We start from the raw sequence: 72,089 nt of genomic DNA, 5'->3' as shown, positions 1-72,089 counted from the left end.
TTCAGTTTGTACGGTCACAAGTCAACACAAATACATATAAATACTTCATGTGGCGGAAAACCTAATAATTTCAGAAATAGTGATGTTCACTTGAGCGACGTGTTGAGTTTGTATCGAGCAAACCTGTTTCCTGCAATAGCTTGAGCCATGTGTCGAGTGACTCTTCAAGCGAATTCTCTGACTTCCCTGCACTTGAGTGGTATGTCGAGGGCTGTCGAGCGAACTGTCTGACTTGCCTTTGCTTGAGCGGTCTATTGAGTTGTCTCGAGCGAATTCTCTAACTTGTCTTCGCTCGAGCGGCTAGAGACTCCGCTCGAGCGGTGTGGACCAGACTCCACAATACTCAACAATTCTCCCACTCGGAGACTGGTGCACCCATAGTATCGCCCTTTGCTCAAATATGATATCTTCTACCTCTGCAACTCACTGCCCCTGTCTTCATGCTTGAAGTTGTGCACAACTTTAGTTTTTCAAGTGTAACACCCTTTGTTAACATATCAGCAGGGTTCTTACTTCCACAAATTTTCTCAAGTAACAAATGTCCGTCATCTAACAATGATCGTATAAAGTGATAGCTGATCTGAATGTGCTTAGTTTTGGAATGAAACGCTAGGTTCTTGACAAGGAATATGGCACTTTGACAGTCGCTGTAGAGAGTGCCATTCTGATTCTTTCTACCTAATTCCTCCAAGAAGCCCTGTAGCCAAATCCTCTCCTTTGTAGCTTCTGAAACTGCAATGTACTCAGCTTCTATAGTTGACAAAGAAACTGTCTTCCGTAGATTGGAACATCATGAAATTGCAGTACCACCCAGAGTGTAAACAAACCTTGTGGTACTCTTTTTGCTATCAGTATCTCCAGTTAAATCAACATCAACATAGCTTTGCACCTCTAAGCCTTTTCCTGAGAAACACAAGCACGTTTTTTAGGAGCCTTTTAGGTACCTCAAAATCCACTTCACTGCTTCCTTTATCTACTCACAACTCCCAATGCATGGGCAATATCTAGTCTAGTGCAAACCATATCATACATAAGTGAACCAATAGTTGAGGCATAAGGAACCTTACTCATATAGTTTTGTTCCTCTTCTAACTTTGGTGACTGATCCTTACTGAGTCTAAAGTGATTGCCCATGGGTGTGCCAACTGGCTTGGCCTTGTCCATATTGAACCTACTGAGTACCTTTCTCACATACTTAGCCTGCGAGAGTCTCAATGTGTCTCTGACTCTGTCTCTGACAATTCTCATGCCAAAGATTTGCTTTGCAACTCCCAAATCATTCATTGTAAAGTGCTTTGACGTCTGCTTCTTCAGATTATTGATCTCATTAATACTAGCCCCTCCAATAAGCATGCCATCTACATATAACAACAAAATAATATAAGAATTGTCAAACTACCTTACATAGCAACAGTGATCTGCCTGACATCTGATGTACCTTGCACTGTACATAAAACTGTCAAGTTTCTTGTACCACTGTCTAGGAGCTTGCTTCAGGCCATACAAGCTCTTCTTCAGTCTGCAAACTGAACCTTCCTTTTCCTATACTACAAACCCCCCAGGTTAATGCATGTAGATGTCTTTTTGAAGGTCTAAAAAAAAAAAAAAAGTTGTCTTCACATCTAATTGCTCAATAAATAAATCTTCAGTAGCAACCATAGTTAATACTAACCTGATGGTTGTGATCTTTACCATAGGAGAAAAGATCTCAAAGTAATCAATGCTCTGTTTCTGCTAAAAGCCTTTTACAACAAGTCTGGCCTTGTACCTTTGACTGCCATAATGCTCAGTCTTCACTCGATACACCCACTTGTTGTGTAATGCCTTCTTCCCCAATGGAAGTTCTGTCAACTCCCATGTCTGATTTCCTAACAAGAAATCCATCTCATTCTTCATGGCCAGCTCTCACTTGCTAGAATTTTCATCTTGCAAGGTTTCTTGGTAACTTTGCGATTCTCCACTATCTATCAACAGAATATAATTCAAAGTAGGTGAGAAATGTTATGGAGGACGAATAGTCCTATCTGCACTGTGGCCTTTGGTAGGTTGTCCAATCTCACAAACTCAGATTCCTGAGGAGCTGCTTTAGCAACTGTACTGGACTTGTCCTTGTACACAATCTTTTCATTGAAAATCACATTCCTGCTTCTTATAATCTTTCGACCCTGATCATCTCAAAAACGATAGCCAAATGCCTCGTCTCCATAGCCTATGAAATAACATTTCCTTGACTTAGCTTCAAGTTTACTACGAGCATCAAAATCAATAAGAATATAAGAAAGACAACCAAAAGTTTTAAGGTGAGAAAACTTGACCTCTTTCCTGCTCCAAGCCTCCTCAGGCAATCCACAATCGAACGGAACTGATGGCCCTTTATTTATCAAGTAGACTGCAGTGCTGACTGCATCTGCCCAGAAAGTAGGTGGTAACCCATCGTGTAGCCTCATGCTTCTAGCATGCTCATTTTTGGTTCTGCTTATGCGTTCAACAACTCCATTTTGTTGTGGTGTCCTAGGAATGGTCTTCTCCATTATGATACCCTGAGCTGCACAGTACTCCTTGAACCCACCATCAATATACTCACCACCATTATCAGACCTCAAATATTTCAGTTTAAAGTCTGTCTCTGTCTCAACTTGGCATTCCAAGTTTTGAACACATTAAATACATCAGATTTATGCTTCAAAAAATAGACTCATACATTCCTGTTGTGTTCATCAATTGTGGAGCCCCCAATCCCCCTTATATAAATACACAGGGATCGAGACGCCAGGATGGTGACAACACGGTCACACATCCCAACGAAGTGCCAGTGTGTGTACATGCAACAGTGTACAAATAAAATAATGCAGCGGATAGTCAACTAAGTACCAGAATTTATTTACAATCAAACATCAGTAAAGATTTAAATAACAGTTATACAGTCATCCATAAAATAATTTACAATAGTTCCAGATAAACAAACGAGTGATCCCAGATCACTCCTCAGGCGGAGCCGTCGCCTCAGGCTCGCCCTCCTCCTCCTCATCTGCATCAAAATCTGCGTTACCACAAAATGGTATCGCAGGTAAGTATAACCCAAAACAACAACGTAATATAAAATGCATTAAATGCAACTAACATGCATGCACACGAAAAATATGCATTTTCCACAAAACATCATTTTCCCCGAAAATGATAATTTTCCAACACACGCCAAAATCCCATTTGGCCCAAAATATCCGTAAAATATTTTCCCAGAAAATGATTTACCCAAAAACCAACTCGCACTATTTTCCCAGAAAATAATGCATTAATTCCAAATGCACCATGCATTATTTCCATATGCACCATGGCCTCCCCTATGGACCATCCGCACGTCCTGGCTTCGTAGCGGTGCTCAGTTCCGCACCCAGCGCGTACATGGCCAAGCACCCACACTACGCAACGAGCGATGCCCAGTTTCGCGCTCAGCGCGTACGTGGCCAGACATCCTCTAGTCCCCGCCAGCAGAAGGACCACGGAGTCGGCACGAGACCATCTCGTCCGATCACATTGTCGCCCGGCGACAATCCAGGGGACCTTACTCAGTATATTCCGCTCCCGAGTAACCAGAGGAGCTCCACCGAGTTAATGCCCCATCTCGGCTTGGGTCGTGATACACACGCACCAAAAATCCATTCTCACATGAAAACCCAGTTTTCTTTTACAAACATGATCATGCATGAAATAATGAAATGCACATGTACCAACACAATATCCAAACCAACAATTACCAATCCAATCAAATCCAACCAAACAACTCCAATCACAAATCCATCCGACCCCCGAACTCCTCGGACTCAGTCCGGCATGCCAAAAATACAGTGAAATGGGTTAGTGCAAAAATACATTTAAATTACGAAAGTTCTTTGGAGAAATACTTACAGTGCAATATAATAATTTCCGGAGGATCACGAAGCTGCAAGTGGTGATGTCTGAGCAACACCACAGTGTAAAATACACTGTGGCCGTGGGTCACAGATACCCACTTTTCAACGAGGACAAACGAAGACCCAAAAATGGTAGGGTAGGGCCTAGAGAGGTCGGTGAAGCTAGTGGTGGTGGTGGTTTGCCGTGGGTGGCGGCGAAATGGGCGGTAGAAGACCAAAATGCCCAAATCGAAAATGTAGATGGTGGAGCTTCACCGGTGGCGGATCGGAGCTGGGGTTGGGTCCAATGGGTTGCTAAGAGGTCGAGGATGATGTGGTAGGAAGATGGTGGCCAATGGTGGTGCGATGGCGGCGCAGCGGCGGAAAGAGTGCCGCGGCTTCCAGCCGTGCGTAGAGGCTCACGACGGCTCGAGGGAAGCTGGAATTGATGAGGGTTGGTCGCCGGCGGCAGGGGGAGCGAAGGAGCCTGGCGGTGTCGACCACCGCCAGCGCACGGCGGCGGGCTGGGGGAGAGGAAGATCGGACGGAGAGAGAGAGAGGAAACTACGCGCGCACGGGAAGGAAATCAGAGAGGAGAAAAAGAAAAGAAAAAAAAAAGAAAAGAAGAAAAGAAAAAGAAAAGGAAAAGAAAAATAGAGGGAAAAGAAATAAGGTCCAATCCTCATAACTTGAGTCACAAAAATGATCCAACGAAAACGATTTCAAAACCACAAGTTAAATAAAATAATTTAAACGTAATGGTAAAGTCAAATTGAAATAATTAAATCCCACAGTAATTAAATAAATAATAAAAGCAATTTAAATGCATAACAATAAATAAATATTAAGAAAGCACATAAAAATTAATTTTCACCAAATTAAAATCATAAAAATAAACTCATTAAAAATCCAACCAATTTTAAAATAAGAGAATAAATTTAAATAAATAAAAATATTCCTTTAGTAAAAATACACTAAAATGCGGGGTGTTACATCAATGAACGTGACATAGTAACGAGAACCTCCAAGGGATGCTACTAGGAAAGGTCCCCACACATCTGTGTGCACAAGATCCAGTTTTACCGTCTTCAGTGTTTTGCCACTCATCAAGAAACTAACCTTTTTCTATTTTCCCATAATGCAACTCCCACACATACTGAGATCAACTGAATTCAGCTCTGGTAGCTTGCCTTTAGATAGAAGTTCTTTCATACCCTTCTGACTCATATGGCCAAGCCTGCAATGCCACAAATCTGTTGTGCTCTCTGCAACGTTAGTAGTAATAGTATTATTCAAACCAGTAGTCATATAAAGTGTATCAGTTTTATTACCACGAGCTAGTACCAATGCCCTTTTGGTGACATTCTAGGTGCTATCTGAGAACACTACTGAATGGCCACAATCATTGAGCTGGCCAACAGAAATGAGATTCTTCTTCAACTCAGGAATGTGTCTAACCTTCCCAAAGGTCCATTTGTTCGTATTAGAGAGTGCAATATCAATGTCTCACATCCCTACTACGTTCAAAGCCTCTCTACAAGTCAGGTACACCTTCCCAAAATCACCTGCAACATAGTTCTACATTATCTCCCGATGGGAAGATGTATGGAAGAAAGCCCCTGAATAAAGTATCCACTCATCAACTGGATTATGAACTGCAAGTAATAGTGCATCTTATACTTCTTCAGTTACTACATTAGCACTATCATTCTCGGTCTTCTTGAGATTCTATAGTTCCTTTTTATGTGGCCAGCTTTGCCACAAGTCCAGCAAGTTGCCTGCTGACCAGGCCTTGACTTGATCTTGCTCCTGTTCTTTGATTTTGATCTATCTCTGTTTGAGTTCCTTTGTTGTGCTCTCCCCCGAGAGTCAACATTCAGTGTTGAACTCGAACCCGAGGTCTCGCCTGAATCTCTCCTGCGCACCTCCTTTGCCAAAATCACACCACGAATATCATCATATTTTAACTTTGACTTATCAGTAGAAATACTGACAGTCATTCTCATGACTTCCCAACTATTTGGCAGTGATGCTAATAGGATTAGTGCGCATATCTTATCATCAAATTCAATTTCAACAGATGATAATTGATTTGTGATAGTATTAAAATCATTCAGATGTTGTGCAATAGACGTACCATTTGCCATCTTCAAATTGAATAACTTTTTCATCAAATGTACTTGTTATTCGCTGACAGTTTTTCATACATACCTGACAAAGCCACTATGAGATCCGTAGTTATCTTATCCTTGATGACGTTATGTGCAACGGATCTCGATAGGGTTAGCCGAATAACCCCTAAAACCTATCGATCTAATAGGTTCCAATCAGTAACTGACATGCTGTCCGGCTTCTTCCCCAACAATGGAAGATGAAGTCTCTTCCTATAGAGGTAGTCCTCTATCTGTATCCTCCAGTATCCATAATCCTGACATCGAACTTCTCAATCCCCAATACTTCCACTTCCTCTCCAGCCATTGTTTCTCCTTAGACCCGAACCTTGGCTCTTGATATCAATTGTTGTGAAAAATGATGACAATAAAGTAAAAGTAAATACAAAAGAACAAGTAATCACACACGACACAATAATTTACGTGATTTAGAAAATTGCTTACGTCCACGGGAGCTACAGAGAATTTTTATTTATTGAGGAATCACAATACAATAGTGTGGGGTGGCTACTATTCACTCTGTACGGTCACAAGTCAAAACAAATACATATATATACTTCATGCGGCAGAAACCTTAATAATTTCAAAAATAGTGATGTTCGCTGTAGCGGAGTGTCGAGCCTACATCGAGCGAACCTGTTTCCTACAATAGCTTGAGCCATTTGTCGAGCGGCTTTTCAAGCAAACTTTCTGACTTCCCTCCGCTCGAGCGGTCTATCAAGAGAACTCTCTGACATGCCTTTGCTTGAGCGGTGTAATAACTCGTTAGAAATTCACTGGTGGAATTTCTATTGACTTTAAGAATCTCGTGAAAACTCCTAAGTTTTTATGAATGGATCAATCGCACATGTTTTAGTCTGTCAACATAGTTAATGTTATCACTAACTATGATACTAGAAATATGAGTTTAATTATTTCAGATAGTTAGAAGTGCCAGAATGTGTTATGATCTACGCCATTAGACTCAGTTGATTATTTAGGATTTTATGGCGCAATAGCCAATTTTCATAATTACGGACGAAACGCATGTTCAAAATTGTGAAATTATTTTTAGGGGCACTTTGGGGTTGAATTTCGGTAAACGATTTTCACTATAGGTTAATATGAATATTTACGATTTTTTAGTACTAAGTTTATTACGTATTTTTTTGGAGTGAATAGTAATCTCGATAAGCGCACCCAATGTAGTATTTTTAAAATCACAGTGTGGAATGTACAAATTACGTTAGAGAAGTTTTATTTGGACACTTGGCAAGATCTTAGCCACACAGTGAATAGGATTAGACACTTGGCACAAAGAGGAACCATTAGATAGATTTGTGAGGAAATCAAGGTGTGAGATCATGCCACCTAAGCAAAATTTTGTTTCATCTGATCAACCAAATTGTGCCAGACCAAAGAGGGTTTCAATCCTAGCAAAACTCTAAATGGTTGGAATGCAATTGAAACCCCAAAAGTCTGGTTGAAACCGAAGAAACGGTTTCCCAAACCCCAAAGTTGGTCTCTAAACCTTTTTTAATTTGATTTCTAGCATTGTGTTTAATCACTTGATTAAATCACTTTCACATGCTATTAATTAATCAACCCTTGTTAAGACATCATTACCCAACCTTTTAAACCTTGAAAATTTGATTGGGTCAAGAAAAATTAGTTTTGGGTTTGAAAGCATCTCAAACTCTAACCAAACACCCTTTAAACCCCAATTGAAGTCCACTTGGTTGGGACCCACCAAGGCCCACGAATTTGGCCACCTTGGCAAAGCTTCTTGAAGAAATTTCCTCCCCCACATGGCAGATCATCCACTGCCAATCGCTGCACCCAATAATGCCTTGATGTGAAGAAGCAATCCACCCCATCAACCTTCATATCTCACAGTTGCTACAGGCAATCCTTTCCTCTCACTATTCTCCATTTTATGTCACATAGCCACCTCCAATCATTCAAGCCCATAACTTCCCCCTCCAAAAGTATAAAGTCGTGCAAGACACATTTCACTCCATTTTATCACTTTTTCACTCCGTTCTTAGAGAGAAACTCAAAAGAGCTCTTTCGGGCAGATTTCTGGGTCTTTTTGCATGAAAATTTTTGACCCTTTGTATGTATTTTCGCACGATAGCTCTTTCATAATAGTTATTCTTCTTTGAGTGTAGTTTCTGTGGATATCTTATTAGTCTCATTCCATACTCATTTGATTTGTCAAAAGTATTTTTAATGATGGAAAGGTCATTCTGGGCGTGAAACTGGAGAGTATGTTATGTTTTAGAATTTTTGACTAAGCTAATGAACATATCTTGGTCTGAAAATTTTATGAAGTGTTGTTAGCATGTGTTTATGAATGTTTATTGAGGTTTTGTTGCATGGATAAAGTTTTTGATAATAGATTTTCTTAGATCTATAAAGTTGAAAACTGGAAGTGGAAAAACAACTTTTGTTTTGTGAAAGTTTGATTATTTCATGGTTTGATCTTATTCCAAAGGCTTTGATACTTTTATATGATGATCCTAAGTCTCTTATATACATGTTAGGATGTTATTTTGAAGATATTTAGTATTAGTTTTAAAGATATGATTTTTCTATGCAAGAGGATTTTGGTTAGGCCTAAGATTTGATGTTTTTGGGTTAGATCTATGTTGTATTGAGTTTTAGCCATGTGATTTTAAGTTTGATGGTTGGATCTTCTTTAGGACACATTTTTAAACCATTAGATGTTTTAGTTTGAAGATCACACATCTTTTTGCCATGGATCAAGAGATTGATCAAAGTTAGTTGAGAGAAAAGTTTCTGTTTTTGGACTAAGTGAAAAACCAAAAACTCCAAGTGTTGTTTTGGTATTTTGGTGACTTTTGTTTGATGATTTAAAGCATGGTTGATCTTAGGATGATGTTATGAATATGTTAGAAGTAAGATTTGATTTTTTTTTTTGGAATTCTTGGAAATGATTTTATTAAGGTCAAAACTTGTGATTTAAAGGTTTACTTTTTGTTAAAAAGTTTGGGTCTTTTTACAAAAAGTTTGGTGTTGATGATTAGCTTTGATTTATGGATATTTTAAGTGTTTTTTTTAAACTTAAGATAGGAAGATCCTTGTTACAAAAATTTGGTTTAATCATGGGTTTTGAAGATGAAATAAATTGCAACCGAAATCAAGAGAAATAACCTATGAATGTTTCGGCCGTAGTGAGTTTTCCATAGTTGTGAATGATTTTAAATTTTTTCTTAGTTCATATTTGAGTTTAGGACAAAATTTACATTTTGGTAATTTTTGGAGTAAGGATGTGAAATCCTTAAGTTAGGGGTAAAATGATCATTTTTCCACATGTAGAGGGTAAAATGGTAATTTTATTCTAAGTTGTCTCTTTTCACATTTCTAATTGTTAGTAATTAAATTTCTAACTTTTAGAATACCCTCTTCCAGTTCTTCGTGTTTCGCGTTTTATTATCGTAGAACGCGACGATCGAGGTAAGTTAGCTCTTAACTCACTATCAGTTCATTGTGTATGTGTGATGGGTAAGGAAACTACAGTTTATGTTCGTATGTTGTTATATATATGCCATGTCATGTCATCACATGTTTTATCTATTACACGAATTATTCTGTCATGAAAAACTTATCTGATACAGAATATATTCTATGTCACGTTACTATATGTTGTAAGTATGTCACATTACGTATGCTATTTGTTGCATGTATGTCATGTCACGTAATATTTACTGTCACATGTTATGCCATGTTATAAAATGTTGTCTGTTACATATTATGTCATGTTACGAAATATTATCTCTTACATGTATGCCATGTTATGAAATGTTATCTATTTCATTTATGTCTCAAAGTATGTCATGCCTGTTATCTTACATTCATATCACGTCACGTTATGAAATGTCATGTATGCCAGTTAAGTTATTTATGTCAATCACGACCCTAAGCGCTATGATATGGTAATATCCTAGTAGAACTACTTTGTTCACGCTAGAGTGTCTAAATAGGTGTGAAATTTCCTAGATTGACGAAGTATAGTCAATAGGTTGCGAATGTGGCCTAACTAGCTGGTCACCGAAGCGTTTCAGGCATTAACGCCGATGAAGCCACACTTTATGTTATGTGTATCCATAGCAAGTGTGGCACAAATAATTCATGGGACCACAATAACTATGGAGCATGAAGTATGGAGCCGTTATAACCGTGGAGCATACATTACGTGAGATACAACAATTGTGACATGTAGAATACGTGGGCCACAACAACTGTGGAATACGTATTAACGCACTCACAGCTGGTATAGATACCTGTGTCGTGATGCGGTAATCGACAGTGACACTCAGCTCAAGGGGACTCGTGTAGCACCCGTATGATTACTTTTATTAATTAAGTCTATTGAATAAGATTCCAAGTTTATGTATTTTACGTTCAAGTCATGTTTCACGTTATTTTATGTTCAAGTTTACGTTCATGTCAAGTTTCAAATTCATGTCAATCATGATAATCCCATGAGATAAGAATACACAATCATGGTAATCTCATGAGATAAGATTACTCAATCATGGTGACCCCATGAGACAAGAATATGTTTCAAGTTCATGTTTATGTCATGTTATGTTCAAGTTCATGTTCATATTATGTCATGTTCACGTTCATGTTCACGTTATGTTTCAAGTTCACGTTTATGTTATGTTGTGCTCAGGTTCATGTTATGTTCAACTTCATGTTCAAATTATGTATGTTCACGTTCATTCTATGTTTCAAGTCCATGTTATGTTTCAAGTTTACGTTCATGCTATGTTGTTAGACCATGTTATGTTTTAAGTTCACGTACATGCCATGTCAAGTTAAGCTAAGTTTTAATTTTAGCTCAAGTTATGTCATTTATGCCATGCTATATGTCAAGTTATGCTATGCTTACTTATGACTTTGATTATGCATTTATGCTTTTACTGCTATGCATGTATCATTAACTTGTGTGGAAGTTTCCTGTTAACTTGCTGAGATTTGTAATCAAATCTCACCGTGGTAGTCCCAACTATCATTTCTCCTGAATGGTAGACGATGTGTTAGGATCAGAGTAAGGAGCAGACACTGGCAGATTGGAGGAAGTTGACTAGACGTCGTAGACGCAACACGGAGCTTGCAACCTCCATTGTTAGGTCTTTGGATAGTATTCTGGTATCGTTAGTTGAGTTACGCAAGTTACTCAACGAACTAGCCCAATAGTGTATTTTGGCAATGTAATTATGGAGTCAGGTCTCTGTTTTTTTGAGATTACAGTCTTCTGAGACCTGTGTTGTAATCGTTGATGTTTTAAGTATGCATGGTTTATGTTTTAACTATTTGGGATAATATAAGTTTGGTGTATAGTATTGCTAAAAAAAAAAAAAAATTATCTGCTACGAATATTGCATAATGCTAGATGCATGTTAGGAATATTGCATCTTATATGTCATGAACGGGGTAGGTAACGTTGTGTTGTATGTCCCGACGCTTCGGATGTCTGTCTGATCCCAAATAGAATCTGGAGGCGTCACAAGCGGTCTGTCGAGCTGTCTCGAGCGAACTCTCTGACTTGTCTTCACTCGAGCGGCTAGAGACTCCGCTCGAGCGGTGTGGACCAGATTCCAAAATACTCAACAGAAAGCCTAGCAGAAACATCTCAGCAGAGGGTTTAACAAAGGACTTTCACCCTGAGCAAGTACCCAGGTGAAGAACGAGGAGCTGAAGAGGCTCGTACTTTTGGAAAAGGCACCATTCTTAAGAAGGTCAGGAAGGCTGGTACTGAAAGGGGAAAAAAAAGCCTAAGGTGAGCAACGGTGAAGGTTAAGACCCATACAGATGTACGAGCTTTCTAGATAACACAAAATGCTCAAATGGCAACATTGCCATACACAAAAGCCCACACTCCATCTAGAAGGTCACATTTGGAGTGGGTCTGTAGGCAAAAAGGCTATGGCTTTGTAACCCATATTTTTTGAACCTAGAAGAATTGTGCAATGCCATGTGGAAGGCCCGTACTTGAGAAAGAGTGCCGATTGGATGCAAGGCAAGTTGCAGGAATGTGCGTGCCTTGTTTTGCTAGTTTGTCTCTGTCATCCAGTAGATGGAAGACTGAGGCTAAAGGACTCTTATTCGGGCATATCAATAGTCAGAAGGACACTTGAATCCCCACCTATAAATAGCTTTAGGTAAAAGTCAATATCTCACTTTTGAGATACTAAGTGTGGATCTTCTTTAAAAGTAGAACCTTCAAAGAAAGCAAATGACTTCAAGGGTACGGTGGGAGGAGAAGAGGAAGTGCAGCGCCGCACCGCCATAACATTTCTATTACTGTGAGATAAGTTAGCTTTTAAACAGTACTGAGAAATGTGAGGTAAATGTTGTAGGTATGTCATGGGATTTGCAATGCATATTCAGTAACCTTTCCCCTTTCTGATCATGAATGAATAAATATTTACTTCATTATGTTTACAAATATTTTTTACATTGTGTCTGAATATATTTACTTTGCGATTTTAAGGTCTTGACGTTTTAATGGCTCAGATTTATGATGTGGTGATTTCGGTGTGAGGGTGTTTAAGTCTTAGCATGTGTCAATTATCATGAATGGTTAGATGTTCACCGGGCCATTCCTACGACACGTTATCACTAATGTCATACAGGAAGGAGAATGCCTCGTGATGATTTGGATGGAACGTTTTCATATTGTCATCACTTGATAGATGGAAAGGAGAATACCTCGAGCATATCATGTGTGGTCTCTTCGGGTTGGTTGATCTGGCTGATATGTTCCCCAGTGCAACATGTATATCTCTGTGTGAGATTGGATGATTTGAAACGTCTCTGTGTGGATTGGATGATTTCAAAAATCTCGGTGTGAGATTATATGATTTGAAATATCTCAATGTGAGATTGGATAATTTGAAATATCTTTGTGTAAGATTTTATGTGATAAGATTCTATATGATTCAATACGATGAGTTTTACATACATATAAAGAGGGTGATTCCTTGCCTCGACGATATATATATATATATATATATATATATATGTACATTTGAGTTTTGCATAGAGGTTAATTCCTCGAAGGGAGATTCCTTGCCATGCAATACATGTGTTCACAACTCGTTTTATATAAAACTGTGCATTACATAATAACGTACATTGTCTCTCATTAGTAGTCTTGTCGTAACTGTTTAATCTACCTATGGTTTCATTTGTTGGAACCGTTGACTTTGATGCAGAGGCAGACTCATGAGAGGTATCCAAGGAAGAAGGACTAACTCTGTCCGAGCAATATATACGGAGGCCATTATTAGTAACTGCATTGTTCCTTTGGAGATGTATTATTTAGTCCCGCGACCAATCATGTTTAGTTCGCCGTATTTGGATTTAGGGGACAAACAAATGGTTCTATATATTATTTTAGGAAATAAAGTGACATATGGATATTTGTGTGTTTATTGAATGAACCTATTTACGATTTAAACTCTGGTACAAATAACACTTAACCTTTACTTATTCCGTTGTTGTTTAAACGACCATTCACTTATACGTGCACTTCCTTGTGAACATTGCACGTTTGATCCAGATCTAAATTCTGAGTGTTGCCAACTGGTTGGCACCTTTGGCACCACAGATCCTCGCCAGGTCCTTTACCAAGGAACAGGGTGCCACAACTTAGCATTAGAGCGCGTTTATACGGCTTTGGGTAAATCCATATTGTCACATAGGAAGAATACTAGACACATAGGATTTGATCTTTAGCATCATAAGCTAGAATCTTAAAGTATTGTAGACTTGATTAGTATATAGTAGGCAATGGTTAAGCTAGGAAGTGATAGGATGGGAAGTGTGAAAAGGTCTGAATATGGTGCAATCGAGAGTTTCGCGAGGCGACAACCAATAGGTAGTCGTGAGGGGGAGCCATTGGGTGAAGGGAGAGACATTAAGCTAGCAAGGGCACTAAATTGCATTTCGTACATGATGTAGCAGCAACACAAGCTCTATACATGTCACATGGAAATTCAGCAAGTCAATTCTCCCAAGGATGAGCAGCTAGGGTGCACGAATGATTTTTGGCCTACAGTTACCCAAGATTCTTTGGTAACGAATGACCCATGAAGGCGAAGACGTGGATTACGGATATTGAGAGAACTTTTGAAGTGTGTAGCTGCGTTGAAAGTCAGAAGGTGTTATATTCTAGCTACCTCTTCCAAGAAGAAGCGACACTATGGTAGGGTGCCAATAGATAACTCTGTATCATGGAATTGGGGCCATGGAAAGGATATCATGGGAAAGAGTCAAGAAAGAGTTCGAGGATGGAAAATTTCCCATCACCATAAGACAACAGAAGTCAAAGGAGTTTGCTAACTTGGTCCATGGCAGCATGATGGTTGAGTAGTATGAGGATGGAGCAGCTCTTGGAAGGATTGCGAACGCATATCAGGGCACACGTAGTGTGTCTATAGATTAAGGATTTTCAGAAGTTGGTGCATGTGGTCTCTATAGCCGAACGCGAGCAACATAACTCGTTGGTTGCTTCGATTGGCCTAAAGAGGAGGACATTCACAGGAAAGGGACATAGTTTTGGTTTCCCTCATAAGTTTGTATCGAGGATGGGAGTATGCCCACCAACTACTCCCAAAGTATGCATGGGAGGAAGGATGCCAATGTGTGGTCTTTTTCATGGGGCTTATGAGGGAGATTGTTGACAAATCCCACTCTCATGTTGTAGGTGTAGGCAGTTGGGACATTGTGCCAAGGATTTCCTGCAGGAAATGCCAGTGCAACAAACCGGTCCCCGTGTAGGACAGGAGACCAAAGGCAGACAGTACAAGCAGGGGTATACACCCTTACTTCAGGAGAAGTCAACGAGGACGCCCCATAAACCAAGGAAGCAAGCGTCATCACAGGTATGAAACCCTAACTTTAGTTAGTTAGTTAATAATGTTAGAAAAGCAGTGTAAATAGTGAGTTTCTCAGTCATTCTAGGATGAGTTAGGATATCACAATACTACACAAGTTCCCTATTTGACTTGGGTGTGTCCCAGTCATTTGTATCCATTGTAGTTCACTAGGATAAGCAATCTTCAGGTGGAATCGATGTGGCAAACAGATTTGGTAGCGTTACCAAATGGAGAGACGTGTCCTTTAGAGATAGACGGTGTCATCTTGGAGGCAGATCTGTTAGTTTTTTAGTTGCTGGGAGTCGATGTTATCTTAGGCATTTTCCAAGTATAGATTGCCAACAAAGGACAACGACATTCAGAGTGCCTGGGTGTGCGCGCGCCAAGGGAATGGAAGGAAGTGGGGAGATAAGCTCTTTTGAGCTACAATTTATGCATATTCCTATATTGTAGATCCATTGTTGGAAGCTCCTGTTTTCGTTGTCTACTCTCTATCTATATGGCCCCCTATACTAGTTTTCAAGGCTTAGTAAGTTTGCAAAGCGTATCCTAGTTTAAGGAGAGGAAGCAGTTTGCTCCAATTCCCTTTCACAATTGGACTCGTTTATTTACCCTTGTGATGGAAGATAGAGTATTCTAGAATGGTGATATTTCAAATCCCCCTTCATGGTGTCAACACACAGCGCGTCCCCTCCTTTGACAATGGTTGTTGCGTCGCACCAAACCCATCGCACATCGTTTTGTGTCAGTGTAGGGGCGGGATTTGCTTCAGCACGTCCTTCATGGGTGACACATGGTGTGTCCCCCATCACTCTCTAATACCATCCCCCCTCTCTATTGTTTCTTCTCCCGGCAACTGTCAATCTCTTCCTTCACCTTTATATTCTTCCTCTCGGGTGCTTGTTCTCATCTCACTATAGTCTTCCCTCTTGCTCCTCTTGCCCTTTCCCTAAATCTTCCTCCTCATACTTTGAAGGCTCATGTTTTTTGCTATGATGGTTCCTAAGACTTCTCATAAGTCCTTTCAAGCGAGTGGTTCCTCTTTCAACGCTCTTGTGGGGGCGTTATGCAGCCAAAGGTCTTCAAAGGCAATCGATGCTCCTCCATTACTACTCGGGCAGAGCTGGACTCAGCGAGGGACCTTTATGGGACCCTTAACTTAGTGGAATTAATTCTACTAGGTCCAATTGACCGGATCTTTAACCTGTAAGGGGCTGTCGAATAGTTTGGGCTATACATATTCTCTTCATTGGGCTCTGTCTCCCACTCTCTCGGCTGGTTCGTAATATCCTAGACTTTCTCGGGGTGTTTTCAGCTTAGCTGCTTCCTAATGCTTGGAGGACCATGCTATCCTGGTGTATCGTCATGCTACAAGTCTTGAACGCTGCAGGGCAGGAGGATCCGAATCTTACTCCCCATGAATTCTTTAATACCCATGGTGCTACAACTAGAGGTTGTTTCCTTTGCCTTGGAGTTTAATCTTTGCCTTTGACTAGCTTGTTGAGGGGGGAACTTCCCTTGGGCTTACTTGTGATAACCCGAAACTTGATTAGATTACATCTGTGTTTATTTTCGTTGCCCTAGTAGTATTTTAGGGCCAGGAGAATGTGTCTAGTTGGACTTGGGCCTTGGATTTGTAGAATAGCAACCCAAGTCCAAGAGAAGGCCAACTAAGCCCATGTTTATTCTGCCACCATAAGAAGCCCAAGCCCTAAAACCCTAGATACGTTTGTCCTATAACCCTAGATACGTTTGTCCTATAACCAAAAGCCCTTGCTACAAGTGCCATGTGTCGTGCATGCACAACACTAAGTACCTAGGCGTGATAGTGGGCTAGGAGAGAGAGAGAGAGAGAGAGAGAGAGAGAGAGAAGCTTTTGGGATGCCAAGGGAAGGCATGCACACCAACCCTAGCTTGGAAGCCACGTGTCATGCATGCAAGAGATCGTTTAGAATAAAGGAAGAGGAAAGGTCCTAGAGAAGGCCAAGGGACTTTTGGCCAACTCACCCACACACCTACACCATGCCACTTGACATGATTTTGAAGTTCCAAGATAGATTGCATAGGGAAGTGGCACCTAGGGAAGACCAAGGGGATTTCTAAGAAAAATTTGCATGGGGAAGGCCAAGGGACAAAAAGGGTGTTCAGTTTCCACACCACACGCCCATCCAAGGGATTCTCTTTAAAAATTGCCACTTGTCAACCACGCAAGGACCTTCTAGAAGGAATGTGAAGAAACAACCACACAAAATGACCAACTTACCCTTACTTTTTTGGCCACTACACCCAAAGGCACACTCACACACGCCACTTGTCACCTTAGGGTTACAAAGAGGTTCTTGGGAAGTGAAGAGTCACCTAGGGAAGAGGCATTGGAAGATGAAGGATCACATGAGAATTGTAAAAAGGTGATGGACGGCTAGGGCAAGGCACACACCTATGCCATGTGTCACACATGCAAAACCTCATTTTTGGGAGATGAAGAGACACAAAGAGTAATTTACTTTTCTACCCTAAGATGCGTTGTATCTAGACAAAACAAGAGGGGCATAGAAGGCAAAACTTTAGGCTAGGGCCAAGGGCCACACACCCAAGAAGATCTTTCCACCTTCCCAAGGCAATCTAAGAGTGTGGAAGGGGAACAGACATTCGGCTAGATGGGGAGACGAGATGACACTTATCCTTCATGCATTGGACCACAAGCAACCAATGAGGGCTTGAAAGAAATTCTATAATAGGGGAAGAGAGACACAAGCCCAAGGGTTCTTCTTCCCTTGCCCTTTTTGAAATTTCTTATGCTTTCCATCCTCCATACCACCTCACACCCAAAACTTGAAGATTTCTCACCTTTCACTCACTTTCTTTCCAACCAAACAAGAGAGGCTACTCTTGTCTATGATTAAGAGAGGGTCACGACACTAGCAAGAAGGAGGCTACGGTGAGGATCTCTTACTTTCTAATTTCTTCGCATCACTCATGCCTAACTCAAGGAGATGATGAATCTCCAAAGAGTTCTAGATTTTCGGTACACAGACACACACAAGTACAAGGTTGTTTCATTTTGAAATAACCTAGGGTTTTTGAGAAAAGAGAAGGAGTCTAGATATTGAGGACTTAGAACCTCTTCACTTTCGGCTACCCACATGAACCACACACACACATTCAAGATCTAACCAAGGGTCAAGGATTTTGAAGGGCTTTCATGTTTAGAAACCCTAGAACTGAATGGTCTTGGACTTTCCATGAACAAGAGACAACCTGAAACCACCCACACACTCATGCACACGGATTAGGGTTTTTGAAACCCTTGTTCTAACGACTTGCACATCCCATTTATAGCTTGCTATTTGTTTTCTCAAATGATTTTGTAAGTATACACTCAACCTAGATTGGCTAACATACGTATATGCTTGTGTAAATCTTGCATTTTTATTCTCATCTTTGAATGTTAATCTATGCTTTTGCTTGGTTGAATCTATTGCTTTGACTTGTATAAGATCATGAGAAAATGTTATATATTCAGATCCATGATGAGAATGCCATGAATCACATGCTTCTGTTTCGGTTTTGCTTGATGTTGTGTTGATGTTTCACTCATCATGAAGTTTTGGCTATTGTGATGTTGTATGTTTCGGATTCCTATGATGTTGCCTTGATTTCATGTTCGATTCATCCATGCCATGACTATTATTTATTACGCTTCAAGTATGAAACATGTTAAGTGAAGATTTTCTATGTTACATGCCTTTGAGGTTTTGGCCATGACATATTTTTTCATGTTCATGAAATTGTTTTGGATGTTTCACATGTCCCATGTTATCATGCCATGATTTGAATATGTTATGTTCAATGAGTTCATGCATGGCATTTCACGTATCACATGTCTAGTATAAGAAGGGTCACGTCTTAAGTCTTATATTACATGCATTTGGGTACAAGATTTTCAAAGAAAATGAAAAGTGTCAAAAATGTTTTATCACGACTCTAAATGTTAGGACAGGGGGGATTGTCCTAGTGAAACTCTTTTGTCCACTTTAGAGTGCTTAAGAATAAAGCGGTAACCTCTGGGTCGACAAAGAACCGTCAACGTGCCTCGAATGGATCTTTTCGGAAAGTATATTGGAGCGAGGTAGCACCTAATACTAGTAGGTGCCATGACTAAGGAAATAACTCGACAAAGTACTGTTGTGTTATCATGATATGAATAAGATGTATTCACCATGGTATACGGACCGTTGGTGGTGCGGTAACTAGCAGGAGCACGCGGTGCATAAGGGAGCCATGGTGTATCCACATGTGTTATAAAAATAAGGCAATGTGCCTACATGATACGGATCACGTTATTAACAAGATATGAAAAGATGACAAAAGAATTTTTTTCAAAAAAAGTAAAAAAATCTGTTACCTGTCTTTTGAAAAAGATCAAGTGCATAAGTCAAGTTTTTTGGTAACATCATGTGTCAAGTACATGTTTATGCATGCATTCCATGGTTTGCCATTGTAATAGTTTTCACTACCATTCCCCACCTGGAATGGTAGAAGTTGTGACAGGTACCTCGGACTCCATAGAATCATGAAGTGAGATGAGTATACCGTGCAGGCTCGTCATGACTTTACTGCAAATGTTTTGAAGTACATGGACTCACTCCTTAGGGAGATTTTAGCTAGCATTAGCGAGACCGAGATGGATACTATGGTTATCAACCCAACGAAAAACTTAAGATTTTGGTGGAACATGAACAAGTTGTCAACTTTGCTTAAGCGAGCCTATGAGACTATGGCTGAAGTAAAAGAAATAGCAAAGGACTTGGGACTTTAGCACCCTAGCTTTAGAAATCGCATGGGGTCTTTTGATGTTTGACTCTTGATGAAACTGTAGTGATGAAGAGAACGGGAACCTAAGATGTTTATGGAGAAAAGACTTGATTGGAGGTTTACTTTTGTGAGACATGACTTGAGGTTTGAACTTCTATGAAAAAAATATTTTGTTGGTCCCATGTTTTGGGAAAAAGAAAATATTCATCCTTTTGAGTACTTTATGAAATGAAATCTTTTGATGATGGCAATGTTTGGGTTATGCATAGTTTTACGGTACCATGTGCTAAGGCGATTGCTTTAGGCAAAGCCTAGTTTCACACGAACCTTTTTATATTACGATGCATATTGTATTGCATACTACTAGTATATCTAGGAGCATTGAATATTATCTGTCATGTACGAGGGATATGAAGCCGTGTGTTACATGTCTCAGAGTTTCAGTCACTGTGCAATCCCAAGCGGGGGCTGGGGGCACCACAGAGCATGGTATCAGAGCAATTGCATCTCTGGGTAAACCCACACATTGTCCTAGGGACACATGGTACCTTTCAACTAGGTTTGAAATTTGTAGTTATAGGCTTGGATCTTATAGCTATAGGCTTGAATATTAGAGAAAGAAGAAATAGAAGAAAGATACGCATATGGGATCGTGAATGTAAGTTGAAGAAATATGGTCTTTCTCTAAGAAAAGGACTGACCCACGCTGGTTTTTTGTATGTTTCAAGAGAAGGAATTATGGTACAAAAATCAACGTGAGGATACTTCTCCTAGACGTAGAGATCAGGAGACTGGAAACCCTCCACTGGAAGGAGGACGGGCTATAGCGGAAGCTATTTGCCAAATGACTAAGGTAGTGCGTAACCAGATGACACAAGGGCAAAACGTTAGGCAATAGCCACCTAGAGGAGGAAATCAAGGGTGTCTTTATGAGAAGTTTTTAGTTTATAGATACCCTAACTTTATGGAAACAGAAGGACCCTTGAAAGCCAACAAGTGGCTAGTAGACTTGGAGAGAGCCTTCAATATCAGTGGATGCACAGAGGAACATAAGGTCCAATATGCCGGGCACATGCTCCAAGGACAAGCTGGTATATGGTGGGACACTAAGTGACAACTGCTGATTCAAGAGTTAGGAGATCTATATGCACTCTATTGGGATTGATTTAAGACTGAATTTGATAACCGTTTCTTTTCGAAGACATCTAAGTAGCAGAAGTCACTAGATTTTGCGAACTTAACCCAAGGTAGCATGACGGTCGATCAATATGCTGCTCGTTTTATGGAATTGGGGAGATTCGCGCCTTATCTGATTAGTACGGAAATGATGGAAGCGAGGAAATTTCAAAACGGTTTACAACCCCATCTTAGGAATCAAGTAGCCTGCCTGCGAATAGAAAATTTCTAAGAACAAGTTAATGTGGCTTCAATAAAGGAAGTAGAACAATCAAGACTGATCACCCAAGCTCAAGCAGATCGAAAAAGAGGATTGCCATATTCTCCTCGAGGAAGTATGGAGAAAAGAAAGGTCCTTGCTACTTTGAACAAGGGAAAATGGGTCGTAGTTGGGAACTCATCACTCGTAATGCCACCACCTTATCGTCGATTTGGAAAAAGGCACAGTGGAGAGTGTTGATTGGCTACGAGAACTTGCTTTTGATGTGGTCAGACAAGCCACATCTGGAATTGTCCTCAAAACACGCTTGGAGGAGTAGTGACGCCGGAGGAGCAGTTAGGACCCCTGTGAAGGCTAAGGTCTATGCCATCATAACAGGAGAAGTAGACCTGGAAGCTGACGAGATGACAGATGCGAAAGTGATTACTGGTAACATTTTCAACTTTACCTTAATTAGTAACTAGTGTATGTTCGAGAATCTGTGAGTAACCTTAGTTATCTTTCTAGGTAAGGTTAAATTGAAGCAACACTTTTTTGCTTTGTTTGATTCTGGAGCATCGAGATCCTTTGTTTCTATTAGTTGTGTGAAACGTGTGAGCTAGATGCGGAACCTGTCTCAGAAAGTTCTGGTAGCCATTCCAGTTAGGAAGATAGTGGGATGCACCCGGATAGTTAGGAATTGTCCAGTGGAAGTTGCGGCTTTGAATTTTACCACCGATTTGATTGTTTTCCATTTAATGGAATTCAGTCTAATCTTAGGAATGGACTGGTTGTCAAAGCATTATGCTAAGATAGACTGTCAAAGAAGAGAAGTAGTCTTCGACTTACCTGCAAAGGATAGGATCTGTTACATGGGGGAAACTGTTATGTTAGACCCATCTGTAGTAACAACAGGGCAAGTCAAGAAGAGTTTGATGAGCGGAGCTATCGCCAATCTGGTGATGATGCCAAACGTGACAGAGGAATCTAAGGGAGTCCAAGGAATCCCGGTGATAGAAGACTTTTCTAGAGTTTTCGCCAATGACTTACCTGGATTACCCCCGGAGCAAGAGGCGGAATTCGTAATTGAGCTCGAACGGAAACGGACCCAGTGCACAAGGCATCATATCGTATCGCCCCAGTGAAATTGAAGGAGCTCAAGGTGCAAATCAAAGAACTGCTGGAAAATGGTTTTATTCGCCCTAGTTCATCGTCTTGGCAAGCACCGGTCTTGTTTGTTAAGAAGAAGGATGAAACTCTTAGGATGTGTATAGATTATCAGGAATTGAACAAAGTGACTGTCAAGAACAAACATCTTTTGCCAAGGATAGATGATTTGTTGGACCAATTACAAGGAGCTTCGATATTCTTGAAGATTGGCCTGCGGTTAGGATATCATCAACTCAGAATCAGGGATCAAGACATACCAAAAAATGCCTTTCGAACTCGTTATGGACATTTCGAGTTTTTGGTCATGCCTTTCAGTTTGACAAATGCTCCAGTAGCATTTATGGATTTGATGAATAGGATCTCTAAGCAATACTTAGAAAATTTTGTAGTGGTATTCATAGATGACATATTGATATATTCCCGAAGTGACAAGGAACATAAGGAGCATTTAAGGATTGTGTTGGAAACACTGCAAGAGAATCAACTCTACGCCAAGCCTAGTAAATGTGAGTTCTGGCATAGGGAGGCGAAATTTTTGGGACATGTTATTTTTAGCAAAGTAGTGGCAGTAGACCCTGCTAAGATTGACGCAGTGACAGAATGGCAAATGCCAACTAATGCACATGAGATACGTAGTTTCCTTGTATTAGCATGATACTACCGGAGGTTTGTAGAAGGGTTTTCTAGACTCTCTAACCCTTTGATGACACTTACAAGGAAAAATGCCAAATATGTGTGGAGCGAAGAATGTGAGAAGAGTTTTCAGGAGCTAAAGAAAAGGTTAACCTTAGCACCTGTATTGGCTTTACTTGAACCACACAAGTCTTATGTAGTTTACAGTGACACTTTGAAAATGGGTTTAGAGTGTGTATTGATGCAAGAGGGAAGAATCATCGCTTATGCTTCGCGGCAACTCAAGGACCACGAAAAGAATTACCCTACGCATGACTTAGAATTGGTTGCAGTAGTCTTTGCTTTGAAACTTTGGAAGCATTACCTGTATGGAGAAAAGTGCGAAGTATACATGGATCACAAAGTCTCAAGTATTTGTTTAGTCAGAAGAGTCTGAATATGAGGCAGAAAAGATGGATTGAGACCATTAGTGATTACCAATGGGAGATTAAGTATCACCTGGCAAAGCTAACGTCGTAGCAGATACTCTTAGTCGTAAGACTCAAAACTAAATTGTCATCTCTATTGACGGAAATGAGAAGCTTGTTGATTGGAAATCTGCCTCGAGATGCTATAGTAGCAATGATTAAGGAGATCATGCCTTTGACAAACAAAGAGATCTTAGAAGGCCAACGAAAGGACGACAAGCTAGAAAATCTCCGACAAAGAGATGAGTTCCTGCGTTATAAGGAGAGAAAAGTGATTCCTAATATCACTGAGCTAAAGGAAAGAATTCTAAGGGAAGCTCATTGTACCCCTTACACAACTCACCCCAGCAACACTAAAATGTATTGGGACTTGAAGAAGCAGTTTTGGTAGGATGGAATCAAGAAAGATGTGGCAACGTTTGTAGCGAAATGCTCCGTTTGCTAGTTGGTAACAGTTGAACACCAAAAGCCAGCAGGAGAACTACAGCCATTGCCAATTCCAGAATGAAAATGGGAGGACGTGTCGATGGAATTTGTGATAGTCTTGCCAAGGACATCATCAAGAAAGAATTTTATATGGGTCATAGTAGATAGACTAATAAAGAGTGCACATTTTCTGCCCATAGCCAACACAGACTCTATGGATAAGCTCTCTTAAATTTATGTTAAGGAGATAGTACGATTGCATGGAGTGCCAAAGACCATAGTGTTGGACCGAGATACACGCTTTACTTCAAGCTTTTGGCAAAGTTTGCAAAAGATTCAAATAATGTATATAAATGCTAAGTTTAAGAAGGTCTAAAACGAGACGTTGGGGATGATTATGTGTAATTGCATCCATGTCAGCATCCAGGGATGTATATCCACATTCGATGCTTTATATAAAGTTTCCATCAATGACCATGTAAACATTTAAATACTCAATTTACTATAATGAAAAGGAGTGTGACGTTAAATACATGTGTCAGTTGTTTGAGATGAAGGGCATTCTCTGTAGGCATGCATTTATGATATATAATATGAAGAACGTTACGGTGATGCTAGAAAAATATATATTAGATTGATGGAGGAAAGACATGAAGAGGAGATATATGCTGATAAAAAATAGTTATGATGACTTGTGGGACAATGCAGACACATGGAGGTATGAGGTCGTGGTGAAGAGATACCCAATTTTATTGGTTTTTGTTGTATTTATTCCTTTATAATGTATGTCTATTTTCTGTGGGATTTTAGACTTGTATAAAAATATTTGAAGATGAATCACAATTGCGCAACCTCTTGGAATCTCAATTTAACATTGCCATAGATGCCATCGGGCAATGAGGAGGTGTGAGGGTTTGCTTATTGGTTTCATTGTTTCTACTTTCATTTTCATAAGGTGTGTGACCATATGAATGCGATGTATTGAATATTATTTGTGTTGTTTCAGGTGTGTGACCATATTGATGTAATGTAATTCCATGGAGATAGTTGCCTAATTCAGACAATGTACGAAAATTTTACTTATTAATATTATGGTCAATTTAAGGGCAGGTTTGGGTGCTCAGTTGGGATGAGATTTCTCATCCCAATTCTTTAATTGAGATGAGACATACTTTCCAAACAATCACTTCAAAATTTCTCAGAAATCTCCCGCATTTTCTAAAACATCTCAGCATTGTTCATAGACAAGACTTATTGTGCAGAACATACAATGTCTATCCCCTTCCCACATTACTCCCCCCAATGTGAGTATAGTGCCATTACCCTTCCTCCACAGCACACTTGCGTCGTCCCCCAAACAAACCCATCCTCCTCCATTACCAAAGGCTCAAGCTAGCACACATCCTCCACATAAAATTCAGATTTGCGAACCCATTTGAAACATATCTAAAATCCCCAAACCCAAAATCATCTGCCATTTCAGAAATCCACTTGGAAACACACAGGTCGTTAAACAAAGAACCCCCATTTATCGATCGGTGCCTTTTCAAGCCTTTGGTGTCCAATGGCCTGACCCATGCAAATCTGATGTTCCTTACGGCATCCGATGAGAGTACTCACCACTAAGCTCATCTTGATCGTTTGAGGTAAGCAACTTCACAACCCCTACTTTCCCTCTGCCACATGTTGTCGTGCGAATCTCTGAACACTTTCATGTCAATCAAGCAGGGTATTGTTGACCCTGACGAAGCCGAATCTTGAACCTAGCTGTTCTGTGCAGTGAATTTAGATTGACCTGACCTCTGCTGTGCAAAATCAGACCTCGCGTGGGCAGCAATAGTTGCATAGGAAAACCGCTTGGACGTCTCTTATAGAATAGACAACAATGGTGTATAAAAGAGCAGTGGTTGATAGAAAGGAAGACACCCATATGAAGCGAATCAACCCTCTGACCGTTATCCACAAATCTGCTGGTCGTTGCCTCCACAATTGCACCACCACAGGTCCGAAGACTCAGTCATACCAGGTGAGGATCGAGAAGCCCCCCTTTTTTGTTTATTGTTTGTTTAAGGGCTACTTCTTGATTCCTCGGTCTTTCTTGTAGCGTTACTACTTGAGGCATGCTTCGACTTCATCCTCTCAATAGGTATCTTCTCTTATGCTATATACACAATAACTTATAGCATAAATTTTGGCTAAGACATTATTAACATTGCTAGCTACATTTCCGTGTGTTTAATTTTAGGAAATCAGTTTCTCAAAGGTAAACTTTGTAAAAAAAAAAAAAAATTCAAAGTAATTCTATAAATTATCATCTTCAACGTTTTTACATTATTTCATGCATGAGCTAGACTATTTACATTATTTCCATGCATGAGCTCGACTGTTGACTGTGTTGGGGGTTCAGGAATATACCAATACTTAGCACAACATCTTCCCATCCATGAGCTAGACTTTACATTATTTCCATGTAAAATGTGTTTCGAGTGTCGGTTCATTCTACCTTAAAGGAAAATTGTCCATAAAGAAAACTGCATGCTGAATGTGGTCCAAGCCATTTTAGCGTTTTATATTTGGTTTCAATAATCATTATCCTCGTTTGAGCATATATTATAAGCATATGGACAATGATACCATCGAAACCCCACGTGATCGGGATTTATGGAGTGATGGCTTTGAGGATGTCCTAGTTGACCTCTTGTACCAAGACACCCTCATGGATGGATTGAGAGGAGGGAGGATTACAACCGCTGATAATGTTAGGCTTGCTGAACGACTGTCTGCTATTGGCCCAAAAAAATTCAATTGTGATCAAGTGAAAGGGCAAATTACTTGGCTAAAGAGAAGACAACGTGAATTTACCTATCTTATGAAACAAACAGATTTGGGGTGGGACCCAGAGAGGAAGGCACCAGTTGCTAGTGAGGAACACTGGGCAAATGCTATAAGAGTATGATCTAAATTATTGCTAAACATCTATAATTACCTTTCGGAAGACATTTTCTGATTGTATTTATTGACAATTAAGTTCGTTCATCATGGAAACATTACAAGACCCATGGATGTCCAAAGTTCGTTCATCATTGAACAACTTTGTGTAATTTTTGGTTGTTCAGTAGCCACTGGGACAATGGGCCAGGCGTCTACCGATCCCGCCCCAGATAGTGACGATGAGCGCTTGCTTGAGGAGGATATGCTAAGTCGTGGCAAACCAGTGACTGATCAGGAACCCCCACATCGAGGGTTCTCTTGCATTCATCTAGACGATTCTCTGCCTCCTATGCCAGCGGATCTCGCAGACGACAGAGGACGTCGCCGAAATTCCAAAACCCAGCCCTTTAATAGCAAATGAGCTAGACCCTTGATGAAATTAAACGTAGTGCCGAAGCGAGACGACAAGTCACTAAGGAGGTGATGGAGTCAAGCAGGTTAAGGAAGCGGAGCAAAGGTACTAGCAAGGAGTCCAACGGAGCGTTTGGTCTCTAGATGCATTGTATGAGGTTGTTGGAGGAAGTACAACCTCCCTTACCTCCTAACCAATTTAACAAGGCCTTCGACTATTTATTGAGCACAAAAGTCCAGAGATCCTTCATTTCGATCTTCGATGAGCGCAGGAATTAGTGGGCTTGGAGTCTGAATTGATGGTGACGCCGAATGTGATTTGCCACTCCTGACTGCTAGAATGGTTTTCCTTGCTAATCAACTTTAGGGTTTAGCAATTATCTTATTAACTCTCTTATCAATTTAATCATGCATTTTTTCAATTCCTGAATTTAAATTCTGACATTTCATAAACTGCTGAGGAGGTAATTTTAGGCTTATGAACTAGTTGTATTCTAGTAATTGTACTTGCTACGTCGAGTATATTAACAATTCTGATGGTTATTTTATGGTTGAAATGTTTGTCATTATAATGCTCAAATACTATTTTGGAGTATTTTTTTCGTGGTGGTGAGTCTGTTTTGGAGTTGTAGAAACCTGGTGTTGAGTCTGTTAAGATGTTATTTGCTGCTACTTGTTATTGCTAGTCTGTTTTGGAGTTCTTTCTAGTGGTCTTGAGTGTGTTTAGACTATTGTTTGGTGCTGGTGCTGAGTAGATAAGACTGCTCCTGGTTATTGCTGAGTCAGTTTGTTTGGTGCTACTGCTACTTATTTTTGAGTACATGTTGGTGCTAGTGTTGAGTCACTGATGGAGTTGTTTTTGGTGGTGGTGAGTCTGTTTAGATGGTTTGTTTGGTGCTGGTGTTGCTGTGTTGTAGATGTTGCCTTCGACTGCTTATTAGAACTGTCTGTATTAATAAGCAGTGTAATGTTTGTTTGGTGCTGCTGCGTTGTAATGTTTCGGATGTTGCTGTCTGTGTTGAGTCACTGTATTTGATGTTGCTGTCTGGTTGTTTAAGATGTACTAAATTCTGTCTTATGTTGCGTACAACTATATATTGTCATGATTCTTTTCATCTTAGTTGGTTTTTAGGCTAAAGCTTTTATGTTAAGTATTGGCAAACTAATAGCAGACTTCACACTTTGTCCACGGTTTTGGTCTTGTGGTATGTTTGTAGTGTTGGCAGTTGCCTTTCTATCTAGGGTTCTTGATGGTGATCAATCCTTCTAGTTTGAAATTAAATCAATGTGTCATAAAAATGCACCAAATGCATTTTTTCCTGTTTTTCTTTTTCTAAAAACATATTACATTTTTTTCCACACAGATTTTGAATAAACCAAGTTTTGTTTGCTTGTGGAATGCAGTGATTCATTATTTTCCTTTTCGTACTGAAGGCTGTTTGCCAGCATTACAAAGTTTTGTTTGCTTGTGGAATGTAGTGATTCAATTGTCAGTGTTGCTAGCTGTGTTGAGTCACTTATTAGATGTTGTTGCTGTGTTTACAACTGCTAATGCGTTGTAACTGTTTGTATTAAAATGTAATGTTTGGGACACACATGATTTTTCCCACTCGAAGATTAAACTCCAGATGCAACGAAAGAATGTAATGTTTGGATCAACTCGTGGGTTATACCGTACAAACTAATTGGTCTAATTATAATTGGAATGCAGTGGAAATATTTTTTTAAAACTAATATTACTTATTTTTCCATAATTTGTCTAAACTTGTTTCTTTACCTATAATAAGGAAAAAGCTCCCCAATAGTCTACCGACATAATTTCTTCAATGCTATATTATTTATTTGAAGATCTATGGTGAAATAGATATTTGATGATATACTCATGGTCTTGAGGAGATAGACCTATTGAAATATGTTTTATTGAAAAGTAGTTTTGTTTGCAGGATAGTATTTAGGGGAAAGGAATTCAGAGAGCAACCGGCCTCTATTGGCAATCAAATTTGTTTTTTCTTCCAACTTCTAGTAAGATAATTTAGGAGCATAACTTATAAAATGCAATTGATCCTGTATTTTCATATTTGTTCAGGCCTTGTTAATATTTTGTTGATGTCTTTTTTTTTTTTTTTTTTTTTCATATTCAGAATGGACCATGAGAGTAGCTCTGCAGAAACCCCATCGATTGGGACCGACAGCGAGATGGACGATTCTTGCTCAAGTATGACTCATAACAGGGAGACAGACGAGTTTATGCTGACATATCCTTCTAGTGGAGATGAAATGACAATGCAGGAGATTAACCTTATTTATATGATGCACTCAACATCTGAATTATGGGCACGTCGGGTTCCAATGCCCCACCACAATATAGGTCTACAAGGGGATTAGTATATTCAAGCAGTGTTGAACGGAAGTGCCCGCATTCCGATATGTATGCGGCCTGCTACGGGGGTCATTAATTATGGACCCGATAGAGATGGTGTCAGTAGAGGAATTAGTAGGCATGTTTTGCCTTCTCGTTGGCAATGCACAAGGTCAACGCATCGTAGGGGACCGATTCCAATATTCTAGCGAAACTATTAACCGACACATAAAGGCGGTCTTGCGGTCGCTACATGAGCTAGGTCGAACTGTGATTAGGTCGACACACAATCATGGGGTCCATCCTTACATTGCAGGTAACTGTCACAATTATCCATGGTTTGAGATATTGAATTTACTGAATTTTTTTAATGCATAAATGCTTATTTGATGGTGATTAACCATATTCAATACTGAGGTGTGTTTTTTGATATATGTGATTGTAGAAATGTCTTGGTGCATTGGACAACACAATGATTTCAGCTGCTGCACCAACTCGTCTTTCAAATGCATATAGAAATCGTTATAATCAGATTGCACAAAATGTTTTATGCTTATGTGACTTCGATATGAAGTTCACGTTTGTGTATACTAGATGGGAGGGCACAACCCATGATGCACGAGTTTTTCTGGATGCCCTAAGTCGAGCGCGGAATGGATTTCCATGGCTAAATCTAGGTACATGATATGTAAATTGGTATTGGAAGCAAGTGGCAGAAAAGACCTTGATGAATTTTCTACCATACATTCCAAGGACATTTCTAAGACAAGTTGTAACTCAGTATACTTCTATGTTATGCAGGATATTATTATCTTGTCGATTCCGCATTTTCTTGCATTGAGAAGTTTATGCCGCCATATCCACGAAAGTGATATCATCGATCTGATCGTTATGGTGCCCGTCAATTTCGAGGTTATAAAGATTATTTTAACTTTCGTCATTCATCGCTGCGCAATGTTATCGAGTGCACATTTGTGTTGTTGAAAAATCAGTTTCAGATATTGGAAGCGATGCCTCAATATTGCCCAAACAGGCAAGGGATGATCGTGACCGCATGTTGTACACTGCACAACCTGATTAAAACGGTGACGCAAAATTATGAGTTCATTCAACATGCATTGGGGATTCAGTTCTATGGAGAAAATATGCTTGGGGGAGAGGATGTGGGCTCGACAGAAGAAGTGGTAGACATGTCCCATGAGTCAGCCAGAACTATGGCTGCACAGAGAGATGAGATTGCAATTCCTATGTGGGAGAACCGGAATGGGGGACGAATGTGTATTGCAAATTTTCTAATTCTTGGTAACTGCATGTTCGATTTTAAGTGGTTAGTCTTGATTCCACCTCTATGATCGGATTATTTTAAAAAAAATTTAAAAATCACGTTTAACAATGTTATTGTCTATCATTTTTTTGTAAACATATTTGGTTGTTTGCTTCAGTTAAGAACCTAATGTAAAAAGGAGCAGATGACAAGTAAAATATAGAGCATGGGCAGAATTAAAAAAGCATGGAGTTTCCAACAAGTACACTACCAATAGACAACAAAATAAGTAATTATAAAATTAAATAGAAGAGTCTGACCTAATGAAGAGTACACTACCATAGTGGACAAGTTTTGACATTAATGTAGTATTAAACGACTTACATTATCATTAACTTTAGAAAATTTAAAACAAACTAATAAGGCAATAAATAAAACCCAAGACCCAATCAAGGCACATTTGTACTTGTTCTTCATAGCTTGGAATCTTTGATGTTCTATTCTTGCAAGTTCATCTGCGATCCTTTCATTCCTTCGTTCTACTAACTCTAACGTGCGCACAACAATCTAGTTGATTCCATGCAAGATCAAGCCATTTGAAAAATCCACACTGCTTTTGAGCCTTATAATGTCGACAGTTTAAAAACCTTCGGCCAAAACTATTGGGCTTCGCGGACGTCTGCAGTTTGGAGGGAATGCCACAATAACAAAGTGATCTTCGTCCCTAGATCATTCCCTCTTCATAGGGTGAGTAGTAGATATGCTCACTTCACTACTACTTTCCATATTTCTTGCAAACAAAGTACAAATAGGCAGTAAAGAAACACCCCCTACTTTCCACAACAATTTCAAATAACATAGGCAGCACTAGTAACAAATAACATGAGTTCTTTGCAAATAGCTTTGTTGCATTTTCTTATCATAACAAGTACTTCAAGAATCTGTTCAACATAAGCTTCCTTCTAGGGATTGAAACGAAAAATTTGTGTCCAAACTGTCCAAACTATCTGGTGGAATAATATTTCCCTCAATGTATACGACTACTCATAACAAAATGCATTGACAAATGAACTGACAGTAAAGTCATTCGCATCATATATGTATGAAGTCATAGGTTAGGAACATATGCTCATTTTCATGATTTTTGGGACAGTTTTTATTACGACACAAGCATCTTCACAATCGATGAAAATAAGAGTGGTGCTTCAGAAACCAACACAAAATAATTCCTACCAGCGTTGTTATGTATACATCGAACCAGGGAGGTCATGAAATGGAGATGGAAATCCCCAAAAAATTAGTGGAAGTAGAGGACAAAAATCATCAAAACATCAACAACAAACAAGATCCACAAAATTCAAGAAAATGATATTCACCAATCCGGGAACCGCATGAACACACAGATATGAAACCAGAGGACATAAATCTTTTTCTAAATCAGTTATTTTTATCGAAGCAAAAAATTTTCAAATCGACAAAATCGTTCAAAATCATTTCATTGACCAAGCCATTTCAAATGAAATCTATTGTTTGAAGGGAAAAACATTATTATCAGAGGACACAAATCTTGAAAATCGTCGATCGATAATATCCTATTGACTAGAAAATGTTTGTTCGAAGACGGGGAACCCTCCCATGAAGTGGTCCAAAGTAAAAATTGAAACCCTAAACTCGAACTGCTAATTTAACCAATCCCCGTAGAGATGGAACTTACCCACGGTTGAGATGCGTAGGAGCAGTGGTCGTCTCGAAACTCCGCTTCGAAGATTCCTTGGTCCATCGTGTCGGTGCTGCAGGATGAAGCTGCTGCTGAGGGAGGAGGTGCGTTTTACGTCTGGGGTGAAAATGGAACTATACGAAGGTGAAAGAGCAAGGCAATGAAAACACAGGCCTCGGGAGGATGAAACAGTGGGACCCATGACTATTATCTCAAGATAATTTCAGAAATCTCATCTCACTTTACATCCAAACATATCTAAATGGGACCCACAAACTTTTTCTAAAACCATTTCAAAAATTTTAACTTATTTCATCTTAATACTATCCACAAAAATCTCAAAATTCTCATCTCATCTCACCCCCCAAGCCTGCCCTAAAGTGTGCAATGTTATTGACTAGACTTGCCAATATTTCTTTGCAGCATTGTGTGACTAGACAGAGGCTTGAGAAGATTTTTTAGCAGCATCGTGTGACTGGACTTGAAAATTATTTTTTGGGAGCTTATGTACATGCCACTTTCCAAACATGTTGTGCAAAATTTTTTGTGGACATAAATATTGGCAGCTTGTGTGGATAAACATGGCTAGATTGTGTATATGCTATTTGTGGTCAGTTGTGTACACCATCCATTTATATAGAAGTTGTGGATTGTGTCCAGATGTACGTGTGTGATGGTTTTGTGTCTAGTTGTGTATGAATTTTGTGTATTTTGAGGGTTGGAGACAAAAATACATTAGAGATTTATAGACTATAGATTTTGATTCAAAATAAGGAATTGGGAGTAGGATTGTTCATCCGGGCCAGAACCCGTATTATAAAAACCGGATATATCCGGTCCGGACTCGGGTATGAAACCCGGGTTTCGCATTCATAACCCGGTATAACCGGATTTGTATAAAAGGAAAAAAAAAATCTCGATCCTTCGGCCCGTGACCCCGGACCCCCCCTCCCCCTCCTCTCTCAACCCTAGCAACGATTCTACGAAACCCTAGCCGCTGTCGTGATGATCTCGATGGTTACTTGATGGAGAGGAGTAGCTGATTCGAGTACTCTCTCACACCGATGGCTTGCAGAAGCTCAGCTTTGAGAATCATCTCTTCCTCGGCCAAACTAGCCAACCCTAGACCACAGTACACCTCTTCGCCTGCCAATACACTCATACCCATAAAGCTCTCAAACCCATCTCTCACCGACATCCATCTGAGCCTTCTAGACCTGGTAAAATGGTACTGCTATCATCCAAGAAGCTCACCCTTAAGCACAACTGAAGCCAAAGGCCCTCGAAGCCCACTGTGCCCTCGCCCTCGAAGAGTTGGAGCGAAAGAAAGCTGCACGCAAAGAAAGGGTACTCCCCATTTCCTGCCCTCATATTATTGTGTGTTATTTTGCTTGCTCTATGACTGAATTGGTTAGTTTTTATCCTTGCGCTATTGCACATGTGTATCTTGTTATTTTTATTTCTCGGTGTGGATTGGGCGTTTCTGGAGAAAATTATACCTACACACAAGAGATATTGGTGACATTCAATGTTTGTTTAGATGGATTTTGTGGGCTTGCTTCTCATTCTTTGTGCCCAGTCTGCATATGGGTCTTATAAGTTGCTTTAAAGCTTAAAGTCTGATTTTTGGAGATGGTGTAGATCATATTAATAAGGTAGTGAATAGAGTATTTAGTTTTGGAGCTTTTAAAACTGTGCCTCTCTGCCTGGTTTGGTGATTTGGAGGAAAAAAAATGATAGAAGTTTTGAGAACAATGGAAAAAAAAACTTATTTCTTCAATACTTTGTTTAATTAATTGCAAACATCCTTAAAAACTTATTCAGTTCTTTCTTCTGGTGCTGTTGCTAATTAAATGTCACCATGCATTGAGCAGGTGATTTTTGAGGTATGCATGCATGTCTAGCCCGATTGATTTGCTACAAACAGGGGTCTGTTTGGTTCTATCCCTCCATGAGCCATTAATTAGTTGATTGCTAGCCCTAATTTCTAGAAGGATTAATAATACATCATCATTAATTTGTAGCATGCACACAGTAATATTGTGGAATATTATGAGTAATTTTGCATAAACACAGTAATATTGCTTGTGCTTTTTTTTGTTTTTGCTCAAAGATAAACACATGAAGGCAGAAGATTTCATATTGCTTAACCCTTTTGCTTTGTTTTTCTCTCTGGGAGTCTTTTCAGAGTGGATTGATATGGAGTTTGTGGAATGTTGTGGGGTTACAAGCTATTTATTTTTACTGATTTCCATGTCAATACTTGGTCATTGAGCTGCTTTTATATATTGTGTCTACTGTCAATAGCTTGTGTTAGGTGTTCCTTTCCATGGTTTGTGTTTTTCTTTGTTGAAATACATTCTTACTCTTCAGTTTGGGTGGCTACAGAGAATGTACTAGGAATTCAATGTTGCGGTTGTTTTCAGTTGGGTGGCTACATCGAATAGGCTTGAAGTTTTATTTGGTGTGATTAAATCACATGGAAGACTATGTTATTGATTTGTAACTCATATCTTGTAATTTTATATTTCATAATAATGTAATATGTAGTAGATTGCATGCATTTTACTTTTTTATTTTTATATATTTTATTATTCTACACAATGTTAGGATTATGCTTTTTAACATTACCTCTTAGAAAAAAAATTTCACATAATATAGGCTTTTATATAAAAAAAAAAAAAAATTATGATTTTCAACATGGATTATTCTTGAAAAATCTTTAATATGGTATAGGTTTTTATTAAAATAAATTTATTCTTTTAAATACAGACTTCTATAAAAAAAAATGAAAAACAGACTTCTTTTGAAAAAAAAAAAAAAAAGGGGTTCAACCCGGAACTCGGAATCCGGGTATTAAAAAACCCGGGTTCAACCAGGTTTCGGCCTGGGTTTGACCCGGACCAATCCGGCCTGGGTCCCGGTCCGGGTTTACCCGGGTTGGAACCAGGATGAACACCCGTAATTGGGAGTACTTGTTATAATGCTTACCGTGTAAGTTCAATGTAAGTTCAGTTGATTACTGTCTGTGTGTGTGCGAGTGAGTTTGGGAAAAAATCTACATAGCTTGTACAAGTTTTTGCTCATGTATCATCCTATATGTATAATAGATTGGTAAAAAAAAAAAAAAAAATCTATATATAGGGTATTGATTGCTATATATATATATATATAGCTTTTTGCTGTATATATATATATATAGCTTTTTGAGCATCTCTCTCTCTCTCTCTTAGTTTATCTTTCCTTCTCCACAATACGTCCTCCTCCCTCTTTCAAACTGTATTCTCTCTTATTTGAATGTTCTCATCTATCAAATTAAGTATATCCGCCCAACCCAAAAAATTCACATCTCGCGTCTCTCTACACATAGTACGAAAATTTCACTTGAGGAAGTAGCTTTACCATGTTATATAGAATTTGAGAAGTAATAAAAAAATATAGTAGTTGCTTTACCGTGTTATAATTCGGGCAGGAAAAAAATTCCCTCCTAGGATTTCTGTTAGTGTGTGACGTTTTTAGTGGTGCTTTCAAATCACACCAACAAGGAAGTAAGTTGATGATTGAGTTAATGCCATACGTGATTCTGAAAAACTAAGGAAGTTCAGAAAATAGATTTAGGCAAACATGAATAATATCCCAAATAAATAAATTCATATAGAAGAAACAACATGAAACTAGCATTAAAGGAAGCAGGATAACGTTTTGAAAATAAATATATGTATTGGGAGCATACTATTTCAGCATCCAAGCATGTTAATTATTAATGAGTAGATACAAACAATGATGGGTCCTATGCAAAAAGTAATGTTTATCTGGTATTTTAATTTCTTACCCATCCGCAGCATCTGCATCTTTGGCCTGTCAAATTCATGAAATGATGGGTCTTATGCCAAACTTTCTGTTTGGATGAATTTTCTTACAACTTAAATGGTGAGACAAAAAATTAAAATATAAGTTTAATCTGTTGCCCACCTTATTCATAAAAGTTGGCTGCTTCAAGTGATTAGTTGCCTGCTTGAAGTAATGGATAATAATCTAGGCATATATGATGGGCATTCTAACTTAAGAGAATATACCCCTCATAAACTCAAGATGCCAAAATCACAAACTTGTTTACGCATTGTGCCCATCATCCCAAGTTCCTACTTATTACTAGAGTCCCGCTTCTATGCGGTCTGACCGATATTACAAGTATAACAACCTTCCTTTCATTAGCTGCCATGTTAGAAATTTCACCAAACACACAATAGTCTCATTCACACAGTAGGACTCATTTGCAGAAAAGCTCTATTTCACCAGCACGATAACTGATTTTGCCTACCTTGGTGTTGCCCACCATCTCAATCCTTCACCCACACAGATCTCGAAGGGGCCCAGCAAAATCATAACCAAGATCCAACAGATTCGAGCATAAGCCATAATTTATATATAGTCGATGCATTGCATATTGATGAAATTCCAAAGGTCGAGGGAGTTCACTCTTTGCGGCCTCGAACAATCATCCTTGTAATGGAATCTTTGGCTGTGCCGCTGCCGGTGCGTTTCGGTTCGGTGTAATGGAATCATCCCTTTAATTTTCTCGGTCTTCATTTCTCTTTCTTTCTTTTTGCATGTGACTGAGTGAGTATCTGTTTTTGTGGGTGTGTTTGATTTTTCAGTTGTTGTTGTTCTAGACCATCATAAAATTACAGCCGAGAAGCTATCTGAAACACTTACTGGTGAGAATGTAAGTAAAGTTCTAGACATGGAGAGTAGTGGGGCAACCATTGCATTTGATTATTTCAAGGAAAAGCTTATTCATGGGCTCAAGCTTCCTAACCAAACGGTGGAGGTGGTAGAGGGTGGGCGTTATTCTCTGTGTCGTGAGAAAGGAAGAAGCTTTGTGAAGGGGCAGCTGTGCGAGAGGGATGCAAAGGGGCTGAGAGTGCGAAGGGGTAGACGAACATGCTGAGAGTCATTCTGTAAATTTGAGAATTTGATGTTGTGCATGTAGATTATAGTTGTGGGGGGAAGCCTACGTGTCATTTCACTATTGGCAGGCTGTTAATTGGGTAATGTTGGATGGACCAATCCTAAGGTTTTCTCTTATTACTAATTATGGGTTTCATATGGTTGATGACAGGGAAGTACCATAATCTGTATACACCTCAGAAAGTATAAGTGTTAAATGTTTTTTTTGGGTGGGGAGAGAGAAGAGAGAGAGAGAGAGAGAGAGAGAGAGAGATTTGATGCATCACTATTTGGTAGATTTGATACTTCGTAGGATCTATTCTGAGCCTTCCAGCTAAAAACTAGTATAATTGCTATCTCGGCCTATCAGTACAAAGTAGCACTTGGGGGAGTTCTAGAATTGGTAATGGACGCAAATCCATTCACATCCCATCTACATATCATATTCCAAAACCCCACCAAAAAAGAAAAACACAAAATCAATCTCCCATTCATGTTAAAAAACCATGCAATTTCAAAGGACATTCAATGTCAAATAGCAATGGAGTATTTTTCTGGGACTAGTGTGATCAGTGGAAGGAGAAGTCGTTTAATAAAATGGGCTCATGGCGAGAAATCAATCTCGTCCTCTGCCCCAAAACACATCTAGTTTTAATCTCATCATAACATACACATCCCAAAAAATATATTTAAATTTACAAAAATAATGCAGAGGTCATTCCAAAAACAGCAAAAACAAATGGGAAGAAAATATTGAAATTTCAAAATGAGGGCTTCAATGTTTGTAACAAACAGTTGATCGGCACACACAGACTGCAAATTTTGTACACACAATTTTCTTTTAGTTCAGTAATTCCATCAAACAGTTGATGGGCACAAAAAACATACTCAAAATTCAAGCAAAAGTTAGCATAAAACAACCTCCATACAAAAAATTTGACAAACCACTAGTTAAGTGACTTAAGTCACGCCTAACCAACCAAAATCAGTGTACTGGGGAATCATAAAGTTTGATATCGCCGGAAAAAAGCTTACCGTGATGTGGTTGCAGATCTGGAATAAAGTGTGCGTGCTTTCTCTTCGACAGACCTGGAATCAAGGAAGCTTACCATGATGTAGGTTTCACTTCGCAAATCTGGTGTACAAACGCACGAGAGAAAGGATTGTGTGATACCCCCATATGATATGGATAAGGGTAGGTGGTGTATGGGATCCCACATTGCTTGAGAGGAGAAGTTATTGCTCTTTATAAGGTTTCAATGTAGCTCCAATTATATCATTGACTAGTCTTTTTGGAGTATAGGCCATGTGGTTTGGGCCTTCCATTGGGGCGTTACAAATGGTATCAGAGACTATCCCAACCAGAAATGTGAGACTTGAGCCATGCCACCTACAATGAACAGGCCAGACGAGGACGTCGGGAATTTAAGGGGGGTAGATTGTGATACCCCCATATGATATGGATAAGGGTAGGTGGTGTATGGGATCCCACATTGCTTGAGAGGAGAAGTTATTGCTCTTTATAAGGTTCCAATGTAGCTCCAATTATATCATTGACTAGTCTTTTTGGAGTATAGGCCATGTGGTTTGGGCCTTCCATTGGGGCATTACAGATTGACTTCAATGTGAAGAAAGAGGCGAGTTCAATAGGATGATTTCAGACTCATGTCTGAGGGAAGAGAGAGAATCCTGTAAGCTGGGGGGAAGAGATGCAAAGGAATGTTATTGACAAGAACTCATTGAACCGAAAGCTAAGACTGGAATGCGAAGGAACTTGTAGATGGGATCTGTTATGAGGGAAGAGAGAGGAGAGAGACGAAAGCTGAGACGGCCATACGGGAACTCATTGAACCGAACTGTGACTTGGATTAAACCGGGTTGGTACACGTCAGGTGTGTTGTGTAAGTCTCACGGCAGCCGAGTAGCTTTTTTCTAATATATATATACGAAAAAATCTCCATAACCTCATACTATTCACATAACCTCCACACACCACACTTTTTTTAATTTTTATTATTATTTTTTTTTATCAAATATTTAATATATAAATAATTAATAGAAGAATTGAATTAGTTTAAAAAGAATAAACAAAAAAAGAAAAATTAAAAAAATATTAAAAAATTAAAAAACTTAAAAAAAATGTGATGTGTAGAAGATGAGGATGTTGTATAGCATTGCTCATATACACCCTTGAGTGACCACCTGGCCAGCCGCCTAAGGGGTGACTACTATCAACCATCCCATGGGTGGCCATAGTGGGCCACCATAGGGTGGCTTCACGAGGTGGTCCTGTGGCCTCATGTAATGGCCTTTTCACCATGGAGCAAAAGGCATTGTTCATACACCAAAGGTTCAGGGAAAGATCCAATGTAGGGATGAGGTAAGTGTTCAAATCCTAGGTCGGGCAACCATTGGGTGTATCCCGTGATGAGAAAAGATTGTTCACATTCAGGGCGAATAAAGAGAGGTAAGATCCTAGGCGAGGAAAAATTGCAGGAACTTTGGGCTGAGGTAGTTCTTGCACTCCAGAGGGCGAGCAACTACTCACCTAGACAAAGATTTTTACTTAGGAAGAATAGTTCCTTTCTTTAATCTTCTCAAGCTTGAATCCTAATGAGGAAAGATTGTGGGTATTGCGGGCAAGCAAAAGTGCTACCTTGAACTAAAAATCTTTAATGAGGAAGAAGAATTTATTTCTATAAATCTTCCCAAGGTTGGATCCTAGACGAGGAAAGATTATGCGAAGCCCGGAGTGAGGAAATGTGTGATCGAAAGTTGAGCTCCCACATAATTCGAGTAAGGGGAGCTGAGCTCCCATATAATATAAGTGATGTGCTCGGACACCGAGTGCCCACATGATTCTTACTTTATTTACCAATTATGAACGACTCCCAAGCATGTCATCCATCTGCCAATTAAATAGGTCACATCACGTGGGGCTCGATTCCGGAGCATGTGATATGATCGTAGTCTCATAGATCAAATCGATTGGATAACGTAGGCACTCGACTCATGAGCATGTGATCAATCAAATTGCTCAAATCACTTTGGAGCTCGACTATCGAGCATGTAAACGTTATTGATCTCCATAAGCATCTGACCCTCAATCAAATAGGTTAGATGATGTAAGAGTTCTATTCCCGAGCATAAGATACAACCTCCAATGTAATAGATTGGCTCACATGGGAGATTGGCTACCGAGCACGTATCCGACCTCCGATCAATTTGGTCAGATCATGTGGTAGTCAATTCGCTCTAGGCAAGCAACATCATCTTGCACACATTTGGAGAGCACTTCGCTCGCATTACATGCCTGGGTATCATTCCCAATCTCCATAAGTATCTAACTCCCAATCAAATTGGTTGGATTATATGGGAGCTCGACTCTCAAGGATGTAAAGCGTACTAGATCACCAATAGTATTCGATCAAATCCATGATAGAAATTGTCACAAGAAATCTCCATCTCAGAGCCATCAAGCTGACTCTACAAATACCCACCAAAAATATATCTCATAACCATCAAGCGGAGTGCAAAAATACCCATCGAAAATCTCGTTCTCCGACCCTCAACAACGATAGCGTCGTGAGTCTCTAGTGCGAAATTGAAGTTATTTCTTATTATTTCCTGAGTCGTGTTGTGGTCAAATCATGTCATGTTGATGTAGTCATCCATCTCTATCGCAATTCGTTAAATATAACTGCAATTTCTCTGGAGAAAAAATACAAGGCATAAAACAGAAGAACAAAAAACAAAAAGAAAGTAGATGGAGAGTGGGAAGTGAAAGGAAGATGAAAATGAAACTTGTTCCAGAGATTTCTGATTATAATCAACTGGTTTGATTTATTTGAATCAAGGTGTCTACTTAATTCAACTTGATATATGATATTTTAATCAATTCGAATATGTGGCAAAGATATTTTATCCTGAACAATTCTAAGGTCACCGAGAATGACACATGGGTTTTCATAAAGCTCCTGGGTCAAATGGATATGGAACATGTTTCTTCTAAGATCATTGGGCAGTAGTGTAAGGAGAGGTATGTGAAGCTATACTTTCTTTTTTGAATTCAAAGAAGTCAATTGCTGCAGTGAACTTCACTCATCTGGTCATGATTCCAAAGAAGACTCACTCCCAATCTATTGCTGATTATAGACCTATAAGTCTTTGCAATGTCATATATAATTTGATATCTAAGTTTTAGCCAATAGATTGAAAAGGATATTACCAAGGATCATTTCACCAACTCAAAGTGCCTTTGTGCTTGGATGTTTAATATCTGATAATATTTTAGCAGCTTATGAAACCCTTCATACAATGAATAGTAGAATGTTTGGCAATAAGGGTTTTATGGCACTAAAACTGAATATGAGAAAAGCTTATGACCATGTGGAATAGAAGTTCTTAGAAGCTGTTATGAGAAAGCTAGGCTTTGCTGAAAGTTGGATACATTTGATCATGGAGTGTGTCTCTTCTTCATCTTCCCCTCAACAAATTTTTAGACCATAGAGACGGTTAAGAAAAGGTTGTCCTCTCTCACCTTACTTATTCATTTTATGTGCTGAAGTATTAACTTTCAATTGCATATTGTTGAACATCATAAGTTGATTACTGGAGTACCAATTGCTCGAGGGGTGATGTCTATGAATCACCTATTCTTTGCTGATGATAGTTTAGTATTTTGTCGAGCAAATATGGAGGAGTGGGATAGACTGAACCAGATCCTAAGCTTGTATGAAGAGGCTTCAGGCCAAAAGCAAAATAAATAAATAAAAAAAACATCCTTGTTTTTTAGTAGGAACACTAAAGCTGCAACAAAGGCCTATCTTATGGAAATTGCTGGGCTCCGAAGCACCTCTAATCTTGATAAGTATCTAGGCTTGCCTAGCTTGGTAGGCAAATCTCGTGTAATGGCATTTCAGAGTATCATTGATAAAGTTAGGAGCAAGATTGAAAACTAGAAGAACAAATTTCTGTCTCAAGCAGGAAGGGAAGTCCTAATTACTGCTGTACTCCAGTCAGTACCAACTTATTGCATAAGTGTGTTCCTCTTACAAAAAACCTTGTGTAAGAAACTTAATGTTTTGATGGCAAATTTTTGGTGGGGTGAAGTAGATGGTAGAAACAGAATGCTTTGGGCTCCATGGAATGACTTATGTATTGGAAAATAGGTGGGAGGCTGTGGTTTTAGAGACTTAATAGGTTTTAATCATGCTCTACCTTACTAAATAGGCATGGAGATTTTTATCTGCACCAAATTCTTTGCCTAGCAGAATTTTCAAAGCCAAGTATTTTGCAACATCATCAATTCTCCAAGCTCAATTGGGGTTCAAAACCATCCTTTGTGTGGAGAAGCATATGGCAGGCACTAAACTTGCTAAAGGAGGGGCTTATATGGCGTGTGGGGGATGGCAGAGCTATACAGATATGGCAGGATAAATGGATACCAAGGGGGAGATCTTGTATAATCCAATCTCCTAGACAATATCCGGATCCTAATGCTCTTGAATGGAGTTGGTTGATCAGCAATCTGGTTGGTAGAATGTGGAGTTGGTGAAAACAGTATTTAATGAAATTGATTCTACTGCAATTTTATAGCTTCCAATGAGTATCCATCCTTGGTAGAGTAGATCGGCTAATCTGGAAAGGTACTCCTAATGGTATTTTTTTTGTTAGGAGTGCCTAGAAAGGGTGAGACTTCAACCAAAGGGGATTCTGTGAGGTGTTAGAAACAGCTTTGGTCATTACCTATAGCCAATGCAGTTAAGAACTTTTTATGGAGAGCTTGTATTTATTCTCTTTCCACAAAAATTATTTTTTAGAAGAGGGGTGTTATTGATGACCCGTTGTGTCCTATTTGTTTAAGAGAAAATGAATATACTGGCCGTATAATATGGTCACGCTTTGCTGCTATGGATGTTTGGCTACTTGGCTCAAAGAGTTTGCAAAAATTGTCTATTGTTTAGCTTGATTTTGCATAGATTTTTAAATAGGTTTTGGAAAGATTGAAATGGATGGATCTAGCCTATTTTGTATACATAGCTCAAGCCTTAGGGACTGAAGGAATTATTTCATTCATGAAGGCAAATTTCATCACCCATTATCATTGTTTCAATATGCAAGCCATGGAGTGGTAATCCAGAAAGAGGTACATAAGATTGCAATAAGTATTGTGATAAGGGATTGGGATAATGTTGTACTTTTGGGCCTGATGAAACCCCTAAATTATTGTTCTAATTCTACTTTGGCTGAGGCAAGGGGACTATAGGAAGTAGTTAAGCTATGCAAAAAATTGAGCCTTAGTAACTATTTGTTAGAAAGGGATTCCTCTCAAGTAGTTAATATCATTCTCAATTCTTCTATATACAACCGCCGGTGCGGAACCGGCGCGAAACTGACTAATATTTTATTATTAAAAAAAAGCGGCAAACGAAATATGCAAAGGAGGGAAATTGAAATGGGTCTGTCTTTCTCATTGTGGCTGTCGTTCCTTGAGCAAAACCAGAGAGTTCCTATGAAGCTGAAGGAAGTGTTGCTGGACATCATTGGGCAATGGATGCTTGATCTCCGGTGTCGTCTGTTGCTGCTAACGGTGGCGTCGGTTCCCAACTGTGGCAAGGAACGGCTCTCGGTTTGGATGACAATACTCTGCCTCCAAGGCCTCAAAGCAGCTCGGGTTTTTGCTCTCGATGGACATTGGTGATGGTGTCATTTCTGTGTTGAACGGCTGAGGAGTATGGGTCAATGGGCAGGGTTGGGGGCTTGTGGTGGCATTGCCGTGTGAGTAGAGCTGATTCCCATTTGATGACACGGAGAGGTTGGGCCGAGGGGGCAACTAGGAGCAGCTGGTTGCTTCCGTCGTGTGTCCTGCATGTTTTGGAGGTGGAAAGTGGTTCGTGGAGGAGCAGAAGTGCAGCGACTTGCTCTTAAGTTTGGGGTGACGTTGCTCAGTTTCGATGTAGAAAAATAGAGGAGGATGAGGCTTGCATGCAGCAGTACATGCGCTGGAAGACTGTCTGTAGGAGGCGTGAGGTGGTGGTCCTCCGCTTGAATGCTGGTGGCAAAGATACGGCTTGACAACGGCGTGCAGTTGCGAAAATGGGCCGTTAGTTGTCATCGTGTGCATGGTGCAGTAATGTCGTGGGTGTGGAAGTCGTGTAACAGTGGAGGTTTTCTCTCGTGGTTTTCTGTGGGTCCTGATGCTGGCTATGGAAGAGCGCGCAGCAGTTCTTAAGTACGGTGGTGCGTCCGTTACAGATGTTTGCAGCAGGATGTATATCATGGTGTTACAAGGTGGCTACTTGCAACCGACTGGGTGCACGTTTGAAACGTTTGGTTTGGCTCGAAAGGTGGTGGTGTTTGAGTCCGTTACGAATGCCTAGTGCAGGCAGTGGAGAGGGACTAGAAGTAGAGATGCCCGCAAGGGTTGGAGTGACGCCGCGAAGCTATTGGGTGCTACAGAACCGTGGGTTGTGAGCCTCGTTTGCCGTAAGAAGGGCTTTCGTGGGTAGGCCGAGAGAAGGGCTTTCGTGCATTGTGGTTTTTGGATTGTTTATGGCGAGATGAGTCCCTAGAGAGAGGTTAAAGTGATTTCCAAGTGAGCTCGAGAGAGGAATCGACTGAGGAATAGAGAAAAAGAGAACGAAATGAGAAGGTGAAAAAAAATAATTTTTTTATGCAACCGGTTACGTAGGGGTTCCCCAACCGGTTGCAAGTAGAGTTTTTCATATTCCCACTTTATTATTATAATGTACAATGCTACTCTATCGCCTGAGTAGTACTGCTCGTTTATACCATTAGTTACAAAAATAATTTTTTTTCTATCACTTTTTTAATATTTTTAAAAAATAAAAAAATAAACTAAAATCACTTCCTTCATCACTAAGTAAAAAAAAATAAAAAAAAATCACCGAGCAATCAGATGGAGAGGTAAGATTGGGCAACATAGTAGTTTTTCCTATTATAAATAGTATATTTGAATTTAAATTATAAATATTATTAAATTTTTACTTTTACTTATTATTAAAGTGAGATACATATTTACTCAAAAATTTATAAAATTGCATTTAAGACTGGCTTCACAACTCATTTCAACTTATTTCATTTTATTTAATCTAATTATTACAATTTTTTTAAATTCACACACAAAATAAAATTAACAATTCAATATTTTTAAATTTTAAAATAAAAATAATATTAAAAAAATATATATTCTAAAGAGAAAGTCTACTTTGCATCTCCAATTTGACACCTTTATTTGACACCTAGTCAAAATTTATTTTTTTATTTTATTTATTTTTTACTTAGTAGTTAAGGAAGTAATTTTAAATATATTGGTGCATTTTTTTATTTTTTAAATATATTTAAATATGTTAAAAAAATGTGAAAAAAGAAAGAAAAAAAAAAAGAAAAAAAATTTACGCTGGGCGGTATGAATAGGTAAAAACAAATACTCGAGGATCATGGGACTGTTTAGAAGTGAAAAATACGGATGGTATGAATCTCGATTCGACTCCATCCAAAAGAATCACAACTTAATTATACAAAGTTTATGTATAGTCAAGAGGACAATTATAATCCCAAAAGGTGATAGATCCTGAAAATCACAAAAACAAAACAGAGGGCAAGAATGTTGTTGAGATGTACCAGGAGACAGGTAGCACAATGCAATAGCGAAAAAACACACATTGCGCTGTTTAATACTGGCAAAAGAGATTTAATAATTTCCTAATTACTTTATGCTCCGGAAACTTGAACATCTCCCACTATCAAACAAGAGAGAGTTCACCATTATGAAGCAACTGCAACACGCAACGCAAAACCATTCTCACCATTCCTAAGATACTACTACCACAAAGGAAAATCATATTCAAACAAAACAAGTTTTCAGAAGAAAATAAGAATGTCACAATCCGATCACGTAACAAACCACGACCAACAAAATGTTGCGTACTTGTTTCGGATATAAGTAAATAATCGATAAAAAGGAGGTCGGAATTGGGATCGATGTACGCTTCCGTTGACGCGTTCTTCTGGGAATTATAAAACCATCGACGAACGCAACGCCTATCGAAAGCGATGTTGAAGTGAAAGCCTTCATTAACAGAACAAACACACATCACAATAGCAAATCAATAGATCAAGAAAAACCAAATAGACTTTGCGATTAATACAGAGGAGTCCCTAAACCCCTCTTGAAGAAAGTGGCGTAAGGGGGCGGCGCTAGGGATTTCTGCTGCTTAGGGTTGAGGTTTTATAGAGGAAGGAAGCTCGGGTTACAGTACAGCATAACCCTTTTATTTCCTGAATATAACAAATGTGCCATTACTGTCATTAGCTCGTGGAACCCAAGTCCATTTGGGCCTGACTTGGTAAGACCAAGAATAGTTTGGGCTCTTCACCAAACAAGAAAAGGACTTTTGTTTGTGTAATCGATCGTGGCATTTTCGATTCAATTTTAATGTACAATTGGCCCAAATATTGTGGTTTGATGTCCACTCTTAAGCCGTTTAGAATGGGTGGCTCTACGGAGTTCACTCTCGAAGCTTTCGGTAATATATTTTGTATGTTTTTTATTTTATTCTTTTTAAATGTATTTTTTAATATTTAAATAAAAATTCAAAATATCATTAAAAAAATACTTCTTTAATCATTAAATAAAAAAATCAAATAGAAAATCTCAACAGGAACCAGCGAGAAGAGTATCATTTTCCTTTTAGAATCTGTCTCTTCCCAATGTTATTTCAGCGGTACGAGTATTTTTCCTTGCAAATTGAGAAAGAGTCAATGCATATTTAGACAGAGAGTACATGTCTACTTTGACATGTGAACTAATAATAATGCATATTTAGCATGAATGGTCCACCAGCACATGTTGCCCGAACTTGCCTTTGGCATAACCATCTGAATTATTTTTTGGTACAATGGCCGTCCGTCCCGATGTTGACTCGTTTGGTTAACAACAATTCTTATTGACACACCCAAAAAACGTGACCTGCCACATCATATATAGCTTAAAAATCTTTGTATCCTGACTTTATTTCACTACAATAAATTTAATCTTTTGCAACGAAATATTTTGAAAGGAATTGAATTTCGTCTCAAAAAGTTACCTCTACATACAAATTTGAGTTACAGTAAGGAATGTGTTTATACATCGATTTATAAGTATTACATATGTACCATTTTATCTATATATGGCACCAACATCTCATTAGATCATATCTATATTATGTATAAGAAAGGAGATGAAGTGTTAATGTATTCAAAAGTTAGATAGATTAATTATGTATAAAGATACTTTTCACGTAAAAAGATTTGAAAAGAAAAAAAGTCTATCATTTATTCATAGACAACACGAAAGCATTGTATCATAACCAAAACTAGGAGAAGAAATTACATGAAGATGACATTACAACGATTAACAAATTTGTACTTTTTATAATTTCTTTAGGCGATCGAGAACATGAAGATTTATAAGTCTTGTACGTAATTGCAATGTTAGCATAAGAAAACCTCACGTGGAAGTTAATTGTAACATATATTATACGTTCTAGAGGACTGTATATATATATATAGGAAAATACTTTAGCCACAAATAGATTACACAAAAGTAAGCTCATGTACAAACTGTTGAGATTTGATATAATACGTCAGATTGTAAAGTTATTTTTATTATTAAATAAATCTAACGGATTCTTTGAAATCTCATCAGTTTGTGAGTTTACTTTATTTAAATATATATATATATATATATATATATATATATATATATATATATAATGGTTGGATTAGAAATGCTGAACTACTTTGGTTATTTGTCATTTCATTATCGTTTGGTAGTTGAGACTTAACTTCAAGCTGGACCCTTTTTGTTTTGTTTTTTAAACAAAATTTGATGATCGGTATTCTTTATCAATCAACTCTCATTGGGGGTGGAAAATGCAGAAGGTATATCGTTTCTTTCCCTCTCAGTTTGGCCAAAAACCTTCAAAACAGTTAAAATTGATCTCCTTGCCTATTTTTTGTCTTCAGCATGCTGATTATTGCACGTACGGGAGTTTTATGGGGATGAAAAGAATATTGGAGGGCAAAATAGTACCCTTCCCCTCTGTCTTTTTCATCTGTGCAAAGCTCATCTTGTGTATCAAAGTGAACATTTTCTTTTTTTTCAACCTCCTTCCATACTCCCATGTCCTATATATATATATATATATATATATATATATATAATTGTTTTTACTTTTTTTGGTAGTTTTTTTCACATCTAGCTAGCTTGGAATGGTGCATCTATTGCCTTCCAGTATCGTAAGAGTCGCACGCGTCAGTCCATTCAAATGATCATCCTTGAGTACTGTCGAATATCGATTCTTCAATTCTACCAATCAAGAAGCGCCACTCAAAGGCTAGCATGTGAAGTTGTCGATCTATTTCTAATCCTCAATCAACACACGTGCTACTAGAGGATTTAAAGAGGCAGTGGCGGACCCACGTTGTAGTAAGGGGGGGCCATGGCCAAAACTTTTTGAAATCATAAATTGCCCATAAATTTTATACATAATTCTATAAATATAGAAAATGATCCCTTCAAAATAATTTATAATCTCAATATACTCTTTAAAATTATTTAAAATTTCAATATATCTAGAAATGTCTCTCTCCAATATTTTGTATAGTCCCAAAATTTTATTTAATTTCTATATATTATCTATTTTCAAGGACGTGGTTTTTGAGGTTTCTCAAAAATTAAAATTAAAACTAAGTCTAAGAAAAATAATAAATTTACTAATATGAATCCCAAAATTTTTTGTTATATAATACTAGGTTTCTTAATATGGAATCTAAAGTGAAAATACAAAAAAAATTATTTAAGGTCAATGATCTATATGAAAAATAGTTTGTAGTTATATTTTTATGATTTTTCAATCTCTTTTTAATTTACAAAAGATAAATGATGTTTGCAGTTCTAGGATCATGTGCAAACCCCGCCCACTTCCTAACACATAAAAAAAATTATTTTTTTAATAGTGGATCTCACTTTTATTTTTGAAAGAGAATACATAGACCTTGCACACCCTAAGACTATATTTACCATTACCCTTTACATAAATGTGTCACACAGTAGAAAAATTGGCCCCCCCTCAACACAATTACTGGTTCTGCCACTATTTAAATTTTAGATGCATCAAATCTTTTAGATCTAACCCTGCCTAGTACCCCTCGATGTGTAGAACTTACACACCGATACATACTATTGCAAGTCGGTCCACCCAATGTTGGCTATTTCTCTATCTTACCGTTTTTTCAAACTTAAGAGGAAAAAGAAGAGAAAGTGGGTGTCTCTATCGATCAATTAGTTTTGAAGATCAACAAAATAGTCTCACTCAATTTACTACAATCTCTAACAGCAGCACCACGGCTCGCAAGTGATCAGACCATGTCAAAACTACCATAGAAGGTGGCTCCACCTTGATATTTCCAAGATCTATAGGTCCTAAATGTGGTTTTTCAGTTTTTTGATGAAGAGAAATGCAGCCACAAAAAAAATTTTCATAAAAAGAAATTTATAAGCTAACGTAACTTGATATAGTTGTTTAGATTATAAAACTATTTTTTTTATTATAAAATAGGTCTAACGTATCATATAAAGTTACACTAATTAGTATATTTACTTTTGTGAGATTTTTTTATGCATGCATGTAACACGACTTCTCTTTGAAGAATTGTGCTGGCTATAATAAGATGTATCTTGGGGTTTCCACCTCTCATTCATGTATCCAGTAACCTTACTTTATTAATATATTATTTGCCTAATTAAAGATAAAAAAAAAGAATTATCATTAGGGTGGGAGATGTACATGACCCACATAACCCACATATACTTAACCATTAGTCACCCACACGCATTTGAACTACATATTTATTTAAGGAAAATATTCAAGCCATAAAGAGATTATACAAAAGTAATTTTACAAACTGACGTAATTTGATGTGGTTCGTCAGATTATAAAGTTACTTTTATTGTAAAGTAGATCTAACGAATCAGATGAAACCACATCATTTTGTGGGATTATTTTTGTGTAATTCTTTTATGGATATAACAGTATTCGTTATTTAAACAAGAGGATACACATGTATACAGCATTAATTCGCTGGCTGGAACTTCGATGGAATTAGAATGAAAATGCATGCATGATTCTTTTTGATCATCTTTGAGGTCGAAGATTCGGAATAAGCATTTCTTACCGAACAAAAAAGAAGTAACGCTCAAGTCACCCTAGCTATAGTCTCTTGATTCTGCTTACACAACTTCAAAGACCCACTCCACCCACCACATATACATTTTTCACGCTTTCTTTCCAATCAAGGACGAAATTAACATATTCAATTACCTACCAAATATTTGTATTTGTTACACTAATTAATTGACACATGATTAGACCAACCAAAAGAATATTGGAAAAGAAATAAAAAGGGAAGATCGGAGGGGGTGGGGGCTATAGCAGGAAGTCTAAATTGTTCACAAAATGTCCCCATTTCGTATTTGGCTTTCTTGCTATTTCTCATTTGCTCACGAAGCATTTTTTGATCATTACACATACTAATACCAAGTTTCTTAATTACAACACAGATATAACTAGTTGTAAATGGTAACATGCAATGAGCATAACATTGATTAACAATTAATATGATTTCCAATCTTTTTTGTTTTCTTGATACATTAAAGAAGCTTATCTTTCCTCACAAATACAGCTCCATATATTTTTTGTGTACGAGACAGCTAGCAAAAAGACTTGGAAAAAAAACTAGGACAAAATGAACAAAACTTGATGGTGATGATGGGAATCGGTATGGATTATATAGCTAGATAGATAAAGAGTCTGAAAAGGGAGAGATAGCTGCATGCTTATGATTTAAATTCGTGAGCACTCCCAGCCACTACATGCATTATTTGGGAGGTCTGAAACGCTTTGGCCGTTTTTTATTGTTCACAAGTCCAAGTTGGAATATTAAAATATGAAATTAATTAATGATAGCTCCGTCGTCTGCAACTAAACCAAAATGGCCCAAATGGGTGCAAGGCAAGGCCGATCCTTTTCCCACGCACACACAAAGCACCTCGATATGAGAGCATTATGAGCTAGCAAGTTGGCGTTGCAGCTTTCCTATCTCTGCGCACACTCAACTAGTTCATGAGGGGGATCACCTGGGAAAGAAGTAGATCATGCTGTGGTCACTACTACTTTGGAATGATAAATTAACGCACATTCATTTCTAGAAAACTTTCCTAATTCAAAATATATTATATGAGTTCTGTAATATCAATGTCAAATCAGTAACCAATGCAAGTCATGTCGGTTCTCTGTTATGAAACTAACAATTTTCTTAATTTCATGTATCACAATACCAATAACTTAATTTAACACGATCTTTAATTGAGACAATTAAGATGAATACTGTAATGCATTGAGTTCCAATTCATGTCCATTTCAGACATTATCATGTCATCATTCATTCACACCATTTAATGTACACATAAAATAGAAAGACAAGAAAATATAAACAACCATAATAGATATCTCTAAATGTCCAGTAACAAAATACTCAACATATCATGCATTGATCTCTTTAACATATTCACATCATGGATATAAGCATAAGACCCATCTTTTCAACATGTTCTTCGTATGAAAATGATTATTTTCTGTCAAAATAAATATGTTCTCATCACAAATTAATAGTTATTTTTGTTACAAATAACTCATTACAAATACTCATTTTTCTTATAATATTGTTTAGTTATTTCTGCACCAACTAGAATACACTTATGTTATACGCTCCTTACCGCATGCTCGAAGTGAAATAAATGTTTGCTTGCCTCTGGATGAGAGATTATGCTAAATCAAATCCAAGTACAAGCCGTGACATGTCAGTCTTTGGCTGCATGCGAGGCCAACCGAGTCCTGTCCATTTTAATTTCTTTAATTCCCGTGCAATAGTACTGTACGTAAGTGGTTATAACTTATGATCAATATATGTTGTAATGAATCAAAGGTTAATTATTTATCACTTTAATACTTCTAATATGGAAATCATTGCATGGCAAATTGATATATATTATATATAGTAGGGCTTTGTCAATTAGGGTGGAGCCTGATCATGTGCTTGATGAAGATTTCTCCAATAATTAAATACACTTACAAGCATTGAAAAATCCATTCATTGCACATTGCGTACGTACGTGGAAGCTCATGAGATGCACAACTTTGACTTTAAGGAAAACTTATTTGGTAGGAACTTTTGATTGAATAGTACTTTGGATTTATTAATCTTCGATTGTCGAGTAATAGATCTGGCGCGCGAGCCTAAGATCGATTCTGCATACTGAATTGGTCCTGATCATGGTGAAAGGGTTTTTTAATTAATTAGATGCCGAATCTATTGCTAATCTTGGTTAAACAAAACAAGCTATAAGATATTGATCGATGGCCCTATATATATATGATTTGAGTGGCGGCAGTGATTATATAATTATTGGTAGTAATCAATATTAATTATTCTGCTCAGCAAAATTATATACACACACACACACACATATATATATTCTATTTCTTGATCGATCGAGTACGTGAACGTTGCGAATTTTGAAGCTTGAACATTGACTAACCCCACTGAACCCATAAAATTATTAAAAGCAATATCATGTGATCATTCATGTCATGCATGCATGCAATTTGTTATATTTTATCATTAGTTTTCTTTAATTTTCCTTCATATCAATGAATTAGTGTTTTGCTAAAACAGAATAGCTCACACCAGCTAGCAACTTGGACGTATATATAAATATATATATATATATATATATTATAATAGCAATAATGTTTTGACTTTAAGATATATCGCAACTAGATCTATAAATATATAAACGACTGTAGGCCGAGGATCAATTAATATATATTGTCGTACGTGGAATTGATAATATATGATGATGGAAACCAAAGAAATATAATATCCTATAATGAGGTACGTTATACGCGAGTATGATCTGATATTATATGCATGGTCACTGGCCTTTTATTCTTTGTTTCTTTTCTGTTAATCTAGCTATTTCGTGTATATATATTTAAAATGCTTTCTTCCTCCACTACTAGAGCTAGCTAGCTAGGCATTTGAGTTACAGAAGGAATATGCATGGCATATTTCCTAATTGGATTTTCTAATCATATTCGATCTGCACCCTAGAAACGACGTCATGACAGTCTTTCGATCACTAAATTTCTCGCTCGATCGAGCTGTTAAGAAACAGTACTGTGGAAATAATAATGATTTTCCAGCGTGTGAGGCCATGGATTTGAAGAAGATGAGAGCCTTGCGTCAGATTCTTGCGCAGATGTTGGCCACAGATATTATTGTATGTTTAAAAAAAAAAAAATACAGCAATTATCGTCTCCGATATGGAATCAACGACCCCAGCTATCTATAACCAGCGACTAGTCTGCATGCCTTCCTTTCCTTCAAGCCCCCAACTTGCATACACTGCATGGGCACGCGACCTAATTTATATCGGAAAAATGATATATATTATTATCGGAGCAATGCTACACAACCAGTTTTCAACCTTCACACATAATATTTTTTTAAGATTTTTAAATTTTTTAATATTTTTTTGAATTTATTCTTTTTAAATTAATTCAATTTCTCTATTTATTATTCAAATATTAAATATTTGATAAAAGAAAAAAAAAATAAAAGTTAAAAAAATGTAGTATGTAGAAATTGTGTGAATAGTAAAAAATTGTGTAAATTTTTTCTTATTAACGTAATTCAAAACAACAAATGGTGGATGATCACTACGTACCATTCGCTTTTTTCTTGGGAAAGAAAAGTTTGAAAACAGCCAAACCCATCTCTCTATAACCTGTTTTTTTATCTTTTTCAATTAATTAGGTTTTATATTAATTTCCAGATAACGAAGAAACCAAGATCATATAACAGGCCGACAGCTTGCATGTGTAGCATTTGGCGAGCGAGTATGCATGCATGCTAAAACGTACGGTTAATGTGGCGTCTTCGATCGATACTTATAATAAATTAATATTTGATGTGATTAAATCAAGGCCGAAGCACTTAAGGAGAAGCTTCCTTAATAATGTTCAAAAGTGCTTATCAGCTAATGTGTGTGTGTGTGTATATATATATATATATATAGATATATATATATATATATATATATCTAATAATATAATAGATAGATACCGTGTAAATATATATATGTGTGTATAGAATGATATCGTAACCTCTAGTACATGAGTACGACTTTCTGCGTTTAAATACAGTTTACAGGTAAAATCATACATGATTTTATTGTACGTACATGCATGTAGCTTGGTGTATATTTATATCTTTTTTGAAAGAAGAATTGATCTCGTATCATTTCATTTCGTCTAATTATAATTATAAATTTTATAAATTTTTAAATAAAATATAATAAATAATACATTATTTTTAAATTCAAAACAAAAAAAATATCTTAATAATATTTTATTTAATTTTTAATTTTTATTGTATCTCAACTCACTTAACAAACCGCTTATCATAATTCTGTTAATCTTATATTTGTAATAATATGGTTACAACCGGCCAGCCGGATTAGGAAAGTAGTACTGGTATATAGAGTTTAGAATTTGTATTTGACGTTCTTAAATGAATATCGATCTCCACTCAACGGCTAATAGAAATATTATTTTTAAAAGATATGATGTACGTACTATTTGCTATATATATTCGTGAATAAAAATGGGTAGGACTAACGTATCGTTTGTTTTAAAAAAATATTTTATCTCATTTTATTTAATTATTATAATTTTTTTAATTTTCAATACAAAATAAAATAAACAAATTATTTTTTTAAATCTTAAAATAAAAATAATATTAAAAAATATATTCTAATAATATTTTATTTAATTTTTTAACTTTAATTTTAACTCATCTCATTCCATCTTATCTGTAAAAATAAATTAGACCTAATTAATATACACAGTACTACTGCATGCAGACTGGTTCCTTTTAATTTGACCTAGATCCGAGTCCATTTTGTCTGTTAGGAGTAAATTAAATACAAAATATTCAAAATTTTGTGTATTCTTTTTTTAAATAAGATTAATTATTAAAAAATAAAATTTATGTGAATCTTAAATTAACTTTCTTTTAAAAAAATAGTAGTTCTACGTGTACTTACAGTTTTACTTATAAAACTCATTTTGTTAGTTTTATTTTAAAATTTAAATTTTAAATTTTAAATTTTATAATTCTCAACATATTAATAATTGACACGTAGAGAAGTAAATTTTTTATAAATTTTCCTTAATTACATTTATAACCTTCCCTCAAAAAGAGCGAGGAAGGGAAGTTTAGAACGATCCCGTCTTTTGATTAACAAGTGCCAGTATGCAAAGCCGTTCAAGATCACTTTGATTAACACGTTTTATTAATATAAACTGTTTTGAATCTATCACCTCGAACAAAAAAAGAGTGACAATTCAATTCCAACTTTGCCATGTATGGTAAATGTGCGCTACTTCAACATCTGTCTCGTACAGTAACTCCGGTTAATTTCGCATTAACAAGACAGACTACTTTATTACTCTCTTGTTAATTTCGCATTAATGATTTTGCTTTTGACCTTTTATACGTGCTGCTTTGATTAAAGAGGTCTTAAATATACAATGTGAACTGAGGCGGTACTGCTCAAGATTCCTACTTACGTTAGATCATTAATTTCACATGAGATTACTGCTACGTACATACAAGCTGCGATAGTCTATAGACTGCACCCCTTTTTCTTTGTTAAAAATTAAAACAATCAGCTAGTCAATGACTTAGGAAAAAGAAAACAAAGAGTGAAACTTAATACGGAATCATCAAATTTCAAAAGAAAGATGTTAGTTTTTGTCACTTAATTTATCCTCCCATTTTAACACTTTATATATTTTAATTTTTTTATTTAATTAAAATGACTATTACTAATAAAAAAAATATTTGGATCTAGGAGCGGGCTACTCTAGTCTCTAAGCGGTAGAATAGCACTGCTCATTTCAACAATTGAATACGGAAATATAAATAGCCTTAGGAGACCCAACCATACCAAAATCATTTCACATTGATCCAACTATATAAATGAATTCAATTATTAATTATGCCATTTTATAAATTACTGCATAAACACATTACTTACAATATAATTAATTATTACAAAAAAAAAAATCAAAGTCAAAATCAAATATGTAGCAGGAGACTTTTACATATCCGTGGACAATGGACATTGGATACACAATCAAATCACTCTTTAATTTCTTCCTCCTAAAATCTCATGATATTGGACTGCTAACATGATTTGAAACCGAGACCTGCCACGCTTTAATCTCCCCATCAAGACTGCCACCGAACACAGATACGACACCGTTTGACTCCCTTTCTTCTGAAACCGCCGCCAGGGACTTCACTGCCTTCTCAAGTCCCTCCAAAACAGCCAAACAATAATACCTCCCATCAATCCCGCGCTGCCACATCCTGACCGTACGATCAGCAGACCCACTGAACAACGTATCAGAGACGTTGATCAGGCACAGTATTGCCTTGCCGTGCCCTCTCAACGCCCCCGTCACCACGATGTGGTTCGCGCTGTCCTCTCTATCCCACACCAATATCGAACGGTCGCACGCACCCGAAAACAGAACCGATCCGTCGCCGTTTAAGGCCAACGCATTCACCGCCGATTTGTGCTTCTCCAGCGTTGCTATCAACGCGTGCCGCTTCTCTCCAAATGGTTTGGCCCAAACCCGGATCCGCCTGTCAGCTGATCCCGTGTAAACGGTTCCGTCGACGGAAACTGCCACGGCGTTTACGGCGTCTTCGTGAGCTTTAACGGACTGTACGCAACGGAGATCCGAAGCCCGCCATATCTTCAAGCTCTTGTCCCACGAGACCGAATAGATCAAACCATTGTTAACGGCGAGGCCTGTGACGGCGTCGGCGTGCTCGATCCAGAGCCGTTTCTTGTGACGACGAACGGTGACGTAGTTCTTAGGAAGTACGGAACGTCTTAAGCGATCATTAAAGGTGGGGAGAGTAGCTAACAGTTTGTGTGATTTGGTGGCCAGCGCCTGCCAGACTCGGATCTTACAGTCCTGGTGAGTAGTGAAGACTTTGCCATCGCAGAAAGTAACGGCCTTGACGGAGCCGGAGGAGGGATCCTGACCACTGAATGCATTGAGGTGCGCGTTGGTGGTTCTGTCGTAGACGTTGATTTCGTGGGAGGAGCAGGCATAGAGGAGATTACCATGGACGGCGAGGCAGGTAATAGGGAGGGATGGACTGGGTTTAATGGAGGCGACGGAAAGGTAAGAGACGGAGGTGCTTAAGCTTTCAGGGGAGATTTTCTGGAGGGAAGGGACAGAGGGAAGGGTTTGGAGGGAGAGATGACTTTGGAGAGTGCTGGTGGAGGTGCTAGAGTTTGATGATGAAGCGGCGCTACTAGGAATCTCGGAGGAGGAGGAGCTCGTATAGGAAGCTAAGAGATTCGGGGATGGTCTTCGGTTTTCGGGGAAAGGTATGGTGGAGTCGTCTGCTGTGGTGATACAGGTGGAGGAGGAACAGGTTGATAGCCATGGTCGGAGCTTCATGCCTTCTGGGCTCACAGAGAGGGAGAAAGCAAGCTAAAAGGATACTTGCGTAAGGGTATATATAGGAGGAAGGGTGCAAACGTCGGTGAATGAAGAGGAGCTAGACGATATATCCGACCCAGGTAGTGAAGGGGCCAAATGAGGATATATATGTGTCGGCTCGTGTCGTTCAAGTTGCTGGCGGGCGGGGGCCTGCAAAAGAAAGTTATACATTTATTTTTAAATTTTCAGACAATATGTGAATCTTCAAAATCTTGTCAAGCATCTAATAATCTCGACTTAGATCATTCAAATTTAGAAAATAAAAGTTGAAAGAATATTTATACAATTAATATGTTAAGGGTACCGTGTGGTTATAATAATTACTAATTAGTGGTGGATCTTAATTTAACGTAAATTTAATTGTTGTTGTTTTTTTTTTCTTTTTTTATATAAATTCCACATCATTTACTACCATCACTTTTAGGCCTGTTTAGATTAAGAAGTGATTTCAACTCATCTCATGTCATCTCATTCTATTTTATCATAACAATTTTTTTAAATTCTTATATAAAATATAATAAATAATTTAATTTTTTTAAATTTTAAAATAATAATATTAAAAAATAATATTATAATAATATTTTATTCAACTGTTAATTTTCATCTCATGAACTTATCTCATCTCAACTTAATTCACTATTCAAACGACACCTTAACCATAGAAAAACTCAAAATTAATGTAGGTGATATTCAAGTCAATAGCGTATATTAATATGCCAATAAATATGCTTATAACTGTTTTAATAGAGGCCTCTTTTGTAACTAGCCGTGCACTCAAGTGATGCACAGAAAATTTAAAATTATTAAGTTTTTAATTCTATTATATTTTTCTACTTCTCTCATAGTCACGAGAAGTTCGACATACTTATCAACTTATACACACTCAGAAATAGAAAGAAAATTCTAAAGAGAAATGATCGAAGCTACTAATTATCTATATATGTTAGTCATTGGACTTAGATCATTATAACTAAGAAGAACAACTCGAAAGTCCAAACTAGAAAAAGATGCAAATAAAGTTGGCAAATTGACGGCAACTTTAAATGTTAAGCAGCTTGGCACTAGAATCTTAATTGCCACAAGAAGTTTCATGATCTCTACGTGGGAACCAATTTTGGAACCTTCGACGACCATGCAACAAATGGATTTAAGAATTTTAATAACCTGAAAATTGAATAGTTTCGATGAGCTAGAAACCACAGTTTTAAGATAAAATTAGAGTTAAGAAATTAAATAAAAAGTCACTCGTAGGAAGTGAAAGAGACGCGTATATTAATAAAGGTGAATAAAGGATGGAAGTTAACAAGATCAAGTGCAAGAGATTGCTAAAGAAGTGACGATAATAGATAGAATTAGATGGAAATTAAGTACAAAAGATAGGATATTGTGCAACAGACAAGTAATAAAGTGATACTAAAAGTAAAAATGTGTTTGTATTATAATTGGGGAGTAATGAAATATTAATTAAACAAACAAATTTATAATAGACGGTACTGTTTTAACTTTTACGAAGATGGTGTTTTAACTTTTATATATTGTAATAAATATGATATTATAAGTTAGAACCATTAGATACGTTGTATTAATTTATAATAATATATTAATGATAATATCCTATATATATATATTTGTTTTCAGCGGCAATTTATTTGCAGCCAATTGACAGACTGACGGTAGAGATCAGGATGGCCGGATAGTGGGTTATGACTAAAGACTGGCTAGCTAGCGAGACCGCGTTATCGGCCAATAGGGCAACAGATGGAAAGATTGGTGGGTTTCTCAGAAGAACGAAATGGACCCACATATTATATGCCCTATGCATGGTTATGGTTGGCATCCTGAAATATCCAATATCGTCTGTCGAAAGTTTCCTCGTGAATGCTTTACTTCACTAATGATTCAGTGCAGGGTGGAAAACACAAAGGGCCAATTACTCTCTGATTGTCCTGTAGATATATATATATATATATATATACACACACACGTACATCCTCTATCCAAGAACTACCAGCTTGTCTCTTTGAGATCATCATTCCAAAAGCTAGCTTTAAGTGTGTCGTGGACCCATCTATCATCAATACCATTAATGTTTTGACCCTGTTCAGCTTAGCTGGACACTTTCTCTTAATTAAGGAATTATATCATGTAAATTAAGTGAAATAATGTATACAAATCTAAATTAGCGTGACTCAACAGAAAAATCGAAGAAAAGTAGAATATATATATATATAATTCCACTCTTTTCGGTGTACTTTATTATTTTTTTAACAAAAATTTTATATACAGTTATTTTTGTGTACTCTTTTATCTATTTTATTAATATGATTGATTGCGTTATTTTTTTAATATAAAATAATTATTTTAACCAATTACATTAGTGTAATGCACAAAATATATGCAAAAGTGACTGTTCTTTTTTTAAAAATGTTAGTCTTGCATATTTTAAACTTATATTTAACATTACTCTTCAATTCATCTAAAAAAAAATTACTCTTTAATTAACGTACGTACTTATATATATATGTGTGTATATATATATATATGTATGACGATGTGTGTGAAAAATGATTTATACAAACTTAATATGTGCAAGTCCCGTAATAATCCTTTGAAAAAGTGAGGCCCACATTAAAAAAAAAAAAAAAAAAATTACTTTTTTACGGTGTGTCTTATTTGTCCGAAGGAAATAAAATATATGAAACTTATACAACGATTGCATATTGCATTAAGAGATAGATCAAAGAGAGTTTGCACAAGGATAATAAGCAAGGGACAATTTGCACCATGCATATATAAGCTACCAAATGGCACGAGACCCAGAGAAACCCAACCATGACTCATGTCACTCAACCATGACTTTCATATATACAGTAGAGACATTAAAAAGATGGTACTTTTGCCATATGAAAAACTGATAAACTTACAATTTTTTCAACTATGTTTTAACTTAATTTCAAATAGAAAGTAATTATGCCAATATATATATATATATATATGTATATATGTATGTGTATATGTATATAAGACGCACGATCGTCATATCCTTAATCTCGGTTGAAGTTGATATCAAATTTTTAAAATGCACTTTTTTTTTTTTGTTTGTTTTTATCAAGCTTACGTTTGGGCGTTCGTCATGAAGAATTAACTATATAGCTGGATGTCTCGACTTTATTACCTTGGACGGAATTCATATCAGCTTCTTGCCATTATTTTATAGAGAAACAACCAACAAAAGTAATATTATATATCACTTGATCTCGTCGATCGTGTTATTGATCTAATATATATATATATATATATATATATATATATATATAGCAACTTGCATGCATGCAAGGAATTAAAATATATTTTTGTAATAGAATGCCAGCCTTAATTAGGCGCTTCTTGTAGATTTGCTGATGGAAGTTTCATGGTTCGACGGCAGGGGCAAGTCCCAGAAAATAAAATACGTACACCAAGAAGAAAGGACAACGATGCAGAAAGCCCGTGCTTACAAAAGCAACTAGATTCATTTGCTTGGACTTATGCGCACATCTTATATATGCTTTGAAGTGTGATAGTAAATTACGTCGTAAAACCCTAGTTTATCATGTGGATCATTAATATATATATATAGATTAATTTCTTGGAAGAATTTGATAATTAATAATAGAGAAATATTGCTAGCTTTAGCTAGAGTTTGATCTGATTATCTCGCCCTCTCTCTTTGATCCCCCTTAGCTTATCATAGATACCAAAGTGGTATTTCGTTAATATCGTTCTAGCAAATTAAGAAGATTGATCCTTTCTTGGCGACAAGCACAGATTTAGCATAAACTGACAAACTTTAGGCTAAAAGAAGAATCAACATGAATTAGGATACCAACAGGAGAAGTAAACATGCAACTGCATATATATATATATATATATATATATATATATATATATATATATATATATTGGATAGTATTGTTGACAAACCACCGCACATTGAGGCTTAAGTTGTTCAAAACAAAAGGATAAATACAACTGTAGCCATTTGCATTTTTATAGATTTATTTTTGTTTTTTTAATTTCGTTATGTTTGGTTTGATCTAGCCGGTGACTGAAAGAATATGCCATGACGTACTTATAGATGGATATGGGGGCTACAATTGCCACAAAAGAATTTTGATGGTTTGAAATGAAATTTCTGATCTACAATATATATATATATATATATATATATATAATGATACTTATAATTCCAATTTTCATTATCCTTCTATCATCCTATATATGATGTAACATTAGATGATTGTAAACTATTTATTATATTTCATTTGTGAATCTATCATCTAATACCACATTATGGAATGATGAGATGATGATAAGAAAATAGACGATGAATATATATTTTCTATATATATATATATATATATATATATAGTGGAAACATGCATAGATCGATCGAGGCTGATCTAATTAGGAGCGAATACAGCATTTATACCTATTAAAGTTTTAAGAAATAAGTATTTTTAGCTCAATATATATAATATATATTACTTATCAATGATAATTTGTTATCTTATTTAATGAATTCAGTAATTTGTATGAATAACTTATTATAACTCATGATACCATTTAATAATCATGTTCTCTCAACTTCTCCGTACTTATATATATATAAAGCATTGTATCATGTTCATTTTCTGATATATATAATATATATCGCACTCAAAAATGATATTTAGCAAGAAAAAAAAAATTCACCGTAAAATGGACACAAAAGACTCGTTCCAAATACTTATTACATCAATTTTTTTTTTCCTTTTTGCAGTTGTAAATAAAACTTTTTGCAACCATTTTTAATCAAGAAAAAGTGGGCTTCAAATATTTTCTTTTGCGCGATGGATGTTTTTGGTAGCAAATAAGTATTTTCAAGAAGCTACCTAGCACTCATTGCAAATAATGATATGTTTCAAAAAATTGTTTTGTGGCGAATTCTCTTCGCTACAAATAACAATAGCCGACCAAAAATACTTTTGCGGCCAAACTCCCTGCAAATAGCATTGGACAGGAGGAAAAAAATTGGAATGTTAAAAAAATACATAAACACTGCTTTATGGATATTGCAGCACAAAAAAGTCAAGAAAATTAATGATGAATACATTACAAATTGTAAAAGAAGCCATTGAAGACGCGACAATTGGGAAAAAAGAATTCTGCAAATTGGATTAACAAGGCGAATAAAACATAAAAATGAAGAATTTATCATAAAAAAGTGAAACTAAATTAATGTAGGAATACTTAAAGACAAAATAAAAAGGATGGCGAAGTTTTGTATATTAGATCAGCAAAATACATAAATATTTTTTTTGTTAAGTAATAAAAAAAAGATAATGACTTGCATTTCTATGAGATCTAATTACTCCTTTTTCTAGCAAAAAATAGTCATCCATGGTGAGACCCTAGAAACAGGCTGAGGAACAAAAGGTAAGAACGTGACTACTATTTATTATTTTATTATTATGTTTTACATACTTTTCAATACTATTTACTACTATTTAATATTCTATTATTATTTTTTTATTACTTTTTTCACTACTATTTATAGAATACCTAATAATATTTCACTACCCAAATACAATCTTAAAAGACCCAAAAAATTTCGGACGCTCTATAAGAATAAAAATAGCAAGTGATGATCTAATTAGATTCATTTTTATAGATAATGAAATATGAGACTTTTTATACATATGTGGTGCAAGCCTCAAGAGCCAACCACACGTTGGCGTTCAAGAGGGAAAACAGAGTCTCTCTGTTAATGAAATCTCTTCATTCTCAAATTCGAAATCATTTCAGAAAATTCGGCAACTGCCTTTCTTTTCCATATTTTCATATTTAAAAGATTACATGTGCTATAAATCAGGAAATAAACTAGGAAGGGGTTGCCAATATAGCAACCGAGTCTTACGGAAATAAATTAAGAAAGAATTAATCTTAGCAACAAAAGTTTGAAATAAAAGATAAGAATGGATAAAGATTCTAGCACTGAATACGTCTTCATCTCCCACGATTTAAGAAGTAGTTTCCGCCTGGGAGTCGTGTTCTCTATTTGCATCAATTGCCGGCCACTCAGAAGAACTTGACTCCGGCAAGTTTTAAAGAACATAGGCAGCAAATAAATCTGGGTGAAGTCGATTGAGTTCCGACGCTTGTAGCCAAACCGAATCAGACTGGGGACGATGTTTCCATTGTACTAAAAATTTGTAATAATCTCCGCGCCGTGTAGTAACAAACTGGTGATCTAGTATCGACGCAATTTCATCTCGTGGGGCTATATGCTTTGGAACACGAATAACTGCATCTTGTTGGCTAAATAGATCCGAGGTTGCTGGCACTGGTTCCTCCGAATCATGAAATTGAGTGAGATCTTCAATGTTGAAAACAGGACTGATCCTGTAGTCAGCAGGTAACTCAATGACGTAGGCGTTAGAACCCAACTTCTTAAGAGCCTTAAAGGGTCCTGCCCGACGAGCATGTAGCTTGTTGAAACTCCCAGGAGGAAAACGTTCGGGCTTTAATCTTTTAAGAACCATGTCACCAACCTGAAATTGCCTATCCTTCCGCCTGATATTTGCAGAGGTAGAATATGCTTCCGTACTGAGGGACAGACGCCGCTTGACCTCGTCATGGATATCCTTCATGTAGCTAGAGAAATCCAACGCTGCTTCACTGGGTCTAGAAGGCAAAGTTAGCAAATGGAGATCCAGTGGGGTGTTGGGGTGAAATCCGTAAACCACTGCAAATGGTGTGCAACCAGTAGAGTGATTAACAGAATTATTGAATGCAAACTCAGCTTGTGGTAACATGAAGTCCCAGCTCGCTGCATGATCTGCTACTAAACACCTTAATAAATTACCCAAACTTCAATTGGTCACTTCGGTTTAGCCATCGGTTTGAGGATGGAATGCACTGAAAACAGTAGCTTTGTCCCCATCTTTGCCCACAAAGTCTTCCAAAAATAACTCATGAAGTTAACAACCCGATCGGACACTATGGTAGCTGGAACACCATGCAGTCGAACTACTTCTTAGAAAAATAGAGCCGCTGTTTTGGATGCATCGTAAGTCTTGTGACAAGGAATGAAATGAGCCATCTTTGAAAAGTGATCCACCACCACCATTATGGAATCATGCTGCCGTAGTGTCTTGGGTAATCCAAGCACAAAGTCCATACTAAGGTGCTGCCAAGGCCTATCTGGAATGGGAAGGGAGGTATAGAGGCCGGCTTGCTGTTTGGTCCCTTTGTTTATTTAACAAACCCGACAACGAGCCACAATTTTATGGACGTCGCGACGTAGTCGAGGCCAGAAAAACCTGTCATAAACCATGGCAAATGTTTTATCCACACCAAAATGCCCAGCTAAGCCCCCTCCATGAAGTTCTGAAATAACAAATTCTCTAAAGGAACCGCACGACATACATAGTCGATTGCCGTGGAACAGAAATCCATCTTTGATTGAGAATTCATTCTTAGATGCCTTCGCGTTTTCCGTGAGCTGGTGCCAAATAACACCAAAGTCTGCATCTGTAGGATATTGCTGCTTCAGACTGTCAAACTCTAGAGTATTAACCAACAATATCATCAGTAGGTGGGACCGCCTGCTTAAGGCGTCGGCTACTTTATTTTCAGTTCCAGACTTATGCTTGATAACGAAGTCAAATTGCTGTAGAAAATCCATCCATCGAGCATGCCGTGCATTCAACTTACTTTGAGCATTTAAGTGTTTTAACGAATCGTGATCTGTATAGAGGATGAACTCTCTGTGAATCAAGTAAGGACGCCAATGTTTGAGAATTTGAATCAAAGCATAAAATTCCATATCATACGCCGAGTAGCGCCGACGAGCCTCATTGAGTTTCTCACTATAGAAGGCGATAGGATGTCCTTCTTGGCTGAGTACTCCTCCCACACCTACATGGGACGCGTCACAGGCAACTTCAAATATTCTGGAAAAATCCGAGAGCTTCAAAACAGGAGCTTCTCCCATTTTTGTTTTGATTTCATTGAAGGCATTATTGGCAGATGCAGTCCACACAAATTTTTTTGACTTCAAACACTCGGTGGTGGGGGCCATGATGGTACTGAAGTTCCGTATAAAACGCCGATAGAATGTCGCCAGCCCATGAAAGCTGTGCACTTCAAAGAAATTGCGAGGAGCCGGCCAACTTTTAACTGCTTGAACCTTGGCAGGATCGGCTTCTACGCCTTGGTCTGAAATAATAAACCCCAAGAAATTCACCCGCTTCTTCATAAAAGAACACTCGCCACGATTTACAAAGAGTTGTTCTCTCTTTAATGTTTCCAGGACTTGCTGCACATGGTCTAAATGATCCTGCAAACAATGGCTAAATATCAAAATGCATCGAAATAGACAACTACGAATTTGCCCAAGAAAGGTTTGAGCGCTTGCGTCATGACATGCATAAATGTGCTTGGTGCGTTGGTTAGTCCGAAAGGCATGACCAACCACTCAAATAAACCATCTTTTGTTTTGAAAGCCGTCTTCCACTCATCTCCGGGACGGATTCGAATTTGGTGATACCTGCTACGAAGATAAATTTTTGTAAAGATGGATGCTCCACTCAATAAATCTAACATGTCATCAAGACGGGGAATAGGAAATCGGTACTTCACCGTTATTTTGTTAATTGCACGGTTGTTGACGCACATCCTCCAAGTATTGTCTTTCTTGGGTGTGAGTAGAACCGGCACGACGCACGGGCTAAGACTTTCACGGATGAATCCACTGTCAAGTAATTGCTGATTTTTCCGATTTAGTTCTTCATTTTCTGTGGGACTCATTCGATAATGTGGTAGGTTGGGCAAGGAAGAACCTGGGAGTAAATCAATGGCATGTTGCACCTCTCGTAAAGGTGGTAATTGTCTCGGCATTTCATCTGGCATGATGTCTTTGAACTTCTCTAACATCTTCGTAAATTCATTAGGAATAATACCATCACCTTGCTTAGCCTCTCGGTTCACTACCAGCAGCACTAATTGTTCTCCTTTTAGAGCTTCAGTAAACTGCCGCATGGTTAGCACTGGAACAACCACTTCTTTTTTTGTTTGTTTCGGTTGTGTCTCAAACTCAGAAATCTGTAAAGGGTCTAGAACGAATTTCTTGCTGTGAAATTTGAAAGAGTAAGAATTGGTATACCCATCATACAGGACCTTCCGGTCATAGAGCCAAGGCCGAGCCAATAATAAATGACAAACGGTCATAGGGACTACATCACACCAAGCCTCATCCGTATAGTTTCTTCCCAATGCAAATTGCACCAAGCAACGATGCTTTACCATGATGGGTTATCTTCATTAACCCAGCTTACACGATACGAGGTGGGATGTTTCTCAATTGTCAAACCCAACCGCTCCACCGCATCATTAGAAATTACATTCATTCCACTCCCATTGTCAATGATAACATTCAACGCACGACCACCATGCTCCATACGGGTATGGAAAATGTTGGTGCGCCTCCAATCAGAACCTCCACCTTGGAATAGTGCCAGTCAAAACTCGGTGGATCACACAACTGGGCAGATCAGTTGCTTCCAAGTGTTCTACATCTTCACCGTCACTTTCTTCATATTCTTCTTCTTCAACTTCCTCAATTGCATCAACCATTCTAATTTCTTTTCCGCACACAAAGGCCAATTTTTTTTTTTCTTTCGTAGGACATACCACAGCAAAATGTCCAAACCCCTTACACTTATAGCATTGTGGACCCTCGCCAGTAAGCTTGGCCTTCCCTCTTTGATCACCCCCTACGGCGTGCCTACCTTGGTCAGTGGGCAGAGGTGGTCTCTGAAACTGTTGTGTTGGTGCGCGTTCTTGCCTGTGATCTGTAGATGACATGCATCTCCCGTTGATGAATCCCAGTTGCTTTTCAATTCGTAAAGCCAATTGATAAGCTTCATCAACATTAAGGAGTCGTGCTATCATCAGCTCTTTTCGCAACTCATTACGTAAACCCGTGCGGTAACGAGCTAATGTTTGTTGCTCATTTTCCACCACCTTGCTGTGAACGGTCAGTTCATGGAAACGATCTGTATACTGGTCGACAGTCAAAGTTCCTTGCCTCAGTTGCAGCATCTCTTCAAACATGACTTGCTCGCAGTCAATAGGCAGGTATTTCTCTTTCAGCCGCTCCTTCATTTCCTCCCAATTAGACACTGGCGCACGTTGAGTCCGACGTAGTTGCTCTTCCACGCTACCCTACCAAGCTCTTGCATGGCCTTTTAATTTCATACGGACATAACAAACTTTTCTATCCTCGGACACATTGAACCAATCAAAATAATCCTCAATGGCCCTCAACCAATCTTCAAAAGCATTGGGATCTAGCTTCCCATAAAAATCTGGGACGTCTACCTTCATTCCCTTTGCTAGTTCATCAAGAGAGTGACGGTCGAAGCCACGTCCTCCTCGTCCCCTGGGAAGTTCACGGCCATTCCGCCCAAAGTGAACTTCATGATCACCAAACCCCCTGTTCCTCTCCCCGTATGCTTCCTCCTCTTCATTCCCTTCATTGCCGTCGACTTCATCTTCCGGAAGAGGTCTACGCCCTTTCCTATTGTGAAGTCCAAACTCATCTTGATTTCGACGTTCCTCCATTGTATCCAACCTTTAATTGATCTGTTCCAGAACAGATGCAAGTTGGTGATCTGCGCTTGTAGCTAGGGTAGATCAGTGTTTGGATTTTGGTTATTCGACATATTGTAAGAATTACCACTACGAGTTATAGGCATGAAACACTGAGTTCCTTGCGGAAAGAAACCTGGCTCTAATACCAAAAATGGTGCAAGCCTCAAGAGCCAACCTCACGTTGGCGTCCAAGAGGGAAAACATAGTCTCTCTGTTAATGAAATCTCTTCATTCTCAAATTCAAAATCATTTCAGAAAATTCGACAACTGCCTTTCTTTTCCATATTTTCATATTTAGAGGATTACATGTGCTATAAATCAGGAAATAAACTAGGAAGGGGTTGCCAATATAGCAACCGAGTCTTACGGAAATAAATTAAGAAAGAATTAATCTTAGCAACAAAAGTTTGAAATAAAAGATAAGAATGGATAAAGATTCTAGCACTGAATACGTCCTCATCTCCCATGATTTAAGGAGTAGTTTCCGCCTGCGAGTCATGTTCTCTATTTGCATCAATCTGCCTATGAAATATATGCAATATAAGTAGGAATTGATTATTAAGAGAAGCTTGTATATGATTTGAAATGCAATTTATATACATTTGCCTATGTTGTTAGTAACTCTTCTATAGGAAAGTAAAAGAGCGGGAAAGCTCATAATGCCCAAAAAAGGACCAATCCCGCGGCCTTTGGCTCATGCGCTTTGGTTGCCCGGAAAAGAATGTTAGAGAAATTGTTAGAGCTCTGATATAATTAAACACGTACAATCATGAAATACGTAAAATGCAATCTGAGTCATTAGCCATTCCACGTACAAATTTTCCAAGGCTTCTCCAACGTTGTTCCTCTCGGTTCCCTTTTTCTTGATGGTGAAGCGCCGCACCACTAGCTAGCTAGATAACTGCAGAGCAACACGTAACTCACAGCCATATCATGAAAATCAGCTCCTTAAAGAGTAGAGCCAAAAAAGAACAAAACAAAGATCAGAGAGTGCTCAAAGTTGAATATTTCGATGTTCAGAGCGTAAACCAGTGGATTGGTAATTTAACTCACGGGCTCACTGAAAAAGCCATTCATTACACCCCATCATGAAGTGGGCCACTTCATATCCCAAAGGGTTACAATTTGGGTAAATCATGAGCAGGGTGGGGGCATGACATAACGTGTGGGAGCCTCTCCTTGTTACATAGAAATTTAAATGACGACTGAGATTCCTTTTCTTTGGTAAACGAGTTAGATTATGGTCATTTTTTTATAGTGTGCCACTACTGCTTTTTGACGTCAAATTGACAACATTAATCTCCTTTGTGAAAGTTCAAGCTGCAAGGTCCTTCCCACTAGCTAGGTTATAATTCTCTCTCCCGGCCTTCTATCTGAACTTCCTTTTTTTACGAGCAAGATAATGACTAGATTAAACTAATGGATAGTACAAACGGTTGGAGAGGAGACTCCAACACATACCCGAAATAGATTAATACAAAGCAAGAAATTATAAAATACAAATAAATAAAAAATTGTGAGGACCGCTCCGAAGTAAAGGAAGGGACTCCTTCTCGCGGGTAATATACTGTGGAAGATGAGATAGTGGGGCAAGCAAAGTGCATCTAGTCCAAGAGATGGGCGAGCGACACTATGCAGAAAGTATGGCTGACATGGTACAACATCAGGTGACTAAGGATGGTCCGACTGACACTAGGCGAGCAAAGGACGTGCTGACCGTACAAGGACGAGAACGAAGAGCTAAAGAGGCTAGTAGTTCCTCATAGGACTAGGGCGGGCAACTATCAAGGACAAGACCGATGCGGACGTGAGAGCTCTCCAAGACAACACGTAGACGTCAGAGGTGGCAGGTGTCGTACACAGAGGCCCATACTCTAGAAGAATTGTCACGTCTAGAGTGAGTCCAAGAAAAATATTACAAACTCGCAGACCATATCATATGATTTCAAATGTATGATTTAGTGCCACGTGAGAGACCTTCATTTGGAGGCAGATGTAATACCTTAGGACTTGGCCTTGGCACCCATAATCCTAGCTAGTGTAAGGAGTGATTTCTTTTTTAAGAAAAAATTTAGAGATTGAATTGGCATAAGAGCTCGCACCTTTGAATTAGTTAGAATTATTAAAGCTTTATAAATTTTGAAGATTAAGGCTAAGAGGCCAATGAAGGAATGACAATTGACATATTGATGGCTAGGGAATTGGGTTCAATTTGGATGGATTTAGAAGAGCCCAAGAGTGATTTATTAAGGGCCCTAGTTTACTAAAATGAGATGGGCTAAGGATAGGCATTAAAAGCCTTAGGCCCAACTTGGGAGATATAAGATCTTAGGCCCAACTTATTGGATATTAGACTATTGGGCCCAACTTAGTGAGATCCAAGGCTAATGGCCCAATCTAGAAAAGACCCAAAGCTAGGACGACCCAACCAAGTGGGCTATTGAGGCCAATGATAGGCCCAATAAATCTAGACATAAGACCCATGGATAAGCCCACTCCTAGGCCCACAACCAAGACTTGTTCATATGACCCAATAAAAAGCCCAACCCATGAAGCCCAAACCTTGTATTTCATTTCATTCTTCCAAATGGGACATACCATTGGTTTCCATCTTACCCATGTCTCAACCACACGCCCCTAGGGTTCTCAATTCAACCTTGATTAACTTTTTAACTTGAGTTAAGATCACTATTTATCTCACTCATGAATAGTAACTCAAGCATCATGAATTTGCAAAATTTTTTTAAAACCTTTTTCTTCATATTTTTAAATCTAAAATTCTTGTCTTTTGAACTTGTTTTGCATCACTCTTAGACAATTCTTGAAGGTTAGGATTAACCAACCCATGCCACATGAACCAAAGGCATGTCAACACTAAACCACCAATCGGCACCCTTGGTGCATCACCATGCAATACTTCAACAAACCAGCCCCAAACCCATGCCTCTTTCACAATTTTTCAAAGGGTTTTCTGCACCTCTCAACCATCATTACATCCGAAAAAATCTGACCTAAAAAGGAGCTAAAAACAGTCCCAAAGATGAATCCAAAAAGCACTCAAGTGCTTGCTTGTCCAATGACCTCCTTATGGCAGCCAAACCGATTAGTAAATGAAGAGACACACACTTGAATCACTCGGCTAAACCACCACCCAAACCACCCTCTTTCATTTTCTGCTCAAGCATGATCACTTGGCAGCGACTCATGCCTCTTTTT

At 37.9% G+C, this 72,089-nt stretch overlaps 1 protein-coding gene, 1 long non-coding RNA gene and 2 other non-coding genes across 5 annotated transcripts; 1 reads left to right on the top strand and 3 right to left on the bottom strand.

Annotated features, from left to right (window-relative positions):
* Positions 1 to 24,683: 24,683 nt before the first annotated feature.
* Positions 24,684 to 33,311, top strand: LOC121254101. 2 transcript variants are annotated; one of them, XR_005938575.1, is made up of 4 exons: positions 24,684 to 24,745; positions 24,848 to 24,906; positions 32,947 to 33,115; positions 33,167 to 33,311. It is a non-coding gene; the product is annotated as an uncharacterized LOC121254101 (long non-coding RNA). The 2 variants fall into 2 exon arrangements; XR_005938574.1 differs by lacking the exon at positions 24,684 to 24,745 and having other exon boundaries at positions 24,790 to 24,906.
* Positions 33,312 to 38,037: 4,726 nt separating this feature from the next.
* Positions 38,038 to 38,143, bottom strand: LOC121256771. The gene has a single exon (XR_005939065.1). It is a non-coding gene; the product is annotated as a small nucleolar RNA Z152/R70/R12 (small nucleolar RNA).
* A 7,968-nt stretch (positions 38,144 to 46,111) lies between these two features.
* LOC121256786 lies at positions 46,112 to 46,275 on the bottom strand. Its single transcript, XR_005939077.1, has one exon. It is a non-coding gene; the product is annotated as a small nucleolar RNA snoR137 (small nucleolar RNA).
* Positions 46,276 to 56,655: 10,380 nt separating this feature from the next.
* Positions 56,656 to 58,359, bottom strand: LOC121256464 (protein JINGUBANG). The gene has a single exon (XM_041157269.1). The coding sequence runs from the start codon at positions 58,152 to 58,154 to the stop codon at positions 56,841 to 56,843; it is 1,314 nt and encodes a 437-aa protein (XP_041013203.1). The 5' UTR covers positions 58,155 to 58,359; the 3' UTR covers positions 56,656 to 56,840.
* Between the last annotated feature and the right edge of the window lie 13,730 nt (positions 58,360 to 72,089).

This window comes from Juglans microcarpa x Juglans regia, chromosome 3D, assembly GCF_004785595.1.
Source record: "Juglans microcarpa x Juglans regia isolate MS1-56 chromosome 3D, Jm3101_v1.0, whole genome shotgun sequence".
Taxonomy (NCBI): Eukaryota; Viridiplantae; Streptophyta; class Magnoliopsida; order Fagales; family Juglandaceae; genus Juglans; species Juglans microcarpa x Juglans regia.
Note: the sequence above shows the minus strand (reverse complement) of the source record. Positions and strands in the feature narration are given on the sequence as shown.

Coding starts and splice junctions, on each gene's coding strand:
- LOC121256464 (XM_041157269.1), bottom strand. CDS start 58,154: ATGAAGCTCCGACCATGGCTATCAACCTGTTCCTCCTCCACCTGTATC.